Here is a 66,942-nt window from a genome sequence, read left to right on the forward strand (position 1 = left end):
TACAGATTTTGACATCAGGATGAGCGACAACGGTAAAGTGAGTACATGTGAGAGGAGAGAGAGATAGGGAGAGAAACAGTCGGTTGGCTTGGTTCTCTCTCAGCAACGATTCAAACTGGCCCAGACTGGCTCTCTATCTCGCGCGTTCGCGTTTGCGCTCGCGCTCTCATTGAGGTAGTCGTCTGGTCGTGGTGGTCGCTTCGGGTCGGGTCGGGTACGTGATTATTCGACTTTTATCTTTCATTCGAAGCGGACGCGTTTCTCCACGTCATTCAGTGCTAGTGCTAAGACATTGTGATAGTACGGATAAACGCCTAGAATCGCGCGTCAACGAACAAAATCTCTTGGCGCTTTTGGGGGCACAATTTTAACGGCCGCGGAAAAGGAAACAACGGAAATAGTTTCGGGCCGCGGACAGTTGAAGCCGTTAAAGTTAATTGTCCATAATATCCGTACTTACTCTTTGATTCGGCAAAGACACCGTTTAATGCCTGGTCTGGTCCTCGTTTAAATAAATAGAGGAGTGTTGTGCTGTGTTCCAAATGTGACACGAACGCGAAAACTTCCAAGAATCGCTGGCTTCGGAAAGCTCAGCGAAAAGAGCGATCAACTAGCGGAAGCAAACACAAATCGTTGTCGAGCTTGCAGTTTTCTATTTTCCGTTACCCATTTTCATGTCACTTGTGTTGTGGCTACAAAGTAATTTTGTGTTTTGTTTGGTTCTGTTATCATTTTTTTTGAGTTGCAAGCAGATAAAAGATAAAAGAAGATGTAAACGGTAAAGGGCGGATCCCACTACTAGCCATCGAACCCATCGAACATTTTCGCGGGGTCGCAGCCGCCACCGGTTAATTAGCGGGGCTAATCACCGCTAAATAACCGCTGAAAAGGTGAGATAAGAGATGTAAGAAGTCAAGTCCGCTCTCGGGGCATGGCATGCTCATTATTGACACCATTGCGTGGGCGGAGTAGGTCGCCATTTTCCTTCCCACTACTTGCTACCATTACCATTCCAGTGGCAGAAAAAACTTTTCTACGATAATTGCACATCTCAGACAATAACAAAATTCTTGCATAGTTGTCAACAAAGGGCGCGATCGACAGACTCAATAAAAGCTCGGATTTCATGTGAGCCGATATTTATTTTTATTTGCCCGGCGAGACGGTCCTAAGGTCTTATGCCTGTGCCTGTGCCAGTGCCAGTGCGGTTTGCTGTGTCTGCAAGCCCTCTCTCTCTCTCTGCCTGTGCTGTTACGACTCGGAGACAGATATGAGTACGATTGCAAGTACCAGAGTATTAGAAGGCGAAAACAAAAATAATGGGAGGAAAAACCACTGGCATCACAGAAAAGCAAACAGCGATTTCACGCTCTCTTCCAGCTCTGCAATCCTGCAGATTTCCTGTTTACTTTTTATATTTTTGCGGCTGCCGATCCAGCTTCCACTCCCGCTTCCACTCCCGCTGATTTCTGTTAATGCGTCGACGGGCCTTAGATAGTACAGTGTACACCGTACAGTGTACACCGTACAGTGTACAATGTACAGTGCAGAGGCGGGACCAAGACCAGACCCTCTCGAGTGGCGGGGTTTCGGGCAACGCTGCGTATGTGCAATGTTGTATGCGCACACAAACGCGTGACGTGATGCTCGAGCTCTGGAAAAACAAACATCTTCGTCGATACTTACGCTTCAAAGCGCTCAAAGTCGCCTGTCTCCCCGTCCCGGGTGTCTGTGTGGCTGGGAGCTATGGCTATTCTGGGGGGATGCTGGCATCTGCGGCGGCAGTCCGTCAATTCAATTTTGGTTTTTGTTTGGTTTGTTTGTGGGCCTATCCTATGTATATTTATTGAAAATTTACTGCTTGCATAACAAACGACCAGCTTCTGCTTCTGCTTTTGCTGCTGTTGTTGCTGTTGTTGCTGTTGGTGTTGTCACATATGCAAATGCCAGAATGAGGGGCAGGCGCTGAAAGGGCGCGTGGGTGGGGGCGCTGTCCAGAAGTCATTAATCTCGCGCCAAAACTGCTGACTTTGTCGAAAGGAATTTCCTGTTGTTCCTGGGTCCGCCCCGGCAGATGACAAACAGCTTAGACGCTCCCCTCCAGCGAGTCTGGAACAGTTTTGGTTTGTCGGGCTGTTTGTTATTTATGAAACCAAATATGTTGACCCTTTTCTGATTTGAGCCCACACGACAGTGGGGCAAGGCTCACACGCACACAGAACAGCACATTCTCGTTTGAGAATGAGACATTCAGCGTTCCGCGGAACAGCTAAAAATAGCTGGAGCTTGATCTGGAGCGGCGATCAGTCCTGTGTCCCCTGTCCCCAGTTATTGCGCAATCGCCTAGGCTGGGGAAAGCGTGAATGGGCACAGGAGTGGGGCTCAAAGGCTTAACGGGGAACATGGTCCCAACTTATCCCATGCTCAGCAGCTTTGGATATGGGTTCAACTTCCTCATTGTGCCTTTTGGGCAACATTGTTTCCCAAATGTTCTCTGCTGTGCTACTATCTGTTGCTGAGATCAGTTTTCTGACTACACGAATAGCACGTGCTTCAGTGCATGCATGCACGACTCCGACTCGGACACGGACTCCATGGGACTCATAACATGATACGCACTGGGCAGAGCTGGACGGGGCTGAGAGTTGACATGCGAGCGGGCCAATCTAATACGAGTATGCAAAATGCAAGTGTAACTAAAGGCGGTACGTTTTCTATACTGGAATACCTTTCAAGGGAGGTTCTGGAACCGCAGTGAAACTCAGCACCACGCTCGATGCTTTTTTTTGGGCAGCTCTGGTCCTGAGGTTGAAATTATGCACTTGTTGCTCAAGTGCATCAGCAGCAGCAGCACCGATCGGCGCAGCAAAAGATGCAATTCAATACAAACAGAAATGAGCAAAAAAAGATCCAGAATAAATGCCCAAAAACATAAAAACAGGTCTTTTAAAGCGGCGGCCAACGGTCAAACTGCATCTCGAGAAGGCATTCGCTGTTTCCAGACAGACCCAGACCCAGACCCAAACCCCAAACTCTCTGTGTGTGTGTATCTGGGTGTGTGTGTGTGTGTTGTGTTTATCTGTGGGATTGCGGTTGTGTATGTGTGATATTGTGTTTGGCAATGCAGTTGCTGCTGCTGCTGCCGAGAATGCATTTCATGCCTTGCCCGCTCTGGCTGCTTGCTGTTGCTGCGGCGCTCCTTGCATTTTTGCTGCCCAACCTCTGGCGTTGCCTTTCCGTTCCTCATTGTTGGGTCCACGGGCCGAAAAGAAATGCCTGCGAGCTTTGAAGAATTCGTGGTATCTCCGCGTACAGTAAAGAACAAACAAAAGCTCTGCTGATCATGGGAAGGACCGTGAGTATGAGTAGACCCCAAATCCCAGAGATCCAACCAAATGTTGGACATCTGAGGACGGGCTCTTTCCATGATGCACGTGCCCGATACATCGGTACGAGTTGTAAAAAACTAACATGTTTGCGATAGCTTCCGCAGGGGTTATACTAGTGCAAACCCATTGACTGCACAAGGTCTAAAAATAGCCACCGGCAGGCGTCTTTCCGCTCCAATGCAGGAATGCAGCTCGAGCCCCAGCTTTAGCTCCAATGCAACTGTGTGGATGTTCCTGCCTCAGTATGCGTGCGCGTGTGCGTGCGTATGGAGCGTCTGGCGAAGCGACGGCTGGGGACACAGACGTAGAGACGAAACTGCAGTTGGAGCGTCCTACAAAATGTCACAGCGCTTGCTAACGCCACAACTTTCGGCCCGAGCGACGGACAGTGGCTTGGACAGGAACCATGACGCAGTGGGTCATTAAATATTTACCTGAAAAGGTGCAGGCACTACTTCAAGCTGCTGAACTTTCGATAATGGCGGCTCGCGCTCGGGTGGGTGGGGGTGAGCCGCTTGAAGTGGGCTAATCTAATAGGGCTCCGTCGCTGTCTTCGTGAAGACGAGGAGTCAGTGGTTGTCATCGCCTCAAGGACGTTCGCGAGTTGGCCAAATTAGGATACTTGAGAAAAACCACACTCCAGTCACGTTCCATTGGGCTCTCTGTGCAGAAATTGTTGCATGTCTGCCCCATCCCTTCATATGTTGTCTCGAGCACGTCCTTAGTGTCATGACGGTTGCACTGGCAACCAACCCAACCGCGATGGCAGCCGAAGTAAAGCAAATGCCAAACTAGCGACCCAAGCAAACAAACAAACAAACAAACCAACAGGCAGACAGGCAGACAGACAGACAGACAGACACAGAGGTGGAGGCAGAGACGGAACTCTTCGAGCCAGACGGAGGTGGACGCGGCTGCATAATATGCGACAAGGCAACAACGCCACGAGAACTGCAAGAGGCGACGGCGACGGCGACAGCAACAGGTTCTTTATTTTTAGTAGTCGCATTTTGAAAACCGCCTGCTCAATGTCAACTTAACGTTTGAGACTTAATTGTTGGCTCTCTGCCGTTTTGTCGTTTTCGTACAAAAGATTCTGTGTGTGCCCGAAGCGAGTTCTTCGGCCAAGTGGCTGCACTCGCACTCCATAGCCTCCAAAGAACTTTGTGCATTTTATAATGGAACTGAATTCATGCCTCGTCTCATGTCATCCTTTTTTTGATTGTGCGTCTTTTATCCATAGCTTTGGCCGTTCTCCATCGCCTGGTCATGCCTCATCACCATCAAACGAACAGCCAGAACAATTTGACATTTTTAAAATCAAATTACAAATTCAAACGCAGAAACATGACGACGATCCGCGCACTTCCTGTGGCCACCGCAACAGCGGAAGCGCGTACACCACCGGACCAATTAGCGGCAACAACAACAATGTCAAAGACGTCAACAGCATCATCACCAGCATCAGAATCAGCAGTAGAAGCAACAGCCGCAACGGCAGTGGCAGTGGCATCGACGACAACTACTAGCCACAAAAGTAGAACAATTCTAAGTTTATTTATAGTAATCGCATGGAACTCTCTGCAAGAATCGGCCACTGACGGGAATGACGATGGCCGTGACGTCAATGTCCGAGTGAGACATATCCGCACGCCTGGTACTCGCGATCCGAATGACAAGGTGTCAATGGCACGTGAACACCAGCGGAATAAGCAACAGCAAAAAGGCATACAGAAACACCCATCTAGTTCTAGTCTACGTCTACATCGGAGAGGGAGCTACCTGAGCCTGAGAGCCACATCCCAGGCGGCGTCAATGGCTCTGTTTGCTGCTGGATTGCTGCTACTGCATATGCGCCTAGCGGCGGGTAAGTGTCATAGACAAAGTTTGCCAGATACTATACTCCTTTTAACTCACACACTTCTTGCTTAGCCAGAGATTGACCCATAATGAAAGGGCCACATCTGCATACATATGTATGTTCCGATACATCCCCGAATGCGTTCATGGCATTCTCCATCTCCATCTTTTTCCAAATGTATCGCTTTGTGGCTCTTGTCTCTTGTCCCTTGCCCCTTGCCCCTTGCCCCATGCCACGGCGGAATCGAACGACAAATGTGACACATTTTATTCAAATATGACGCAATTTCTCACGGAAGAAAAGAGCTGTTGTTTGTTTATCGCGACGGACGATGGTATCGCATTTACTGCTGGCATGCCAGATCGATCAAAACAAAACAAAAAAAAACAAAAAAGATCGAAACGAAACGAAAAAAACAAAGACAAATCCGCGAATTTCACCTCCAGCATGCTGCTTTATTTGGGATGGCATGGGATGGGATGGGATGGTATCAGATCGTTCGCACGACTTCTGCCTCAAGTTAATTAGCGGCATGGCATGAACATTCCTCACTGATTCCATTTAGTAAACACGCCAATATTTATGGCGGCTATTTCCATGCCTCCTAAATCTGGAAGGGACGAATCAATAGAATATCCGATAGCATGCATATGCATATGCTCTAAGGTCGACTGTCTCGTTCTGGTTTTAATAAGATTCTGCCCACATCTGGCTCTCCTCTCCTCTCTCCGCAGCTGGCACCTGCTGGCAGACCCCCCTGGGCAGCGGAAAGTGCAGCCAGATCTTCTCTACGAACATAACCAAGGCGGAATGCTGTGGCGGCGCCAGCCAGACCTTCTCCTACACCGATCGCGAGCTGAGCAGCGTGGAGTACTTCTTTGCGACGGCAATCGGAGGCGGTGTCGAGTGCGCACCGTGCATTGGTAATTGTGTAACCAGATCGAGAAATTAAAAACTAATCTGTAACTTCTTATTTTTGGTTGCTTTTTTTAGAGAACTGTAAAGGCTTCAAATGTGGGCCAAACAAAAAGTGCGTCAAGCGCAAAGGAAGGCCCAAATGCGTCTGTGCCCCCGAGTGTGGGGCATCGCGTCGAAGACAGCACCAGAAGCTATGGAAGAAGTCGCCGGCAGTGACAGTGCCACCGCGTGGCTCACGTAGTCTAAGTAGCGAAATTATCAACGACAACCCCATCGCTGACAACCAAAGAAAGCAGCGCCACGAACTCGAACAGGAAAGAACCCAAGAAATGCAACAGATTGTACGGCGCCAGAGTCACAGAAAGGCGCAGGTCGAGACGAAGCACAGAAGACTTTTGATTATAGACAGCAGCAACAGTAATAGGAATTCGCAAGAGCAGCCCACGACCAGGCGGAGCGGCGGCAGAGTGGAAATGACGGGCTATGAGAGGCGCAGACACAGAAATAACCAAGGCAAACACTTAACAAGATCAATGACGACAGGAGCCAATGACTCGTCCAAAGCAGACAAGACGCCTGCGCAGGCGACACTCTCTGTCGCTGTCTCTGTCTCTGTCTCGACTCCAGCTCCGGCTTCGGCACAGTCTAGACACAAGTTTGCAAATGCTAATGAACCCGCCAACGACAGCAATAGGCAGCACCAGAAGCTAGACAATGCTCCGGTCAGACACCAGCAAGCCAGCTCCAGTACCAGACGCGTCGAGCTTGCACCAAATCATGACAATGGGCCGCGAGGGCCGCGGAGGCATCGGCCCAAACACAGGGCCGGCAAGGATCATCAACAGCACGAGCAGCGCTTTGGAGAGGCCCCAGCAGAAGTGGCTGAAGCAGAAGCTGCAGCTGATGCGAGCACCGCTGCAACATCTACGCTGACAGCGAATACCACAATGTCTGGGGCACAGGCGCAGGCGCAGCGTCGTCTGTACTTGGGTGAACACGGAAGTGAAATGACTGCGTCATCGGCTGTTGCCACGGACAGCCACAGCATCAGCCATGGCCACTTGGCTAATGCCGGTGACTTGGCTTTTCTGGGTGGAATTTATGAGCCAGTGCTGATGGTAAGTCCCCGCCATTCTACACATTCCATTCGCATTTTGCGTTGCATACTCCTTGGGGCAGTTTTTGGGCGTTTCGCTAACTTGGTTACTTTCAGCAGCAGCAGCAGCACAAGAATCCGGTTTGCGGCACCGACGGACGCACCTACAACACCGAGTGCCAGCTGCGCAAGCGCGCCTGCCGCACAAGCAACGCCCAACTGGAGGTCGCCTATCGGGGCCACTGCAAGAGTAAGTCCACCAATGCATCCATACACTCTTACTCACACACACATGTAATGTGTCCAGTCCGGGCTGGGGGAACGGGCTGCTCACGCTCGCGTGCCACAATTAGATTAGATGACAAATTATTGCACATTTCAATTACGGCCAACAACTTGTCGCCAGTGGTGAAATCAACCGGCCACAGCCACAGCCGGAGTCGATTCCAGACGTTGGAGATGGAGTCGCATCGCCTATCCGAGCCGATCCGATCCCAATCCCCTCAAGAGCTCCGATCGAAATGTTGTGTAATAATTTAATGATACAGGAAGCACTCTCAAACATGCTCAAATTATCAATAAAAACAGCGCAGCGCACAAGAACGATGAGCCAAGAGTCCAAAGAACTTGTTGGATTAGCCGTGAGCACACGACATGGCTGCTACTGCCATTGATGCTGATGCTGTGGCCGTGGCAATTTCTGTTGCAAGACATAAACGGCAATACTCGAATCAGCAACAACACCAACAATGACAGCAATCTAACGTTGGCTTGGCGCGTGCCGATATCCAATGGAATGCGCAATCGGGAACCGTTTGGCGTTGCATTGCCAGGCGGATAGGAGTGGAGTGTACATCTACGGCATCCACTCGTATTCAATAACACTCGTAATTTTGAGCAGAAAAATGAATGCAATTTCTCGCAAGTGTCACAGTTGGCGCCAAGGCTTGGACCATGATAAATTTGGACAGTTTATTGCTCGCCATATAAGCGAATATATCCACACTCACATGTACGCAGCGAAGATCTGGCTAATCATAGAAATTGGCCAATAGTTTATTAATAGTCCCAATCAGCGCCTAAGAGTATACGCGAAGAACATGCGCTGGTCCCGAAGCGAAGACAAAGTTGCAAGATGCGGCACGAGGTTACTCAGGAGATTAGTTGTGTTGCCTCCTGGGTTTTGGCAGGGTAAATGAGGAAGAACTTCACTATGCTATTTAAATTAAACGCAAGAAACGGTCTTTTAATTAGGCTTCAATTCAAGATTCCTCATCGAGAATAGCTGAAAGTTAAAGGGCAAGGAACTTGGTAGTTGGCCTGTTACTACTAGTTATTGTTGTGTATTGTGTAAAAACCTTCTTATATGTTTCTCACGCCGCTCTATTTTATTGCAGGCAGCTGTAGGGGAGTCCAGTGCTTGAATGGACTAACTTGCGTGGAGGATCAGTACTTGACACCGCACTGCATTCCCTGCAAAATCGAGTGTCCCTGGGAGGAGGAGGATGATGCACACGCTCCAGATGCGAAGCAGGCAGTGTGCGGTGTCGACGGCAATACATACAGGAGCGTCTGTGATATAAATCGAATGATTTGCAAAATTGGACGTTCCATCGCCGTGGCATATTCGGGACCCTGTCGTGGTATGTACACGAGTATTTTGGACAGTGCTGGAGTCGGCTGTCGTTTGGCTGAAAAAATCAATCAAATTAATTGGTATGGAGAGCTCTGCTGAAGTTTGCAAATTGTAGCCTGCAATTGCAATTTCAGTGCATTGTTGCCATTTTAACTCTGAGGTTGTAGCTGGTTTCTGGTTGCTCTAGCGGGGCTGTGCAAATTTAACAACAATCAACACAGAACCGCAATTTTGCATTTGATTGACTTGACTGAAGCTTAGCACTCGCAAAGGCGAGTCGAGTCGAGTCAAGTCGAGTGGTTACCTTGCTGATGTGGCTGTGGCTCTGGCTCTGTGGCACTGTTGCTGCGGCGATGGTCTGCAGCCAAGCCATATCGGGTGGCCGCTGCTCGGCGTTTGACTGAAATTGCTACATTTGCTTATACGGCTCCATGATTGCCAGCAATTCGATTAGGCCGTCGCTCAGTCTGTCGGCTGCTCCACTTTGCCTGGTGCGCATCCACAATTACAGCCACAGCCACAGCCCCGCTGTCGTCGCCGGTACTCGTATCATTCATGCTTATTAGTTTTGTGGTCGCACTGCACTCCGATTGATCGACTCCGATATCCAATTAATTACAATGCACAACGCACATTGAACATCTCAACAATCAGTGGCACTTTCAGTCGTGGAGGGCGTTTTATTGTCGCACCAAATCTGGAGACGCGCACGAGTCGGACAGTGCAAACTAGTTTGGCCAGGGAGCCCACTCGAACTTGTGGCAGGCAGCGGCGGCTCTCGGCTGCAATGGCCTGTTAATTGCTGTGTTTTGTTGCAAATTACGGCTCGCAATTAATACGTACCGAAACAAACACTGCGTGCCCCGCACCAACAGCAGCTGCTGACGCAATTCGCTTTAGCGGCCGCACCGCTCTATTATTACTTATCAATGGCCGATCAGTCTGCACCCAGTACGATTATGATGTCGGTCCGCATTCTCCAAAGCTACCACCACTACCATCACATCACTCTCTTGAGAGTCAGTTGAAGCCATCTCTTGCCGGCTCCTGTACACCTCTGGCACGATCTTATGCCCACTCTGAACGGTAGCCGGACATTACAATAAGTTAAGATCATTAACTACTATTCTATTCACTTTTGCTTTTAGCCCTTCCCTACAGTTCCCTTTCCTTCCTACCAACCTTCCTGCGCATGCGTGCGTGCAGGCAGTTTCTTGATCTCGGCGAGACGACTGCTTTCTTCCTCTCGCACTTCCACTTCGACTCACACCTAGTCTTACCCTTGCCATTGCACCTTCCCACTGCTGGTTTGTGCGATTGTATGCGTCGTTTCCTCATTATGTTCTGTGGATCGTCCGACGATAAGATTGTGCACCTGTGTGCGTTGGGCCTGAGCTGAGCTTTTTACCTTCATGGATAGTCAGTTTATGGGTCTCGTGTGTTGGCTTGTCTGCTTTCACATACTCGTAAATACTTGCTGCGATCCAGCGATCCAGCGATCGCAGGCAGAGGCAGAGCCACAGGAACAGGCACTAGCAGGGACAACTCAGACTCGGGCCACTAAGAGTTCCCGCTGCCCCCAAGAAATATGACTACACGTTCAAACCATTAAAACGCCATTTTCGCAACGACTTCGGTGACGCAGGTTCTGTGATTGCAACTGCCAGACTCGGCCGTAGCCACAGCCACAACCACAGCCACATCCCCATCCACATCCATATACACAGTCGAGGAGTGGAGTCCGGTCAATTTTTTGACTGTCCGGCCTGTCTAGCTGTCCAGTTGTCCAGTTGTCCAGCTGTCCACGTCGTCGCGACGTCACTTATGTCTGGCTCAGCGTCTGGGCTCTTGTGCTTCCCCTGGGCCGGCTGTAGTTTACGATCGTATTAAAATCACCTTAAACAACACGCAATGCCCAAATAGCCAGACAGCCAGAATGGTAACACAGACGCTTACACACACACACATTCCCATTCACGCACACATGCCACAGACACATGGCCAACGCCGAATTCCCGACCAAGCCTCACAATGTTGCAATAAGTTCCGCCAACAGACGTCGGGCAATAAGCGACAGAGGGGAGACTCTCGGGACAGCCGCTGGCGTTGATTAAACCACGTCGACATTGCAAATTATAGTTGCCCTGCATTGTGACGGCATTATCAGCCATACCTCCAGCCGCATCTGCAGATGTGTAGAGTAGATGTGAGTTGAGGCCGAGGCCGTGCTCGTGCTCCCGACATATCCATCACAATCAACCAGTGAGGCCAGGGGGAGTCACGCAGGGAGGAGCCGCACGTTGCAAAAGACCTAAAGGCCTAAAGCTAAATTGGCAGTTGAAATTAATAAACTTTAACTGTTACGAATTGGTAGACGGGCGACTTTTACGCACCGTCGCCCTCCCGTCCTGTCCTGTCCTGTCCTGTCCTGTTCCCACACGCCCCGCCAAGCCTCGCCTGCTGCATCCCATCTGCGTGCAGCCCGTCCCCCATCCAGCCCAGTCCCTGCTCCGCCCGTTAAGCAATTGCGATCTACAATGCTTCGGGGGCATGGCATGCAACATTGTTGCCAAGTCGGAGATCATGATCATGTTGACGATAAATACATATATTGCCTGGCGTTTGCGGCTGCGCGCCGCTTGGCTGACTGGCTTGGCTCTTCGCTTATGGCCGCCTGACTGGGCTGGATCTGCAGTTCGGTTCGACTTGCTGCTACTTGTCTTGAGCATGCCCTCCCGTCACCGTCACCGCATGCGGGGTAGGGCTGCTCTGTCCGTACCATTGCCTGCGGTGTGAATAATGTGTCAGCAGAGAAAATTGCAGTTCTGGGATCGAACAAAACAAAGCCACTGCACCACGTTAAAGCGGAAGGAGGGATAGGGCAGCCATAAGTCAATGCTGCGTTAGATTGTTATGTCGTGGGCTATCAGATCCCAAGTACTAGTTATTATACAAGTACATATACTATATGTGGAGATTGTACCCGATTTGAGATGTCGAAATCGGACAATAAGAGAAAAACACAGCGTTGGAATCCCGTGAGGATAGCGATTGAATGGATTACTCTTGTTTCCTGGTGCTAGCAATTTTCCGGCAGGGGCCATTCACATTGGCCGTAAACTGAAATTGCCAGACATAAAACCAGAAATATATTTTTCAGCGGACCGCGTGGGCTGCGCGGACATCGTATGTGGCCCGAAGGATACTTGCTTGGTGGATCTGCAGACGCGCCTGCCGCGCTGCGTGTCCTGTCGGTACAATTGCCCGCGGAAGCAGCAGCGACCGGTAAGCCTCCGCTTGCGTGGGACGATGTAACACATAAAAGATAACCCCCCATCATTTCCACTTCCAGGTGCACAAAATATGCGGATTCGACAACCACACATACAACTCGTGGTGCGAGGTACATCAGCACTCCTGCACCACCGGGTTCTTCATAGGTATCAAGTCCGCGGGGAGCTGTTAGAGGAGAGCTACGAAACATCTTCATATTAATATCATTAGCAAATGACTTAGAAGGCGTTATGAGGGGACGTAGATGTCGCGCATTTCTGCGCTGTGTACTGTTCCACAGTTGCAGCATCCAAAGATTCTCGTTGAGCGTTTCGTGTTGTAAGCGGTGGATGGCCTAAGGTGGTTGGCAAACTGTCCACCAAATAATATCGAATACACATTCATATGGCCGCGGTATTAAGTATTATCAACCATACAACATTATTGCAACCTATTGCAAGCTCTCTTATCCAACGTATTGCAAGAGAAACCACATATCTTAAGAGGCTTTCGTATTTAACATTAACATAGGCAACCCAATAATTAATTTAAACGATTGATTTTCGTGCGCAATTCACTCGCATTTAGCTTAGCCACACACCACACCGTATGTAGCCGACCGATGTCATATTTATTTAACATTACAATTTTCTACTTTTTTAGATCGAAGCTAAATTAATTAATTGACTGATAGCTTAACCGTATAGAAAGATTTTTAATTAATACTATACATATATATATATATATATATTTATATATACATATATAAATGCAAATCTATAAGTATATGCACACATAATCCACACATAATACTTATGCATATGTTTGAATAATTGTTAATTAAATGTGTTTCCATCTTAAATGTAAATGAATTTCAATCGCTTTCGTTGGACAGCTCGAATATATCGTTGGCCCGCTGATATCGAGCCTGGGTGATCTTTAAATTGGCCAATTTCTGTTTGTCCACTAGCCTGGGAGCGCTGATAGTTTCACTCCTCCCCAGACCGCTGGTTCCCTCGTTGGCCACCACATTGATCTATCGAATTCAATCAGAAATAATGGGAATCTTAGATATATGGGTATTTAATGGTCTGTAATAACATGTGTACCGGTGTAAGCAACCCTGCACTGGCGTTGGTCTTTCCCAGAGTATTGCCCTTTTGCCATCCAAGCTTGCTCAGCATCTTGAACCCTTTGTTGGAGCTGGCAATCTCCCTGCGAATATGAATATAGGTTTCGGTTAAACGCTGACTATGAAGCAAGAAACTTTTCAGCTTTCTGGCACTTACGTATGCACGCACGCCACCTCCGTCTTCTCCTTGTCCGTGCTGCTTCCCACGTTGACACGACGCGTTGCTGCACGATCATTGTAGTTTTGTTTGTGCTGTCCATTGCCACTAGCCTCAACAAATTCTGTAAACGGATCAAGCGATACACGGTAAGCGTTCTGGTAAGAGAAACACGGAGCAGCTAGTCACCGCAACTCCTACTCACTTTCATTTTCCAGACCGTACTTCTTTTGCAGCTTCTTCAGCTGCTCTTTGTGCGACAATACCGTCGCTGTGGATGACAATGCTGTTGCTCCTACCGGCGCTTGCGTCTCTATCAACAGACCCGGCTCACATAGTCCGCACGTGCTGTTACCCTCATGCACATGACACAAGAGTCTAGTCTGCCCAATGGTGACCACACTCCCGTGCACCAGATCCATCGGATCGTTCACCATGCGCACGCCATTGAGGATGGTGCCATTCCGGGAGCCAAGGTCGCGACATCTATAAATTCCTGACTTGGCCTCGTAGTAGAATTCTAAATGACTTTTGCTCACGTTTACATCTGGTATGATGACATCATGCTCGCCCTCGCGGCCCAACGATCCACCTTTGTATGTGATCAAATGCAGGCTCCCGACCACTAGCTCCTCCACGTTTGTCTCCTGCACAATGATGCGAAGCGAGGGCGGATACTTCTTGGCGATGTCTATGGATGTTGGGAGAACAGAGGAATAGGTGTATTACAAGTGTGTAGAATGTCCATTACAGAAGGCTAGATAAAAAGGCGGATCGGATCTCTTAATCACCTTGAAAGCGTCCAGCAGCCTTGAAGACTGGTACACTGCCTTCGTCTTCACTGCCGCTACTGCTGCTATCGTTGTCGCTGGAGTTGGAGCTGGTACTGGAATCGCTAGACGGGATCTCGCCGTCTTCGGCGTCCACGTCATCATCGGCATTGCGGCGCTTCTTTTTCGGCTTACAACTACGCTCCTTCTTACGCTTATTCTTGCTGTGCTTCTTGCTCTTCTTTTTCTTCTTCTTCGCCCTGCGCTTGGATTTTTCGACTCGTTCTTTAAGCTTCTGCTTTTCGGTTTTAATCTTTTGCAGCGTTGCCGAGTCCGTTATGACGCCCCCGAGTTCGTCGAACTCCACCTCATCATCCTCGTCGGCCGCCTGCTCCGATCCGGGCTTGGCTGCGTCGTTCGCCTGCAACCAGTGAAAAAAAGAAATCCGCGTTTTTATCGAACGTTCTGGGTCTTAGTTCTTACCTAATGCATTGCTACGCATTCGGTCTATGCTCAGTTTGTGAAAACCCTTTAAAAGTCTACTATATGCGCAGGGGTGCTGCGCACCAAGGAAAAGAAGAACATCGGTTAATTATGTGGGCGCCAGTGGTATGTCCACGCCCGCTCACCTGCACCTGAGCCTGCGAATGGAACTCATACGAGTCTTTGCCATGATCGTAGCTGTAGTAGCAGCCCGTGTTGCCATCGTAGTACAGGTCGTACTCCTAGGAAGAAACACGAGAGCGGGTTAAAAACAATTCGTGCCCACGATCTTAATGGGACCGTCAGAGCGATAACCTCTGAATGTCACAGCGCAACGAGCTGCACAGAACGCAGCGGAACGGGACGTCATAAAGATTACATTTGTTGTTTATTGTATATTTACCGCGTTGTAGTAGTAGCCTGTCTTCGGATCGTAGTACATGCCCGACGTCGGCTCATACACGAAGTTATGTAGGTTTTCCGCCTGCTTGGCCGCCTGGCGCATCTCGTCCACAAAACTGAAGGCATCCGTAGCCGAAACTGAAAATTACACAAAAACCGCTTTAACTGCATGTCGCAACACATTGCAAGGGACACTGGGCCCTAGCTAACTTATCGCTCTAAGCCACTAGGCAATAAATCGCACACGCCCCCACATCCGCCCACTTGCGCAACTTGCAAGCAGCTTTAGCGATGTGAAACGTGGAAATGGGATCTCAGGGTAGCGGCGCTAATCTCGCACTAACATGCTTGTATGTTTGACACACGCTTTATGATCCGGCCTGGGAGCCCGGTGATAGTCGCAATGGGTGGATGGATCGTGAACTGTGTACTCCTTACTCCTAATAAATGCATTCAGCGATTATCGTCACATAGGCAGGTGATACATGAAGAATAAAACTGTGTCGATAAGGTAAACCAATGTCAACGAAGATGGCGCATCTATTGTGTCCTACGGGACATAATACAAAGGTTTTAGTTTCTTGTTTGCTTGAGAGTAGGTGAGGTCTATTTTATTTCCTATAGTGCAGCCATATGCGTCATAAAGTCTGTTTCTTTGCTTACGACGTAGGGTGGCAAATCAGGAGCTATTGCAAGCAATTGAGAGGCAGTATGCCAGCCAAAGCGATTAGCACACATAGCGCAGTTGTAGTTCTAGATTCAGATTCAAATTCAGATTCAGCTGATCTAGCTACTTAGGTGTTTTTGTTTTTAATTTGCTACGACACGCCTGCTGCAGATTGTGCAGTTGTGTCTACGTCTGGCGGAATTGCATTGCGAAAATTGAGCAACTCTTATCGGGGAATAGTGCCAATCGAGGTGTGCTGCCAAGGCGCCTGGTGGTTAGTCGTTACTCATCTATCGAGGCAAGCGGTTGGACCCAGAGCCAAGATTAGCCAAATCAAAATGCTGGATGTGGAGGTGCGAGAACTTATGCAAGCCTTTGTGCTGAGCGACTATCAGGTTCAAGAGGTGTACAGTCGCTTCTGTGCGGAAATATCAAAGGGCTTGAAGCGGTCCACACATGCCCAGGCCAACACCAAGTGTTTTCCAACTTATGTGCAGGACTTGCCGACGGGCGACGAGATGGGCAAGTATCTGGCGCTTGACCTGGGTGGAACCAACTTCCGTGTGCTCCTCGTTTCCCTCAAAGGACACCACGACGCCTCGGTTGAGTCGCAGATATATGCAGTGCCGAAGGATTTGATGGTTGGCCCTGGCGTCGAGTTATTCGATCACATCGCTGAGTGTCTGGCCAGATTTGTGGAAAAGCATGATATGCGAAATTCACATCTGCCACTAGGTTTCACCTTTTCGTTTCCCTGCGAGCAGATTGGTCTCAAGGAGGCCATTTTAGCGCGCTGGACAAAGGGCTTTGGCTGCCCGGGGGTGGAAGGCGAAGACGTGGGTCGTTTGCTGCACGAGGCCATCCAGCGACGGGGCGATGCGGAAATTGCGGTCGTGGCTATACTCAACGATACCACAGGAACCCTCATGTCGTGCGCACACCGCAATGCCGACTGCCGGGTAGGTGTTATCGTGGGAACTGGTTGCAACGCCTGCTATGTCGAAGACGTTGCCAACGTGGATCTTCTGCACGTGGACTTCAAACGGAACCAGCGGCAGGTCCTGGTCAATGCAGAGTGGGGAGCCTTCGGAGAGAGCGGGCAGCTGGATTTCGTGCGCACCGAATATGACCGCGAGGTGGACGATACGTCGATCAACAAGTCGGAGCAACTATTTGAAAAAATGACATCTGGCATGTATCTCGGCAGATTAGTGCGTTTAGTTCTGATTCGAGCCATTCAGCGCAAAGTCCTCTTCAAGTTAAGCAATCGACGGGAACACTTTGCCACCGTGTTGCACACAAATGAAGACGTGTTCGAAACTCGATACATATCCGAGATCGAGTCCGACTCTTTTCCAGAACTTTCGAAAACAAGATCCATTATCACGAAGTTGTTTGGGCTGGAGAAAGCATCAGTGGAGGACTGCCAGAAGATCAGGTACATCTGCGAGTGTGTTTCCAAGCGGGCGGCAACCTTGGTGGCTATTGGCGTCAGTGGCCTGATCAACAGAATTTCAGATCGACGAATTGTAGTTGGCATGGACGGCTCTGTGTACAGGTATCATCCTAAATTTGACGCCTACATGCGCAACACAATGCATAAGCTGGTAAAGTCGGACAAGGAGTTTGATATTATGCTATCGGAGGATGGTTCGGGCCGTGGTGCGGCTCTTGTCGCCGCTGTGGCCAGTAAGACGAAATGAGTGCCAGACCACATGTTTTGTAGCTATAATAGAATAAAAAATTGGTTCGTTCCTTGAACTTACATTCTGCGGCAGTCTCCTTCCTCTTCTTCTCATGCTTTGCAGGAAATTCTTCCTCGTCCAAATCGGTGTTTGATTGTATGGCTGTCTGACATGGTTTTGTGTCCTGGCTCAGCTGCATTGGAAAATCATTATTATTAATATACAAATGTACAGTAAACTGTACTTTTTACTTGTTTCAGCTTTTGTTTATTGGCCGCAAGCCAATGTAGTTGGCCAATGTAGCCATGTAGTTTTTCTATGTACTGGTATAATTGCCGCTTGTCGCAGGCCTCCACCTCCTCCATGCTCTTCAATTCTATAAAATCATGCTCTGAAGCAGCTTCACTCGAATCTTCGCCGGCACCTGATTCTGCTTCCGCCGTAGACATATTTTTGTTTTTATAACTTTTTGTTTATGCAAGGTTTTGTTTTTATTAGAGGTGTCAAACCATCGAGGGCAGGGCACTATCGATAGTATCGATGTTTTGCTGCTATCCGCTACTATCGACGGTTTTGCGACTAACATGGTATCGAGCAACAGTTGTTGCGCTTTTAATATGTTTGGATTGGTTGCTCTAAAATAAGAAGATAAATCGACAGGTGGCATCTAATTTTTACAATGGACAAGTTCCTAAAAGGTTTCAATGGTTTTTTAATAATTATTTGAGCCCGATACTATTACGATTGTTTGTTTTTTTCAACACATTCAAAACTATCGATGGCTCAACTATCAATCGTTTGACAGCTCTAGTTTCCGAAGACAGACAGACCCACAAGATTTATCAATAAAATATACCGCCTGACCCACAAAAATATACCCATATATACCATTCAATTATCAAAATATACCGTAAATATACTGACGGACACGACAAGACGTTGATATTCCTTGATTTTGATATTCCGTTTAATATTACTAGCTAGTTGGCCCTTTCAGCCCTAAACAAATAATTTGATTCAATTCCTCAATCAATCTTGTTCAGGATTGGCTAATTTTCAGAACTCTTTTTCATTGGATTGCTTACATAAAAGGTTCAAACAAAAACGGCCAAGGCATAAATGTTGACTAAAAGTGTCGTCCTAGTTGCTGGTCAACCAAGTTTATTCTATGCATGGACTTTTGTATACCTTATTTTCTTTAATTGATGTTAAATTGTTGTTCCAAGCTCCATTGAAACATTAATAATGATTTTATCCTAGATTGACATATTTTTTACCTATTAATGCATATTTTTTGTGTTTTATAAAAACATTTATTCCGGTTCTGATACCTATTATTGGTACCCGTGAGCTGAAAAATTTCGTTAATGTCTTTAAAACAGAGACTGAGTAGTTTGTGCATTAATTTGAGCCTGAAATTACAAACAATATCTCAAGTCCCATCCATTTTCCTTTCCCAAGGTATTCAGATGCGTTGCTTATTCCGTGCCAAAGTTGCAGAACAATGCTGCATGTTGCGGAAATGTATCAAATGTATCTTACGGAACGTCGCAACTTATTTTCATTTCAAGCCAATTAATTGAGGAACGTCATAAATTGGCCCTAGATAGGATACCTTGTAGCCTGGAGAATGTCAACCGCTACAAGCTGGAGAGATTCGGAGAATTTCCTCCCTCCACGGACTATTTTTCTTACTATTATTTTAAGCTACTACTTGCTTAAGTTTTACATGTATTTGATATACAATTGTTTGGCTAAAAAATGAACCAAGCCAAGCCCATTCTAGCGTTCCTGTTTTTAGAAAACTTTATTTTTGTGATCAGAGAAAGTTAGGTATTGAAGTGGGATCTTGTTAAATTTGAGAATCGTACATTTATATTTATCTTGGGAGTCCGCCAAATCCACGCCAGACCCGACTTCGCCTCCATTTAGCCAGACGGCCTGTCATCAATAATAAACATTTTCCTATTGTACCCAAAAATACTTTTCGATATAAAATCTGTTGCAAAAGTAACGGTTTACCTCAACTGCCCATTGGGAACAAAGGAACGCGATCAGGTACCAAATGTACAACCCTTTTTCGTTTGCTTTGTTCCCAATTGGCAGTATAATATGAATATTGCATATTAAATCCATAACACTACTCAACAAAATTGAACTTTTTATTTACGCTGTGAACCAAAATGACTTTTTTGTAGTACTTCATTTTTTTATGGTGTAGTTTTGTTTTTAAGAATTCTTAAAATCTGGTATTTTTTTCATGGTTTTTTCAGAGGTAGTGCTTCAATTTTTCAAATAACTTAAGTATCTTATATCTGGTTGCATAGAACTTTTCATAGATTTTTTAATGAACAATACATTATACGACTCCTAATTAATGCGTATATCTAAAACTAAAAATACATGCCAAGAACTATTTTTCGACTTTTCCCGAGTTTTAAAATTTAAAATTTCGGCAAAAAATATCGCAAAAAAATGATGAAATTCGTTAAAAATTTGTAAACCCCGAAATCTATAAGAAAAAGTCATTTTGGGCCACAGCCTAATTGTCGTGTTGACTAGTTTAATGAGCCTTAAGACTGTGACCCACAAAACTGTTTGAAGGTAAACCATGCTAAGTTTATTACATTACATTTTAATACAGTCGAAGTTCGGATATTAGAATATTCTAATTTCTGAAAAGTTATAATTTCTGGACATTTTTTTTGCACAAAAAGCAAGAAAATAAGAAAATAATAAGAAAGTTACGCAAGTTATTTTTGGATGCAACCAAGTCCGACTATAACGCATACACGCACAGTAAGTATAAATACGTACCCAGCCGAAGGCCCTGGGGTGCTGCAACAGAAAAATCAGTATTTGTTGTATGAACTGGCACATATCCATAATATAAGGTTAGTGTTTCAACTGTTTAAAAAGAGCGGGGTTAAATGGGTTAAATTCGTTTTCCCCTCTGTATATTTACGGTATATTTTGACAGTGAAAAGCTATATTTCGGTATATTTCTGAGGGCTAGTCACACTGGATCTGACTTACAAACAACAACAAGGCAGCCCGCTGTTTAGAAAAAATATTAAAATAAATGTTTTACGTTTGATCCCTTCCCAGTTTTTTTCAAAGACTTAAAGATGGGATTCGTTTTGTCGAAATTTCGGGTGCGTTTTGAGCAAAAAAAAAACACATTTGCATGGATTTTAAAATATGACGTGCCCATGATTCTAATTATAGAAGGAAAAATCGACGGAGGAGGTTCTGGAGGGACTGCAGGTACAGATCAAAGACCTGGAAAAGTACATGATTAATACGCAAGAGAGGAAGCGGAGCTTCGTCACAAACTTCCTTGGCATCACAATTGGCGCATACATCGTCGGCTTTGGACTATGGTGTTGCTTTTATTTTCCACCGACCTGGAAAGAGCGCATCGTGTACTTGGTGCCGCTGCTCCTGTTCCCCATTATGTGAGTAAGCATCACCATTTGGTGATGAGATCACTGAAATGACGCGCCAAAACAAATCTCTGCCTTTTTGCACACTAGCATCGTCTTGATGCGGCAGATGTTTACGTGGTACTTTCAGCGCAAGCTCAACAAAAATGGCGATAAGCTGGCCCAGCTGAAGGAGAAGAAGAAAAAGATATTGGAGCAGGTCATGGACAAAGAGACCTACAAGGTAGTGCAGCCCGTATGGCAACTATATGTCAATTTCTTGGCTTATCGCTATTTTCTTTACCAGGTGGCAGTGAATCTCCTGGAACGCTTCGGCGACAAGAAACTAAACCAGTCGTTTAGTCGTTCCACCGTAATGCAGCCTCAACGCACGCCACAGCCTGCAGCAAGATTGCCAGGAGCCAGTACGCAGCAGAGATCGTTGACTCCGTATAGCAGTGTCTACCGCAACCGCAACGTTAATAACAACAATCTAAACAGCTCGACACAGTCGATGACGTCAGCATCTCCGAATGTGGGCACAGTGCAGGAAATGCGTCGGCGTACGCCTTTTCCCGTGGTCGATCAGAGCCGGTCACGCAGCGCAGTGGACCGTATTGTAGACTTCATTGTAGGAGACACTCCGATTCGGTACGGCATGATCTGCAAAGAGTGCGATGGCCATAACGGTGAGAATTGAATTGATTTGCCATGTCCATGTCACTCTAGTCAGAAAATTTTGTTGTTCCTCCAATAGGTATGCTGCCGGAGGATGAATATGTTTACACTTCATTTCGTTGTGCCTTTTGCAATGCATTGAATCCAGCGCGCAAAAAGCGACCAGTGGCTCCTCGTCTCTCCCTAAATCAGCAAGCTCCAACGTCAAACAATCGCATCGGTAGCTCCGACAGCGATTCATCAGATGATTACGACTCTGGTACCGTTTCCAGTTTCTTTGTACAACAGACTCTTTAACAGAATGTTATCTTTTAGATAAAGAGCAATTGACGCGCCGGGCTCTGCTACAAGATGTGCCTACAAATGACACTGATAAGGACGAGGCTGAGGCCACTTCCAATGCCCAAAGTGCACCAACGGTGACGGAAATAGGAGCAACGGAGACTGAAACTACCGAGGCTGTAGCTGAAAAAGCTGCTGGGGTGGCCGATATCAAAGCGGATGCTGAAGTTGAAGCTGCATCCAGCTCCTAAACGATCGCCATCATCTGTTGTAGGCGCGAGTTAAGCAATGTTTAAACATGGTTTGCTTGTTAGTTTACTTATTTAACACCTTGTTGGTAAGAAAATTTGAAAAATTTACTTCTGTTAGGTTGAATTTAATAGAATTGTTAAAGTGCAGATATTGAACTGAATACAATTTGCAAGTTGCATCTAAAACTCCGTCCAGCCGCTTTCTCTAATCGTTTTGAATCAAGTCACCACACCGCCATATGCATTGGACTTGCAACACACCCAGTGCTCGCACTGGAGCTGTCAGCATAGAAGGAAGTAGACAATTAAAGTCTTGACAAAATAAGGCGACAACTAATGGCATAATAATTTAAAACGCGCCGAGTGACAAAAAAGGAATACTTGAAAACAGTCGCGATATACCCAACAGCAGCAGCACTAGCCCATATCAACTTACAAGCTGGAGAACAAACACATGGATGCTTTTGGTCCAGCCAGGGCTGTGCCGCGCTCGGGACTGGCCACAAAGACTGCACTTTGCGAACGGTCAACCATTTGAATTTCGCTGGCTTTTATTATTCTCTATTCTATTTTTTCCGGGCCATTGATCAAGGCTAACAAGATCGATCGGCTGGCGGTGGAGCAACGTACCACAACGCATTAGGCAGGCTAGCGACTGCGACGACCACCTACAAGTCGTAGACCAGAACAGGCAGGCAGCGATTGCGGGACGGGACTAGACTGAACTGGACTGGCCGCGCCCGCGCAAATTCCTGGCAATGGCTGGCGGCAAACACAAATTATAAGAATTAAACTAAATCTGTTACACCGTTGCCAACAATTGGGCACGTCCGTCAGTCCCCGTCCACCTTTATAACATGTTCATGCACATATGTGCATATATGTGCATGTGTGTCATATGGCTGCTGCCTGATTAGCTCATAATTTGTGTGGCACTGCCAGTTACATGCCATGTAATTGAATTTTCCAATGAACTCTGCATCGGTTCTGTGTCTGTGACGTAGCCAGCCCAGGAAGTCGCAGAGTAGTGCGCGCGTTGGTGCGTAAGTTAATTTCAACCTCCAGTTCCGCATGCGTTGAGGGGTAAAAATCACCTCCAAAGCAGCCAGTATAACGGGTTATGGAAGGCAGAATTGCCAAAGGGGAAAGGAAACCAAGACTAGGGATGGAAAAAACAGATCATAATTAAACTCCAAGAAAGGTCCGATTTATTCAAATCCTCATGATTAACCGCATCTGCAGTATATTTACATACATCCATATAATATAGAGTATAGAACCCATATCCCTATCCCATCCCTAACATAGTAGAAGTGCACCTCGGGCCACCTCTCGAATACGTGTATTGTGCATTAAGAGTAAGATCTAGTGCAAGTTCGCTGCACTAAAACCAGTTTCCAATGAGCTGCCTTCCGGGCAGGCAGGCAGGCAGGCGTCGGCAGCATGTGGCATGCCAAGGCGATGGCCTCTTACACGATCCTATCCGAAATGCTCTGAATAAAGTGATTCACGAACTGATCCTCAACATAGGCAAAGGCGAGACAAGGGCCGGCAAAATAACTAGAAACAACAGCGACTGGCAAATGGGAATTGAAAATTGAAAATTGGCCGAACGCCAACGCGCAGTTGTCAAAATACAAAACCAACCCAGAGATATCTTTTTGGCCAAACTGCAAGTCGGGGGCTTAGTTCATTGCTAATGACGGCATGTCTGTAACTCGATATTCAAAACTATCTGTGTACACACCTTCATACACCTTGGATACTACTCGTAGAAGTACGAGTATGTCTGCAGGAGTATGTGTTCGCATAGCGAGTGCTTAAGCATATTACCTTACATGAATGCTGCATTCATGTCCGTCTCTCGATCCGGCGGTACGTATACGTATGCGTTCCTCCAGCCGGCCCCGTTCGATTTATTTGTTCGCGCTCCGCAACAAAGACTCATAATAATCTGTTGGGCCAATCAAGTAAAATATGCGCGAGATCAGTCAACTACAAAAGCAACAACCACAGCACCAGCAATTGCTGGTGCCGCTGCGAGCTGCCAATGAAAGTGAAACCGACTCAGACCGAGAGACTGAAACTGTAACTGAGAGTGAGACCAGACTCGACTCGGTTCTAGCCTGCACCAGCATCCGCTATATAAGCCCGATGGCTGCTCACCGCAGCAACAGTGCAGCGCTGACCAGGAACAGAACCTAATTGGAAGTTTAAGCCATCGACTCATAGTCCAATTTGGTCAAGGATTATTCCCCTATATTCGTCCCTATGTTCTTCAAGCTGGTAAGTGAATCGAAGCCGCCAGGCCTCCTCTTCCTCCTCCAAGGCGCAACCAATCATCTCGGTTCTCATTCAGCTGTTCGCCTCCTGTCTGGCTTTGGCTCTTGCCAAGCCCCAACATCCACCTGCTGCGCAGTATCCGGCCGGCGTGAACCCACAGGACTGCCCCGGCTTCCCAATCTGTGATAATGAGCGACTGCACAGCCCCAAATCGCAGTGGGGAGCCCCCCAGAATCAATGGCAACAGCAACAATGGCAGCCACAACCTCAGCCCTCTTGGAATGCGGCACCCCAGCCTCAATGGCAGCAACAGCAACAATGGCAGCCGCAACCTCAGCCCTCTTGGAATGCGCCACCTGCGCCTGCTGCAGGCGGAGACAAGTATCCCGCTGGTATCAATCCCCAGACCTGCCCCAACTATCCGTACTGCGACGTGAATGCCGGACACGCTGGCGCACCTGTTGCGGCTCCTCCGCTGCCCGGCTGGACAGAGCGTCTTTACCCAGCCGGAGTCTCTCCCCACGAGTGCCCCAACTTCCCCTACTGCCACTAGAGCGACCAGGATGACGAGGATTCCATCGTCTCTATCCACTCTTCTATCTATCCCTTTCCCGACGCTTCCCCTAACGCTTCGCACTAAGTTCTCAATTAGTGAAAATTGATTTCAAATTCTGTTGTTGTCGCATAAAACCGAATAAAATGCATGTTGGTCAAAGAATCAGAGCTTGAGAGCTGGTTTTATCCCCCAGGCAACCAAAAGTGGGAAGTGAATGGAGTGAGGCGGCTAGCCTCACATTCGCTAGTTCGACCGAAATTCATTCTCGTGCTTGAATATCGGGAGCGGAGCGGGAGAACTAGGAACTGCGAGTATCTGTACGGAGTGCCACTCTCTGTCATGCAACCGGAATGTGGCGTGCCCCGCCCTTGGCTTACAACACGCGTCGTGTACGTCGGTTGAGCAGAGCAGACCAAGCGTTGGCTGGCTGGCTGGCTGGCTGGCTGGAGGTTGACCTCAGATGGAGCTTGGAGCTGGTTGGGTGAGTGCTTTGTGAAAGTCGTTCTTGCAAAACTCCGGCTTAATTGCCGCCTTTAGACGCTGCCCAAGGTCAAGTGCAACTGCAAATTATAATCTTGCATGTGACTGATACCGATACGAACTGTCCGAATGATGTGATCCAATCCAATTCAGAGCATACAATCGAATTCAGTTTATTTACAATCATTAACTTAGGAATTGTACAGTATTTACAGGCAGGAGGGTTGGGCTGAGTTTGGTTGGGTTGGGGGTTTCTTTGTATGTTTCCATACATATGTATGTACGCCCTAGATCCAGCCGTGTCCATGGTGTCCGTGGTAATCGTGGTGATCTTCGTAGACATGATGGACTGGCACCTCCTCGTGGTGGACGTGATGAACGGGCACTGGGATCTCCTCGTGGTGGACGTGGTGCACAGGAACCTCCTTGTAAATGGGCACGTGCTTCACCACAGGCACATGGATCTTCTGGACATGATGGTGGTGCACCGTGTGGACCTTGTATGGAACGTGGATCGTGTGATGTTCACTGCGAATTGACGAGAATTGGGAAACCAATGAAAGTGAAATCAAGTAAAGTCCAAGAGCTGGGAGCAATTGGCAGTCGTCGTCGCTTCGAATATTAGCTAATCAGATAGTCAACTCTACTTCAGTTGCTTGAACCCTGCTGATCGCAACGAGCAGTGGTCGGTTGTCACTTGGCAGCAAGCAACAGGCAGCAGACAACAACCACGGCGATCAATGCTCGGAATTTGCAATTAAGTCAGGCAATTATGTGTGCATTATAATGAATTAAGTGCCAATCGCAGCCTGGGAAATTCCTATGCGGCGGAAAATGAATCGGATCGGGGTAAGTTCAATGGTGATTGTGTTGTATTTTTGCATTGCCGATCAGCTCAGAGCTTGATTGCTCAATAATCGAATAAATATTTCATATTTATCTCACTGCCAGCGTTTAAAAAGACATTCGAATCGGAAATCACTATTTTATCGACTCGCGCTGGTTATTTATGGGGTGCGAGTATATTTTTAGTAGAGATACTCACTGTTTGCCGAAGAAGCCTGGGCTGGGCGCACAGCAAGCCACTGCCAATAGGGCGAAAATGATCTGAAAGAGGTTAAGCAATAGGATGAATGAGCTGGAGCTTGGAGCTGGGAATTTTTCTTTATGGATCTTCATGTCTAAAGATCTTCCAATCTGGAGTTTAATCATCAGAACTTGAAGAGCAAATCCTCTATCTGCACCGTTGTCCTTCGTATGTACATCATCACATCTAACCACTTTCTTCAATCACTTGCTGCACTTGATCCTCTGTGCGTTTAACACTTACGAATACTTTCAGGACGGACATATTTGGTCAAACAAAATCACAAACTCTTCTTCAATGGAAATACTACTGTAATGGCGAAAACCGAAGCACTTTCAATGCCTGCCGCTGACTGATAACCACAGGCTGGCGACCCATCTGTTTTATACTCGTACCCCCAATGCAGGCGCCACAACGAGCCGAGTCGAGCCACGGGCGGCGGCGACTGCGCTGCGCTGCGCAAGACAAACGTGACGGGGACGCGTGCGCAAGACGCAAGACAGCAGCAACAGCAAAAGTGGACGACTGTTAAAAATTTTCAAACTTACAGATATGTATTTACATATGTATAAACGGGGTATGCATGTTCATATATGTATGTATGTATGTATGTGCATATATCTTTTTGACTCTTCTGGCTGCTTCTGTTTACGAGGGTTAGGACCGCTCTGGGCTGACGTCGCGTCGTCTGTCCATGCTTCACTTGCTGGCAAACGATGAAGCTATGAAGCCACAGCCACAGCCGCAGCTGGATGACGCAGACAATCGAACTTTGACTGTCGTCGGCAGACACAATGATGTAGTTGCAGCTCGGTGATGTTTTGTGTAATATGATACAAATTACATTAATTTCATAATCGCGACAATGTGGCCAGGCCCTCTGCCAGTGCTCCGAAGTATCAAGGAGGGGGATGGGATGGGAAGGGAAATCATTCCAAGTGAACGACCAAGTAGCACAGGCACATGCAGACATCACTATTGAACGGTACGGCTCACTTAGCCTTAGCGGCCTTCTGAAGAAATCATCACTGAACATTACCGAAAAGTGAACGTTGAAGAGAAGAGACGGAATCGAATCACAACGAACTTGTCACACTAATCCAGTCCAGTCCCTTCTACATATATCAGGTTGAAAACATCTTGAGCGTACGACCTTGAATGCTACAATAGCCGACTATACATACGTACATATTTATGTATTTATTTACCGGTGTCGCACTGCTTTCCGGTAATATGGGTCAGCATGGAAATAACAGGAGACAGAGAGAGCACACACAATATATATGTACATATGTGTATTTATAGTCTTATGTATGTATGTATGTATGTATATATTGACATTATCAAATCACGAAACACGTACCAGACGCGCTTCACATAAGATAAATGAAATTTGCAATAAAACGCATTTCGGGGCAATTACTTAACGGTAACAGCGCTAATCGAGTAATGCCCCACACGATTTGAACAGGTGTTCGATTCGTAGTTTCCCATTCTGTGCCTGATACAACATTAAAATAGCTAATGCACGCTGCAATGTTGCAACTCTGTTAACAAAACTGTTAACAACATTCACCATTCGAATCGGTAAAGTTGGGAGCATGAGTGGAGTCTACTCCACTCGGTGGTATATACATACATATATGTGCATGTACATACATAAATATGTATGGATGTATGTATATGTAGGCCAGTGTGCTTTTTTGCTTCTGAGGGCGCGCGCGCGGCGCGCGCCATCCCCATTCTGCCCCAACTCTCCCTCGGATGTTGGTGCAATTGTGGCAAATTGCTCGTTTTAGACATGGCCAATTGCATAATGGATATTTGTTGTGATAAATACGCGGTGGAACCCACCTCTCCTGTCCCGTGCGTGCCTATAGCGAGACAATGATCCGCCGCAGCGACTGCTGCTCTGGATGATTACTTTCGCTTTCTGTGGACGCGCAAATGCAAATACTTCCTGCTCGGTGAGTTTTCGATAACAGCAGTGCGAATGTGGAACACCACCCTGCTGTTGCGCACAGGAGCTCGAACTGGGAACTGGGTCTGGGACTGGGACTCGGTCATTGTGGGGCTGTGGCCTGGTGGTCAAACAGCTGTTGCTGCATATGATGCTGTGTTTTTTCTGTGAATATGATGCTACAACACACACAACAGCTGGCCCCAAGAAATAAAACGAGAAAGAGAGACCAGTTTCAGAGGAAAAAGCTCGAAATACTTAAAGTTAAATATTATATGTTACTAATACGTCCATATGTACATGTACATATATTCAAATGCGAAAAGCACTACCAGATTCGTACACTATTACGTTGGAAATTCTTTCTTCTATGCGTGAGAGAAATTGCCTCAAAGCCGATTAGCTGGCTAAAGCTGTTTTATTGGACAGGTTGATTAATGGTTTAACCTTGATCATACATATAGTATAAATGGTTGACGTTCTCCACGAATCGTTCATAGGAAACGAAAACCTGATTATTATCTCTTACTCATACTTTTCAGAAGCCAACGAATTTGCAGGAGATCCACTCTGTGCATTTTATTTTGTAAATTTCGATCAGCTAGGGCTTCCTGCTGGCCCACAACTGTCAATCACCTCTTGACAAAATGTATGCGCTCCGGCCGAAACCGTTTACCCAATCGATAAGTGTTACATGACATGGAGGAGCCCCCAGTCAGCCAGCTGGTTGATGGTTCCTGCGTATCAGCCATCCACCCACGATCAACCCACTCGAAGTTGTATCTGCCGCCAATATCTGTTTTTAGACACGCGCTGCGCATTGAATTTTCACACAGAAATGCTAGCAACGGCCAACAGTGGGACATCAGTCGAAAATGGGTGAAAAAGTCAATATTAATATTCTTCTCTTATCTTTGAACACCTTCCAAACGTCTGCGAATAGTTCGTAAAGTATTTTTCACCTTCCTACTACTACCCACAATTTTAAAACAATATCCAAATATCCCATCTGAAATGTAAATATAAACAAATATATATTTGATCTATTTGTGTGTGTGTGTTACTTGTTTTTTGACTGTGAAAGGTTTGCTTACCGATTTTTATCAGTGAGAGCAAAAAAACTGACGAACAAATCCGACAAGACACATCCGAAAGTTCTAACTTATGTCCCTAAATTCAAACATGATTCAGATGGTATGTGTCGGGCATCAAAAAAAGTGCAACTACCTGAAATTGAGACACCACCTGAGCAATTGAACGGCTAGCTCATCAGCACGGATCCAGATTCAAACCTATCCTATTCATAAAGTCCATTCGCTCATTAAACTAAGTCACAATTCAGCGGCAAATGGTTTGCCAAGTAGTATGGAGTCCGGAGCTATCAAAATGGAAATGTCGGATTGTACATGTATGTATGTACATACATATGTACATATATACATACATATATCAGTGCAGACTTTGCGAAAAAGGGCCGTTTAGAATTAAATGTGTCGCCAGCATAAGAAAAAGCGTAGAATAAAAAAATACAACACACAGAATTTCAGAGTTAAATTTATTTCATATTTTAAAAAATCAGATTTAGTTAAAGTTTATATATGAAATTATTGTGTAGTGGAATTAAGCGGCAAATTTGTAGGCAAATATGCACTGCACTGCTCAATTTGGACAACATAGATAGCTGACAACATATACAGCTTCTAGACATCACATTGTACTCACACAGACTGTATTTCGAAAAAATTTCCTTTCAAACATAGTGTTTTTTTACGTAAATATTTTTTGTTGCTCAGAAGCTATGAATTTAGCAAGCTGAAATGTGCGAGTGCACCACTGTGCAGCGTTCCCAAGTGGCTGCCCACTTGGCAGGCGCAATGCGTCCGGCAAAAGCGCCGATCGCCCCCTGAATTTTGAATGAAATTTGATGCGATTTTTGATATTGGATTGGGTCGGAGGGCCAAGTTCCAAACAAACTTTGTTGGGGCCTGCTGCATTCATGTGATACTCGGATGTGGAGCAGCGCCTCCCACAAAAAATTCACACAAATAAATTATTTTGAAACATTTGCTTAGTCCGCTAATACCGTTACCTGCTACTATTTGGCAATCTTCTAGAAGTGACCTTATTTGGGGGCGTGGCCACGGCCACGGAGAACACTGGCGACTGCTGTTGCTCCACGCCTTCAGAATTCCCAAGAATTCCAGATATGCAAATGAAGGAACCAGAATGAGCATGAGCTCATTTCTTAAGCTTTTTTACCGAATTTATTCTCCTTCCGAGTCTCCTGGCGACTTCGCTAGCTTCGATGTCGATGATGCGAACAGCGACGCTTGCGCATAGACGCAGACAGTGGCAATGGTGATGTGATGTGATGTCGACGCGGTGATGAAGAACAGCCCCGGCCTGAATTAGACGACGCCAGCGAGCATGACAAGGTCGACACTTAAAGGTGTCGCCAATTACCTCCCCAACCTCCACCCTTTCGTTCCCTTTCGGTGTAAACCCGTACGAATTAACGGTTGAGCAGCAAGCATCTGCTCGGCATCGACTAACGAAGTCGAAGACGAAGCCAAAGCCAAATGCATGTGTGGCCAGTGTGTCCGTTAAATTTGAATTTCTCATCGCTTAGTGGGGCTAACAAAGCGGAAAAGAAAGATTCTCGGATTCGGGTGCGTTTCTAATTCGAGTGGAGTGCTCTACTAACTCCCACCTTGCAACGAAGAGTTCTACCTTTAATTGCGCGCACACTCGCACACAGCCATAATCACGCAAAGCAGAGTCTACTTCTGTTGGTACCCTGCATTTTCCAGGTACATTCAATATGAGCTCATATCATGCGAGTTTAAAAGACAACGAAGCAAAAGAGCAGCTCGAAAGAACAATTTATTTGTATCGCCTTGATAATAGGGACACTTATAGAAACTAAATAATATATTTATCTTAAAAGTGAAGCTGTAAGTAAAGTGGATGCTTTCGGTCTGTGTGTGGGCATGGCTTTCTTTCCCCCTTCCAGACTGGACATGACCAGATCGACTAATCTGTGATTGCCATGAAACAATATAACAAGAGCATTCGAGCTTCGCTTATCTTTCAGTTTCGATCCTCTTGTTACAACTTCGTTTGAAACGTTTTTCGAGAGTCATTGCCAGCTATTAGGCGGAAAGAAGACGCGGAGGACGGACTCCCAAGCAGCAATAGGGCTCTCGAGTGGGCGCAGCATGGGCAATGCTAATGATGATAATGATGATGACGATCTGCGGAGCTAAACTCCAGTGCCAGCCCCAGCCCCAGACCCCCCCGATGTCCCACCTGAGTTCGAATCTAAATGCCATACAACAAAAGCTTTGTGAGCGCCGCTGCTCTGCCTGTGTCTCTGTCTCTGCGCAGCCAGCGCTGCTGCCGCTTGCTTTGCTTTCTGCTCTTTCGATGAATTTCAAACACAACTAAATCAGAATTTTTATTCGGTTTCAATTGTTTAGCGAGTGCGGATCGGCGGCGAGTTCCAGTCGCAGCGAAAGCAGACCAAACGAATCGAGACGAAAATCAGAATTGAAAGCGGGTTGCAAAAATTCATTCCAAATCCAATGCAAAGCTAAGCAAATCCAAAGCTAGTGAGTGTAAACTGCGCTGTGTTGCGTGGGTGGGCGGGAGAGAGAGACAGAGAGAGATTTCTTGTCATTAGCCAAAAGAAATTCGCAGTGTCAAAGCGCAACGGAAGCTTTCGATTAAAACATACCGTTACATTCGCCATACCCGTGTTTCTCATTGAAGAAGCTGCCCCAAATCCAGGGTCCACAGAAGAAAGTGGCTAAACAATTTTACATATACACTAGTATATTTTATTGCGAGTATACTCGAGTGTTCGGTGCAACCGGCAGCCACAAGCCTTTGGACCGCTTCACTCAGTCTCTAATTAATCATCAAGATTCCTTCTCAAGCCATCAAAGTCGGCAAATAAAAATACAAAAATTAATTTGTTTTTTGGGGTTTTTGGCCAACTCGGGTCGGATTGGTTCGGTTGTTGTGATGATGACAAATGCTGGATTTACGCATTGATGAGCACTTTGTCATTCGAGTTTTTAATTATTGGGCAATTCTTCGTTTCTAAACATTGGTCGAAAGGTCACAGGCACCCGGTGCCTCTGGTGAAATCTGGCGTCACCATCGTCAAGGAAGCTCCGAGCCGATCCGATCCGAGCCGAAGCGCTTCGTTGACCAGGTTATTGACTCTGGCTATCTCTTTCCCACTCTCAGTTACATGCAGCCCAATACTCATTTGGGTAATTATGTAGATTTGGTCTCTTCCGCAACTGTAGAATCTTCAGACTTTTCTGCTGAGCTGAGCCCATAAATAAGCGAAAGAGACGATCCCACAACCGATCTTGTGGATCTTTTATAATGATCTGCATATTTTGGCAACATAATTAACGGTGAAAGAATGTGAAAAGTAGCGAAACGTAACGCGAAAGCCAGAAACACTCCAACACGAAAAGAAATAAAAATAATAAAAGTCCACACTAACACGCGTCTGTGACTACTACTCGTATAAAGAAAGGCCAGAGAGAAAGAGGAGAAATAATCGTAGCGAAGAAGGTTTCTACGCGCCTCGCGTGGCTGCCTGTCTTTCAGTTCGCCATCTCCGGTCCGTCCAAACAGTGCGGTGCAGACAATCCTCTGCCTCTAACCAGAATTTGTAAAGTAAACCCTCTAATAATGTAAAGTGAACCCAAACACGATTGTGAAACAAGAGACAAGTGAATCTGTCCATACTGTCAATACGGATATCCACGGTTCCACAAGTTACAACTATTTTGAGGCCCCATGATTCGGATTATGGATGAACAGCTCAGTGGGCGATTACTTCGGATGCTCTGGACGCTCTACGTTCTCCTCGGCATCTGGCAATCCACAGCGGCACTAACTGTCGATAATCAGTTGGTTTCCGCACGCAATGGTAAGTGCGATGACGCGTCGGAGGGGGTGGAGTGGATAAAAAAATAAATATATTATGTGTAAATGTAGTAGCCAGAAGGAAGATTGTCAGACTCCATTAAGTTCAATTGATACCCATACATAGCAAAGTTGAGATATCATACTGCCTAACCTAGCTGCAATCGGTTTCACTGCATGGGTGACCATCTCCCTTTCTCTCAGTAAGATTCGTACTGCCTCGCGACCTCGACATGAAATATTATTCATCGATATCAGGGAAAAGGAAAAACGGGAAATAATTTTTAATCCGTCCCTCCAAAAACCATACAAACTCGTAGGTTGACAACCAAACCATGGGGCATGGAGCATGTCAAAACCACAGAAGCCACAATAAGTGTTTTGTTTGTGTGTTTGACCTTTTTGAATTATTCATGACACTCGCATACTGACAGCCACTTATTTGGAGAAGAAAGGAGCTTCTATGCGTCGCAGATGGGCTAATGTTAATGGCAGTCAGCTGCGTCCCCGCGGCACGCAAAGTTAATACAATTCCAATTTGAATAAAGAACAAAGCCGTCGGAATGGCGAACAATCGGAAAGCGACAATTGCAGAGTCAATAAAACTAACCTACCATAAAGTGGATGAAGTGGAGCACCGCCACTGGACACCCGCTACACTGAGTGGTGGCCTTGAAAGTGCAAGTGGAACTTGCTCATCTATCTGGTGACGCAATGCGAGCTCCACTGCTGCCGTGGGCTAGAGGGGGTGGGGGCTTTCATTTTCCTGCTCCCATTTCCATTTCGAACGCGATGTCCATTACCCAACTGCAGGTCGCAAGTAGCAACCTTTGAGTACTGCAATTGTTGGATGATTGTGTTTTTATTTGAATTGGAATCGTTGGCAGACTGTTTCGAGCGGATCGCACTGGAGGCTATGCTGCCATTTGAGAAGACCTTCCGCACCGAAGACACCAACTCGCTGAAGATGTGCAAGGAGAAGTGCCTGCAGGCGGGCGAGAGGTGCCAGGCCATCTCATTCGGGTGAGTTCAAGCTGTCACACGGCCATTACCCAATACCAGCCTCTTGGTCTCCGTCTTGGTTGCGGCCCTCTCAATTCGTTTCTGTTTTGTTTGCAGTGTGCATCGACGCGGAAACGGCACATGTCAGTTGTCGTCGGAGCAGTACGGCTCGGGCAGCGGTGGGCGGCCGGGAGGCGTGATTTTCGATCCCGACTTTGATTTATATACTCGCAAGACGAACTGCTTCGACTTGAGCGACAATTCGATTGCCCCCGGACCGGGTCCCAGCCCTATCAGCCATGGACCGACCCCAGCGAATTTGCCCAATCGTCCGCTGGACGTGGGTAACACTCCAGTGCTGGTCGTGAACCCCACTCCGCACACGGATGAGCCGCCGCTGCGGCTGCCCACGATCTCTACGCCGTCGGTGGGTCCGGGACCCTCACCCTCAATGCCGCCGCCCCCTGGTCTCGGCGATCGTTTGTACTTCTCGCACGACTTGTATCCCCTGTACAAATACCCCGCCCTCTACGAGAACAACTATCCGGCTCCCAACGAGGACGTCTACATCCCGGGCGGCTACGCGGCCAACGCCCCCGAGGTGGAAGACCACTATCATCGACCCCACTATGGCCCACCATCCCTGGACGAGGAGGCAGTGCGTCCGACACCCCACGGTCCCCCGCGTCCCATATTCGGGCTGGGATACGGAAACGGCTACAGCTATGGCAGCCCGGAGCGGTACACACCGCCCACCATGCGACCTCCCATCCCGAGCGCATCCTCGGATGAGCGCCCCCACTATGGAGCTAGGCCGCCGCTTCCTGACTATCCGTCTCCTCCACCAAGGCCGGACTACACCAATCGACCCGATCCGCCGTTGCAGTCCCCACACGACGGCGACGATTACGTGCGACGCAATGGAAGCGCAATGCGGCCAGGAGACGGGTATGGAGGATACAGTGTGGACGATGACAAGACCATTGCCACCTACTTCAATCCTGATGACTACATTCAGGGGAACGGGAACCACAGTAAGTGTTAAATGATGATAATCCAATCTGAATGATCTCTGGACTGTAATGGAGTCTCCATGGCACACTTTCAGAGCGGCCTATGGGCGACAGAGATAGAGACCGGGATCGCGATCACGATCGCCTTGGTTATCCCATGGAAGAGCTAAAGGGTAAGTGAATCGATGTCCCTTCAGGTCTCTTTGAGCCAGATTTCCCTTCTACCCGTACTAATTTTCGGATTCGCACTGTCCCAGAAACTAATACCGTACCCGCCCGTCCGTACGCTTCCAACTAACCATGTAACAGACAGTGACGCGGGTCACTTGACAATTACAACATCTGCTACTAGTTGAATGTAAAACTAACATGGCGCACAGCTAAAACTCATTTGGTTTTGGGGTCCACTCCACACAGGTGACAGACAGACAGACAGACAGACAGCCGAGCAGCCACTCAATGACCCACATTCTTGTGCCTTTTATTCGGCCAACAAAAATAAACCCATTAGCCTGGCATAATGCACAGTCTCTCGTCTCTCGCCAGCTCTGGTCACATCGCGTCCGGTGGGTGGGCGGTTCGATATTTTACAAATTCGCATTCTACTATGAAGCAAAAGCTTAACAATGTTTGGAATACTCTTACTAGGTCACCAAGTAGGGTGAATGGGAAGGTACATACATATATTCATTTGGGAGTTTTTGATACAGAGACAAGGAAATCAGATCAGATCAAACCAAAAAGAAATTCAACTTTAGGAGCCTAAGGATGTATCTTCATGGGCATCTCCTTCCATGTTTGCTTTTATGCTTTGTTAAAATCATAATTACCTCTGCAAGGGTATAACAATGGAGGGACTCGCTGTAATTCGCTGTAATCGCAACTCCCTAGATAAAGTGATCTCATTTCTTAGAGAAGGCATTCAGCTGTCAAGTGCAGAGGATTTATGATAGCTCTAAAAATTTCATCAAAGAACAATTCTGTGTAAGCTTTTGGCTCAGCTTTACTTCGAGTTCCCCGAGTGTGACGAAGTGGGGACATGAACTCTACCGTAGCAGCGGGTGGCGGTGACATAACCATAACCGTATGCCAAGTGCCAAGCGAATCCAAGTTCAAATGGCAAACTTGATGACGTTAACGTAGTTAATTGTTGATTCGGCTCTGAGGTGGCGTGTTCTGTTCGTTTGCTGGTTAGGTAGTTCACTATTTAGCGTGGGACAGATCGTAATTCACACTTGAAGATTGGAGCACAGCTCAATTTGGTTTTGCTCGGAGGCGGAAGCTCCGAGGAATCTTCATTCCTACACGTCAGTGTCGTTTTTTTCGGCTATGCATGGAGTTGTGCAAGAGCAGTACAGCCAAAGAGAATTGCACTATGCATGCACTTGAATTGCGATGCAATTCCCTCCGCTGGCATTCATTGTATGCAAATCCAACCACAAAGCCAATGCACAAAAACACAGAGTCTCCCCCACACTCGTGGTGCATACCAGTAGCCAGTAGTGACATTGATTCAAAAACGGAAATGCGCTCAAGCTCTCTTGTACCTGTAGCTTCTACATACATACTTACTTATGTACATATATACATACATATGTATATGTGTATGCATAGCATCTAAAATGATTGATGGTCAAGGAACCATACATGGTGTAGCTTAGGTTTGGAAATCCTTTTAGGCAACAAAAGACCCAAGCAGCAAACTTGTATATATTGCAGGGCCATTAACTAAACTCATCGAAATACTGACATGGGATCCCCTGACTCTTACTATTCATAGTACGAGTATCTAAGCAATAGACTCGGGCATAGCCATTAACCAAGTAACAGTTAAGGTAGTTTACTGAAAGCATAATGATAATAAAATAATATAATAGGTGTAAGTACGAGTACGTATATTATGGTATCCTTGACTGGGGTGCGGGTCGTCGGGTCCAAATGGAAACGCTTGGCTGCATCGTGGATCTCGTCTCATCCATCGCATCGGCTGGCAGATCTGCCTGGGGCAAATCACATTCATGCGATATGTACCCTCGTATTTTCATCTGAACCATCGCTCGAGATAAGCAATCTTCTTCCAAAAAAACTCTCATTAAACTAGACTCAAGGCTTCAGACGATACTCCCCCACAATGGGCCCCGCGGAGAGGGGTAAAGAATCCCCATGGCAGTGCGAAACTTTAACTGAGAGCGATCAAGAGAGCGCGAGCAAGAGAGTTTAGCCGAGCGAAAAGCTTAGCTCGGCACTCGTATAAAACCGCAAGCTTGACCACAGCCGCTGTTCATTCGCTATTAGAATCACCGTCGCCGCGTGTCGTTCTGGCCCCCGAAATTGTCCCAAATCATCCAAAATCGTTCTCGCGTATCTGCCGTGTCCTGCATGCTCTAGCATGCTAGAGGTCATGCCACCGTGTTCCCGCTCTCGTTCATTGTTCTAACCATTTGACATTGCACAGAAATTAATTGGCCCAGAACGCCAGTTACTAATTACGTAATCGGAAATCAGTGAGCGACGCAGAAGTGAGCCAAATTATAAATTCCATTCAATTGGAGGCTTCAGTGGAGTCTGTCTTCCTTAAAATGAGGTCACCGTCACCCAGCAGGAATCGAGTGCCACCGACTCCGGGTCTGAAGCTGAGTCTGAATCTGAATCTAAGCTTGATTCTGTCTTTGTGTCTGCTGCATGTCCACGACAGCGGAGCCAAATTTGTGAGTCCTACCAGGCACAGCGACCTGAGCAGTACAATTATCATTGTGGAGGACGCCAAAGGTAAGGCCGGGAGGTGGAGGTTAGCCACTTGCCCCACTCGGTCATTCCACTTGAGATATCATTTTTGGGGGAGTCGTGGTGCGTATTAAAGTAATTTGCATAATTTTCATCGTTGGCCTGGGTTCTTTTTCGTGGAGATGTACAAAGTGTCTGGGCTGTTGTCTTGGTTGGCAATTTTCCCGAAGATAATCTCTGGCGAAGGCTGATGATGTACGTGGGTGTTGTGTCCGCCATGGCACCGAACATGACTCGAACATAATTTGCTGAAGCGGCAGCGGATGTGGCGGTGCCGGTGACGCCAAAAAGAAAAACACGGCCCGAAACAGAAACATGAAGCAAGCAACCCACTCCACTCCCATCAACGATCTTGGGTTCTGTCCGCGCTTCACTGACTTTCCGCGTTAAACAGTTTTTCTTACTCGCAATTGCGTAAAGAGCCTCAGCCACCAGCCACCTCCATCTTCACATCCAACTCGAACTTTATCTCCATTGCAGCCTGCTTCCGTCGAGTCTTGGCTGGGAAGCGGATCGCGCCCCACTGGGTGCGTCGCTCCATCTCCTGCGAGCGGGTAGAGGAATGCATGCGGGAGTGCGGCCATGAGAGGAGATTTATGTGCGAGGGCTTCAACTACAGGCTGGACCCCTCCGGGCATGGCCAGGGCGACTGCGAGCTTATCGAGATGCCCTTGTCGCAGATGGATCTCTACTCCAGCGCCAATCGGCGGGATTCGAATCTGCTGCGGCATCCGGACTACGATTACTACGAAAGGGATCGCAATGCGCCGTCCAGTTGTCGGCGCAATGCCTGCCAGGACTGCTCAAAAGGTCCCTTGAGCAGCAAACCAATTTATTTGAAGCCCAGCACTGGACCAGGACCCAGCAGTAGTGGCAGCGAATATGGAGATCGCGATCGCGACAGGGATAGGGATCACTTTCGGCCTCCATCACCAAGTAGCACAGCTGTTGACCATTATCGAGGGCCGTCTCAGTCACAGGACCGTCCGCCGGGCAGCTCCTATGAACATCGACCATTCTCCTCCGAGTACCATGGTTCGCACTCCGCTTCTTCGTCGTCGTCATCGTCATCGTCCTCCTCCTCCTCCTATGAGTTCTCCTCCCATGGGCCAGGCTCCGGCTCCGGCTCTGGCTACTTTGGCCACACACCACCCAGCAGCTACGGAAGCGATCACTCCTATGTAGATCGTCATGATCCCCCTCGCTATAGTCCAGCGCGACCAGATCGCTGGGAAACGTTACCGAGCAGTTCTGGATATGATGGTTCTGCGTACAGGCCTCCAAGACCCGAAACAGATCGAATCGACAAATACCGACCGCCCTATCGGCCGGGCCCGGACTTCTCTCCATATCGACCGCACGAACCAAGCCGTCCTGTCCATAATTATCTCGATCGCGATGGATCCGGTGCAGGTCATGGACCAGGTCCTGGTCCTGGCCCCTACAAGAAGCCCAATAAGTTTATTCCGTATCTGATCGGGGGCGAGGAGAACTGGGGGAACTATGGCGGGAGCTACGGGGGCAGCAACAACAAGCACACCTCCTACTGGGGTCTGAGTGAGTCGCAACGGCGCAAGGACCATGACTTCAACTACTTCCAGCTGGGTGCCGGTGCACCGCATCGCGAGACCAACTCCGTGCTGGGTTATCCGGGCTCCAGCTACGAGGAGGAATATCCAAAGCGGCGCAACGATTACAGACAACAGTGGACGCGACGCCCCGGACCGGATGGTAAGTCAAAGTGAAAGTGAACGTGAAAGCCTTCGCATGACTGACAAGTGCATCAAATCAACATTGTTCCTATCCATACATCAGAATGTTCGGCAAAGACCAGCGAGGGCTTCCGACTGCACAAAACGGCCATAAGGCACGCCTACAATGTGCCCACACTGACAGAGTGCGAGCGGCTGTGCTCGGACCAGCGGCCGAGCTTCAGCTGCCACACGTTCAGCTACCGGTACAACCAGGCGGGCAGGGACAATTGCATGCTCTGCGACAGGCCAGTCAATATGCTGGACTACTACGTGGACATTGAGCCGGATCGGGACTATGACATATACTCCATGTCGGACGATATGGATGTGTGCAGACAGCCGCCCCGTCGCCACGACATCGCCGCTCCCAACACCAAAACGGCCCTCTCTGATCCTCGAAACGCGCGTAAGTTTGCGATTTATCCAATAATTAAACGGTTTTTAGTTTACTTTTAAATCACTTTTAATAATCTTTTCAATATGCTAATTGCCGCTCGCAACAATGACTGATGATGATGATCTGGTGATCTTTGCAGAGTGTTTCTTCCGGGCCATCGACGCCACGCGCTTCTTCAAGTCCATTGTTCGCGACTCCCTCACCGTGAGATCCGTGGGGGAGTGCGAAATGGAATGCATTCGTTCCACCAAATTCACCTGTCGCGCCTTTGCGTACCGATATGGCCAGCAGCGACATGCAGGCATCATTGACAATTGCCAACTGAGTGACTGGCCCGTGCGGGACATGGACAAGGACCGCCACCTCATCCTGGACGCGGCCTTCGACATCTTCGAGCGCGCCAGCTATGGGCATGGATGCGAGATCCAGCCCATCGTGGACGAGAAGCACAAGAAGTGTGAGTAGTAGAGTCAATGTCAAAGATCCACCTTGTAACGACTCCTCTACCATCGCAGTGTGTTATCTGGGCTATGGCTCCCCCGCCAGACTCCTCCCACCGGCCATCAAGAAGGTGATATCAGTGCCCTCGGAGATGGCCTGCAAGAAGGAGTGCATACGATTCAGAGAGACTTCTCCATTCAAATGCTTTTCCTTCAGTTACGGGTAAGTGGAGTGGAGGACAAATGCAGATCGGTATCCGGTAAAACATCCTTCAACCCTGCCAGCTCCCACGATAGCTCCCACAACTGCGAACTCTCTGACCTCGATCAGACGGAGCTCAAGCTCGATGTCCACTATACGCACACCAAGGAGCGGGACTTCTGGCTCTTTGCTTGGAACCCCTTCGACTGGACCTGCCGTGACAAGGTGAACACGATTGGGGGATCGCGAGTGAACAACGATCGACGCATGGATATCTTCCGGGAACCTGGTAAACTAAAGCTATTAACCTGTTGCACCTCCACCACTGTGTAAATAACCTGAGCGGACTCCAGATCCAGCTACTGTTCCCAGGGACATAACTATAACACCAACCTAAATCTAGCAATGTATTTCAATGTATTTGTAATATTAATTTGTAAATTAGCTTGTAGCGGAGAATGCTTTGTGTGTAACGATTACTAGCATGTACAGTTGTTGCCTGACAAAACCATAACACCACCAAATCAACACAACCCAATCCATTAACCAACAAACAAAGACGAATCCAAGTTCCACCCAACTCTTCCCCGAATACTAACCAACAGTTTGCATGCCAATTGCCAATTCCCACATTCCCATGTCCGTGTCCATGTCGATGGCTATTCTAAATTCACTTCTCATTCGCAAAAGGCGACGTGGCCTGGCGCCATTACACTGTCTCTGGCAAACCCTGCCGCCGCAGCAGTCCCTGCGAGAAGAATCTGATCACAGGATTTTACTCATGCGAGACGGACGGCTCGGAGGTTGGCTCCTGGGACTACTGCTGCAAGGCGGACCATCCGTGTGGCTACAGCAAGGGCTTCGATTACCCCTGGTAAGTAGTTAGCGTCCCGTCTCGCTCGCTCTCCCACTTTTGGGCTTCTCGCTTAATTAATTCTATACCTTCCAGGTGCTTTGTGGGCGACGAGTCTGATCAGTGGCGAAAGTGCAGCGATCGCTATTATCCCGGCAAGAACGGTACACAGCCGACGCACTCCCACCTGGGTCTGGCCCGTCCCAAGGAGCAGCAGAAGCAGAAGCATCAGCCACATTCACACCCTCACCCGCAGCCAGCGACTGCGGCAAGCAGCGAATACAGCCAGCATCCGCCTCGTCCTGGCGGGTTGCAGAGTCTTAGCGATTTTGCCGCCGCCCGCCTCTGGCCCGTCACATATCTTTACAGCGAGGGCCCGCCAAATGCCACGGAGTTTAGTAACTTTGTCGACTGCAATAAGGAGTCGTGCTAGGTGTAGAAATTCTTGAAGCAGGTCGTACTCGTATTCCATTCTCCCATTCGATGTACCAGACTCAGACTTAAGTGATACGTGTACCCAACCAAAGGTACTCGAGACGCGCGTTGGAGAACGAGACAAAGGAAACTTCTCACGGAGTGTCATTGTGATCATCAATGAGATTGGATACCATTGTCGTCATATTCAAGCAAATCCAATTAACTTATTAATTTAATTTCCCCTGAATCTAACTCTAATGACAGCTTGCGTGCAGGCGACGTTTCTTTGTACTTATACATACTATGAACATAAGTTGAGCATGAACGCGTATTAATAAAAATTAGCTTTATGGAAACACTCAATCTCAATCCCATCCATCCCACACATCACTCTCAAAGCTCCAATATGCAAAAATGTTACTTTTCAAGCAGCAATTAACATGACAAAAGTTAGTTAAAAGAGGTTTCTTTTCTGTTGGGACTAATTAGAACGGAACGAGGAACTAGTAATTAGTAGAATCTCCGTGGCAATTTGAACGTACTCTGAAGATCTTTTCTCAAAATGTCCTGGTTCACAGTGCTTAAACTCCTTATGTGTCTGCATTTGAATATGTTACGTATTTTCAGTGAAAATCGGGTATTTCTGGCAAAACAAAATTTTATGCTATATTATGGTAAGTATAGTATTTATAACGTAAACGAGAAGGAACGTTTGAGTAGTTTCTGTGGACGCGACTCTAAATTTGTTTGTTTGTTTGTTTATTTTGATTTTCCTAGTGCTACAAGGTTGTACCTTATGATTAGTGCACTAGTCACAAAAATTCCGATACGATTAATTATTAAATGAAGTTGGATTAGAATATTTCTTATAGCTAATTTTGCTTAATTTTATACACATTTTTAATTCTAAATTTAAATTTAAATATCTCCTAAGCATAATAGATTCTTAATTTTATTTTGAGGTATGTTATTCTTTTTCTTTTAATTTAGAGTTTTCAGATGTATAGTCAAATTTGTCCTGAATTTTAATGCGTCTACAGTTGTTTTTAAGCTATTTGGTAATTGGTTCCATAGGCGAACAGTGTAAATGAAAAAGTGTCTTTCAGAGCTAGCTAGTCTGTGCTTAAGACATACTATATTATTTGTTCTTCGTGATGCAGTAAACCTTAGTATGTCTGATAGATATGGTGGTTCTTTCTTGGTTATAATTTTATGTAAAAATATTAATGCTCGCGAGTCAATCCATTTCGTTAAACCCATACCAAGAATTCTGACTGCATGAGTGGTTATATGCTCCCTCTTTCTTATATTAAACACATATCTTGCTATACTATTGAATACGACGTTCAGTTTTTGCTTACAACTACTATCACAGTTTGCAAATAGCTCTACGCCATAAAAAAGTGTTGGTATCAATAGTGTTTTAGCAACTAAGAGACGAATATTTTCTGGAAGGTAACGTTGTGTCATGTTTAAAGTTCTCAGCAAACCATAGGTTCTACCTACGACCTTTATAATGTGATCATTCCATGTAAGCATGCTATTAAAAACCACTCCCAAATTATTTGCTGTTGTTGTGTATGTAATGGTGTTGTGATTTATTTTTTTTTTGCGTAGGTTAGTAAGTTCGATTTCCTTCTTTGAGATTACTAGGCATTTAGATTTAGTTGGGTTTAATCCTAGACCGTTATTGTTTGCCCAACTGCTTATGTTTGTTAGTTCCCTGTTGGTTATTATTGCACACTCATTTATGTTATTTACGGGACGGCATACATACATTTGGACGTCATCAGCATATAAATGGACTTCACACTCAGACAATACATTGGGAAGGTCATTTACATAAACAGTAAACAATAATGGTCCGAGGATAGATCCTTGCGGAACTCCTCTCGTAGGGGACAGAGATGACGAGTTCCCAAATTTCGTGACTACAGATTGTGATCGATTTGTCAAGTATGAATGAATTAGTTCGGTTGCACTGCTGTCCAGTTCATATAGTCTTTGTAGTTTTGTACACATAACCTCGTGATTGACGGTATCGAATGCTTTGCTATAGTCTAATAATGTCAAGAATGCCACCTGTCCTTCATCAATTTGTTTACGGATGTCTTCAGTGACTTTAAGGATTGCAGAGATACAGCTCCTGTTTTTCCTAAACCCCGATTGTTTTTCATTAAGCAGTTTATTACTTGCCATATAGTTACTAAGTTGGGTTGAGAGCAATCGTTCAAGAGCTTTTGAAAGAAAAGGCAAAATGGCAATCGGTCTAAAGTCATTATTTGACTTCGGTATCGGGACTATTTTGGCTGCTTTCCAGGCCTTAGGAAATGACGAGCTCATTATTGCACTATTAAAGACATGTGTTATATATAGTATTATCTTTGGTAGCAGTGGTTTAAGAAATTTGGGATTTATATCATCTGGTCCTGTTGCACTAGTTTTATTTTTTTAGAATCGACTCTACAACATCACATTGGGACACACATTCAAAGCTAAATCTATTATCAAAATAAATATCACAGTCAAGCTATACGCTATTTAGTACAGTAGGTACGGTAGATTGCACAAATTTTCTGTTCAAATCATCAAGGTCTATATCCACCTGTGGTGATTTCGGCATCTGTTTGCCGATACCGAGTGATTTTAGTTCCTGCCATTTTTGGCTAGTTGACATGATTTCATGAAATTCGATCGTGTAATAGTTAGTTTTAGATTTCTTAATGCTATTCTGCACTTTGTGTCTCGCTTCCTTAAACATAGCGTAGTGATGGCTTGTCTTGTATCGTTTCCATCGCTCATACGAAACATTTCGAGCATTTATTAGCAACTTTATATTGTCAGAAAACCAGGGCTTTAAAGACGGCCTAATAGTGCGTGATTTAGTTGGTACAAATTTGTTATAAAGGTACAGTATGTTATTCTGAAGTAATGAAACTTGTTCGTCCACTGAGGTTGTAGCAAGGATTCTATTCCAGTCCAGTTGGTCACATTCAGCACTTAACGAAACATAGTCAATATTTTTAAAGTCCCTGTAATATATTGTTTCGGCAGAGTTTTCGAAGTAAACATTATAGGTCAGAAATATTAAGTCATGTCTAGAGAATACTGGCACAGAAATTTGGTCATATAATAAAATACTTTGGTGATCACTAACAAAAAATACGTCAAGCAGGGTGTCAGTACTGTGTGAGAAATGAGTTGGGTAGTCAGAGTTTGCAGCATGCAGGCCTATCGCTTCCAAATTATTTTTTAGCTGGTGCTCTTTCAGCATGTTGCTATTTAGGTCACCGGTGATTACTACATTGTCATACCTTAATGATATTGTGTCCAGTATTGAGATGGCTTCCGAAAAGTCTGTTGTGCGATTTGGTCTGTAAATGCAGCCAATAAGTAACCTGGACGCTTGTCTGGCTCCCTTTATTTCGAGAGAGATATACTCTATTTGACTCTCATTGGTGTGCTTACTTATTACATTAGATGTCAGGCATGTCCCTCACGGTCCGAACGAAAAACATTGTATCCGTTACACGTAATCATAACATCACAGATATTAGATGTAAACCACGTTTCAGAAACACAGATGACATCAACATTTGAGTTAGTAAAAAGGTACCTGAATTCATCCATCTTTTTGGTTAGACTTTGAGCATTAATATGACAAATATTAATTCCTGAGTGTTGCTTGCTAAGAATACGGATTAGTGCATGGCTGCTCGCCTCTGAAGTCATATTACTCTGTATTTTGCAGTTAATTTATCCATACTTAACTGACGCACAGACAAATTCAAAGAGATATTCGACTTACACCTTAAAAACGTACATAAAAACTTAAAGTTGCAAAGGAGAAAGAAATGCTGTAAACTCTTAAGACTAACATTGAGTAGCTTTGTGAGCTTATGATTTATGTAATATTTTAAAATACATCTGACATGTATATTCTGAAATGACATATCTCCGCGCGAAGATATGTCGTTAGGGTCTGCGCGGAGATATGTCGCCAGGAGATCACAAGCTGCATTCATTAGCTTTTAAGAATTTCAAAGTACTTCGAATCAATAAAAAATACGCTTTAAAAATATAAACAATATTTTATCAAAAATTCTAGAGCCCCAAGTCTATTAGAAAAACTCTTTTTTGTTATAGATAAACAATTTAAAATTTTGTTTCAAAGATAATTGTGTTTTTATACCCGTACTCAAAAAAGAGTTAAGATGTATATTAGATTTGTGGTAAAAGTGGATGTGTGCAACGCAGAGAAGGAAACGTTTCCGACCCCATAAAGTATATATATTCTTGATCAGCATCAATAGCCGAGTCGATATAGCCATGTCTGTCTGTCCGTCCGTCTGTCTGTCTGTCCGTCTGTCTGTCGGTCTGTCTGTCTGTCCGTCTTGTTGAGCGCCTAGATCTCAGAGACTATAAGAGCTAGGGCAACCAAATTTGGTTTCCAGACTCATGTGATATCACACTGCTACAAGTGTATTTCAAAATTTCGCCCCGCCCCCTTCCGCCCCCACAAAAGACGAAAATCTGTGGCAGGCACAATTTTAAAGATACGATACGTTAAAGATACGCAGTATCGTAGAGAACGATTATATCTACCAGATTGCCGAATCTGAATTAGATCGGATCATAATTATAGCTAGAATGAAGAAATTAATTTTCTGTTGGTTCTTCCGCCCCCTCCTGCCAGAGACCCCCTAGCGGAGGAGATGTAGAATCTAAATCAAGACTTTATAACAAATTTCGAGAAGTTGGTTCTTCCTCTTCTCTTCCTCGCTATGTAATAGCTCGGTCAAATTTCTCCGTTCTTAACGCTCAATGCTATAAAAATTACTTATCTCGATGCAGGATACAGTTTTCACAGCACCCTAAACAGTTTTACAGCTTCGTAAATAGTAAGCGTAGAACGTCCACACATCCATCCTCGCTATCATTTCTCAATATGTAAGCGAACAATGATCATTGCCGATCTTTTTGCCAAATTTTTCCAAACAACCTATTCTCATCAAAGCTACTCTGGTCAGCCGTATCCATACAGTTTGCCAAGGTCGAATGGCATATTCAGCCCCTTGTTAAATGAAAGCTCACTGCTTCATGATCTTCATGATCTTCTTTGATTCCTCTTAATTATTCCGCTCCATAATAAAGGTAGCAAGTCTGATGCAAATAATTATAGAGGTATATTTAAGTTATCCGCTATTCCTAAAATGTTTGAAAATGTCATTTACACTGATTTCAGTAAGGAATGGTTTCGATTCTGTAAACCATTCCCTTCTAGCACAAAAACTTGACCTTTTAGTGTTTCCGCCTAATCTTTTGAGATGGATTTCTAGTTCCCTCGTTCTAGGTCTCAATGAGTCCTCTTCTTCCTCTATTCACACTCTTTATTAATGATCTGCCTTCAGTATTAACAAACTCTCGAGTACTCATGTATGCGAATGATGTTAAACTCTGTGTCCAGTGTAAGGACATTTCATTTCACTCTCGCTTGCAATCTGATCTCAATAACTTTCAGTCATGGTGTTGTGCAAATATGTTACACCGAAATGCCTCGAATTGCAAGGTAATGACATTTCATCGCTCCAGCCCCTTTTTGGCTCCTTATAGACTCTCTTGAGAGAATTACCTTGGTTGATGATCTTGGTGTTAAGCTAGACCCAAAGTTAAAGTTTTTGAACACATTGGCGTGCTTGGGTTTATAAAGAGGTCGTCAAAGGAATTTGACGACCCCTATATAACGAAGACTCTCTATATCTCGCCTGATCGTCTGATTTTAGAGTACGGCTCTTGTGTATGGTGCCCCCAGTACAAAGTACACCAGGACCGTATAGAATCAGTCCAAAAAAACTTTTTGCTCTGCCATCTTACCCTCGTAGATTGCTTTTAATAAACCTTCCAACCTTAGTCGTAGAAAAATGCTTGGGGTGATCAAGGGTGACGTAGATAGCCCTGACTTGTTGAGCCGCATAATCTTTACGATTCCTATTAGATCTACTAGAATCTTTATTCCTTTGTTCCTTCCGCTTTGTATATCAAATTATTCCTAGCACGAACCATTTAGGGTCCAATGCTCGGACTTTAATTCCCTATACCATATAATATTCACCACTAATTCCCTTCCTCTTCTTAAATCACTAATACTAACATACCTTTCCCGTAATTAGTACAATTTCTTAGCTATCCTTGCATGTTTAGCACTTTGAGTTGTGTTTAGCTCTAATTTTCCTCGAACTTTAGTCTAAAACCTATCTTTCCTGCATGCTCGCGATCGGTTCGGTAACACGCGTCGCGCGTCATGCGGCTGCGCCCCTCGGTCGGTTGGGCGGGAGGAGGGGCTGCGTTTCTGCCTGGGTTCCGCGCGTAACAGGCTTCGGCTTGGTGTCGCAAGGGCGACTTGATGGTGCAGTCATTGCATATCAACGTCCAGACTAATATAATAATATTAAATGATTCTTTTTTTAAAGTTGAAAAGGCATCTGAACACTTGAGGCTGAATTAATGGGTTTGTATCCAAGTCTATATAGGTTGATTTTAGACACAGTTTATGTATATATATGTACATACATATATATACACTTTAGTTGTGGTTTTAGTTCTTTTTCTGGGCTCATCATATACCATTTAGAATTTGTTAGATTACACTACTCGACAAAATCGAACTAAAATTCCCATTGGGAATTGGGATCGCGATCAGGTACCAAATGTACAACTCTTTTTCGTTTGCTTTGTTCCCAATTGGCAGTTAAGTAGTGTTATTAACACTTTCGATAAAAAAAGAATTATAGAAATTGTGATGCATAACACTTTATTTATTTTTAGTAACATAAATGAATTTAACAAAAAAGAATTTTTGAATAAGTCAAAAAAATATAACATTGTGCCGGCCCGCTTCCAAAAACATTTTTTAGATATCTGAAGTTGCTATCGTGCTGCTGTAGGTGTAGGTTTGGTTTGAATTTTCTCCCCTTCGGCGGTATCCATCATTTTCGTTGGTGCCCGTATTACCATTATAATTACCCCGCCAGTTACCAGGACCCATTTCATATCCATTTACCATTGGTCCTCCCATATTATTTGGTCCACCCATTCCATTCATTCCGGTTCCTCCACCTATTTGATTACCACCCATTCCGTTACTGTTTGGTCCTCCCATTCTATTTGGTCCACCCATTCCATTCATTCTGTTTCCTCCACCCATTTGATTACCACCCATTCCGTTACCGTTTGGTCCTCCCATTCTATTTGGTCCACCCATTCCATTCATTATGTTTCCTCCACCGATTTGATTACTACCCATTCCGTTACCGTTTGGTCCTCCTATTCTATTTGGTCCACCCATTCCATTCATTCCGTTTCCTCCACCCATTTGACTCCCACCCATTCCGTTACCATTTGGTCCTCCCATTCTATTTGGTCCACCCATTCCTCCGGGTCTCACTCCGTTGTGTCCCATTCCATTTCCATTCACTCCGTTTCCTCCACCCATTTGATTACCGCCCATTTCGTTACCATTTGGTCCTCCCATTCTATTTGGTCCACCCATCCCATTCATTCCGTTTCCTCCACCCATTTGATTACCACCCATTCCGTTACCGTTTGGGCCTCCCATTCTATTTGGTCCACCCATTCCTCCGGGTCTCATTTCGTTGTTGCCCATTCCATTTCCATTCATTCCGTTTCCTCCACCAATTTGATTACCACCCATTCCGTTACCGTTTTGTCCCCGGGAACCCATTCCATTCATTCCATTTCCATTGCCTCTTCCCATTCCACTACCACCCATACCATACCCAACACCCTCTTGTTCGGCTTCACGTTTCCTACGTTCCAGTGGTACACCTAAAAATCAAGATATAGAACAAATTCATAATTTTCCAAAAGACACATTAACGCATAAAATCGAATATTTGTACCAACGATAGATAAAAATTGGTTTATTTGATTCAGTTGGGCAAGTCGAGTAATTTTTATCCATATGAATTGTAATCATTATAATTGTTGTTTCCAGTATTTGTATAATTATTGTAGTTGTTGTTGTTATAATTGCTGTAGTCATAGTAGGGTCGAGGTGTGGTGTAAGTGTTATAGGGATTATAGGTTGGATATGCGCCGGTAGCCCCATAATATTGGTTCCCATTGATTCCCACGCCAGGTGACGTCCCCATGCCCATTGGCAGAATGAGTAAAGGTTCAACGATTATGTTAGTACCACCCGTCCCCATCGGACCGACACCATTTTGCGGAATCATTGGCATCATGGGCATTGGTCCTGCTACGGGCCGACTTGCTATGTTGATTGGTTGCATATACTGAGACTGTGCAATGGGAGGGTAATATACTCGGCCGGACCCTGGAACATTCATGGGGACTGGACCAGGAACAGGCATAGGCATTGGCATTAGTCCGGGTATTGGCATTGGCATAGGCCTAGGCAATGGAATTTGCCGAGCTGAACGGTTGTGAAATGTATGCGATGACTCTGACTCTGATTTGAATTCGGTTTCGGGATCTGTTTTTAATTCCATGTATTCCAAAAAGGCTGGTGAAATGAGGAACAAAAGAAGAGATTGAGACGTCAGAGAAAAATGTTTGGAAGTAAACAAAACACGCAGTTATTGTTATTGTCCTAAGTAGAACTGCCCGAAAATGGTAGATTTATATTATAATAGTAAGAATTGTAGCTTGGCACGGACGGATTATAGAAATATGAAGACAATCCTCCTACATTACGCCTTTCATAATTCATATACGATGGATAAGAAAGACCCATCGAGAAATAGAGTTGAGGCTGACGTTGAGGCTGTTGTATAAGCCGGGGTTGTGGTTGAATCGCTGACTGTGGAAGGGCATGACGCGGTTGTTGGACATGAATGGGATACGGTGGTGGTAGTCCGGGAAGTGGTGGAGGTGGAGCAGCTGGCAACCACTGAGGCGTACGCCGAAGTCGGTGCAAAGCTGGTGAGAAGAAGAATTGAAATATGGACCCAGTTTAGACAGCAAGCGAGAGGTAAAACAAATAATTGTTGGCCGATGAGACGGGATTGGTGGATCGGACAAGGGGGTATCCATACTGAGCAAAGGGACTCTGAGGTCGTCTGGGATAGCAATTGTAATAGCAAGGTGGGGTGGGTGACACTAATTGGGGAATATTTGCAGTTCTGGTCTGGGGATAGGGCATTCTAACGTTTCTAGGGACGGAAGCAGGCACGTTAGATGGGAGCGGATAGTTACAGTTATACGGATAGTAGGGACTAACAGTGCAGGGCGAATACTGTCCCAGGCCACTTTTTGGGAGCAGGGACTGCTGAGGACCATCTTGCACAATGACCAGAACGTTGGCCTGTCGTTGTCGGGCAAGAGTGAAGGAAGAATCTACGTTCTCGTAATCGTTGAGCAGCTCAAAGTCATTTTCCCTGTCCGGCCGGATTTTCGATCGGTTTGGTTGGGGGAGGGTGGTGGTCTTGATCGTGCTGGAGTTGGCTATGGTCTGTGCGGTTTCGATCGTTAAATCGTTTGTCTTCTGATCTGAAACGGGCCAGTGCCTGAATGTGACCGAGGGATGAAGATGGAAACTAATTTTGTACGAACCTGCACTCATTTCTTTCTGCTCTGTCTTCTCACACACTGGATATGTTCCGCATTGATCGCCCTCAAGCTCATCTGGAGCATTGCACGGAACTCTAGAGATTGTGCATCTTTCTCCCGGAGCACATGCAATTTCCCGACAATCGCGTCCAAATTCTATTTGATTAAGGGGAACATTTGAACTATTTTACTGACTATCCATCTCAGAACTTACTCCTGTACGCATGGAGTTCGGCAGCCATGATCAGGATGGTGACGAGCACGCAACAGCTAACGATCCCCCTCATTTTTTAAATTGTTTTAAACTGACAGCACACAGATGGGATTTCACTCTAACTTATCCATCCTAAGTACGATAGACTTTATACCATTTCGAATTCCATGGTTCAAAAGCTTTCATAATTACATCTCTTAAATTAATGCACCAAATGAATATAGATACATATGTATGCAAGCTCACAAGCTAGGGAATTTTCATTAAATTTCGTTGATTAATTAAACTAACTTGTTTGATAGTCATGGACTATTTGCAAACCATATTTGAAGGGAGATCAAATTTTATTAATTTACTGGTCCATTTTGTACATTCATCGCCATTAGGGGCCTTGAACTTTGTCTTTATTATCATTATTATTCAAATAAGGTTTAGTAGTTTAAAATAAAGGGAAAACACGAAGCATCCATATTCGTAGCGGGAAACGGAATGGGAGATGACGGAAATGGAATATTGGGTATTTTATACCCTCAAATTATTGAAATAAAAATATATATTGAACATGTTATTTGACTCACTACTGATCCATGCAACCAAAATCTGGCACAGTGAAGCGTGGCCGGGTATACATAGATACGTAGGCTGCTATTTAAGTTTCTGGCCTAACTATGAAAAACAAAAATTAGATGTCTGAAAATGGTTTTTTTATTTTGAACAACATCCTCCAGGAATATAAACCCTTTTTTGAACATTTGAACCTATTTTCACAACATTTTTGGCACTCAGAAAATAATATTTATAAATTCATGATTCGTCACCTGTGCAGATGTTAAACACATCTTTTAAAACACCACGAACGTATTTTTGGAAAAATTTTTAATTTTTTTTTTTGTGTTGCCACGCCGGCCGGCGAAAATCCTCCAGCTGAACCCTCTCAGAGGGTGCCGGCTGGGCAATGGGCACTGCATTATCCCGGATCGGGTAATGCATTGCCGCTTGCTCTGTCCGGGACAATGCAGTGTCTAGCCAGGGCCAGGTCCAGGTCTTCCCGACCAAAAATTTGGGGGAACTGAACCATGGCCATGGCTGGAGGTGCCTGGCGGGTAGGCATAAAACGGTAGGGGGTGGTCCCCCCGAAAAATATTAACCAGCATAGACCCTCTGGGCCAACAATGGAGCGGAAGAAGGAGCAAGCAAGGGTTGGGATGTCAACCCAAACGTCGGTGGAAAGCGTGGCTGCTACCACCGGCGGGCACGGGGAGGAGCAATCCTCTCTGCGTGTCGCCAGCGGCCACACCTCTGATATGACGGGAGCAGGTCATATCAGTTGCAATGCTACTGTCACAAAAACGACTCACTCCAGGTTGAGCCGCACAGGTGCCGTGGTCGATACAGACTCGGACCTGGAGAGCGTGCTCTCGGTAACCAAGACGGAGGAAGATAGCCTTCTCCGCTCCCCGGAACCAGGTTCCAGCTCCCTGCGTAGGGAAAGGCCGAAGCGTTTCAAGGAGGGGTTGAAGGCGAAGGCCCAGTACAAAGCGGCCCTCAAGATCATGGGTCGGCTCCAGGGCAGGAAGGACCTCTCTGAAGAGGAGAAGGCCTAAATGACCTGGGCCGAGCAACGGATACAAGAGGGACGGCTGCACTTCGCGCAGATGCCGCAGATGAAGGCATCGACGGAGGGATTTGCCAACAAGGTGGAGGAGAGTCACGCCACCAAAAGGCAACGCTCGACCGAGAGTGCCATCAAGGACACTCCGGTGAGCAAGCGGCAACGCGGGCCCAAGGTGGCAGGCCTCACACCCAAACAGGCGAAGGTCAGTGAGGTGACCAAACGACACTTAATCGTGGCACTCATTGACCGGAGCGACGAGAACGGCAAAATAACGGTGGAAGACGGTGCACGCGCGGCTCGTGGATGCGCTGTTCGTTCGAATGGAGGAGAACCAAACGGCCGCCATGCCCACGTTCGATGGTGCAGGGTGGCTTAACGGGGTCTAAATACTAAAATGTATTGACGACCCCACACTCAAGTGGCTGACGCAAACGGTCTGCCAACTGGAAGCGTTGTGGGAGGGGGCCAAGCTGGAGGTGGTGGACAGGGTGCTAATCCCGTCCATACCAAAGGCAAAGGTACTCTTCCCCATCGTAATCCAAGGGCGAACTGGAGGATTTTGCATATCGGGAGCCCACTACCCAATGAGGGGGGCCAGAGTGCGATCATCCAGATCAGCAAGGAGGTAGAGAACCTGCTGTACCTAAGATTCGGGAAGATGGCGTGGGGGATGGGCAGTGTGTACCTGCGGCTGAAAAAGCGCCACCCCGAGGATAAAGATGCGCACACTCTGCAGGCGGGCGAGGTGGAGAAGGACCTTGGTCTGGACACCATCGTGGAGGCCGCACAGGGTCTTGCGCTGGACTCGGAGGAGGAGGAGGACGGTGACCTGACGGTAGTAGTCAACCCGTCGAGTGGAGCTGAGCCAGACGCACATGGTGAGTCTACTGCAGCTCAACCTCCACATAAGTAAGATAGCGTCGGCGGAGCTCCTCTTTGCCATGGAGCAAGGGCCCGCCGACATAGCCTTAGTCCAGGAGCCATGGGTTGCATCAGGCAATGCTGTGGCCGGACTAAAGTCCTCAAATTTTAACGTGTTCTATCCACCATCGGTAAGCAGGAACTGAACCGCCGTACTCGTACGAAAGGGAATCCATGCTCACCTCATGTCTCATTACAGCACTGACGATCTGACCGTGGTGATGCTAGAAAGCAAGGAAAGGCGCCTGATGGTAGCCTCCTGCTACATGGCTCACGACAGGCCAGCTCCACCTGAAGAGTTGTGGAATCTAGTGGCGGAAGCCAGCCCGAAAGACCAGCAACTTCTCGTCGGTACGGACGCAAACGCACATCACAACGTGTGGGGAAGCCCCGACATCAACGATAGAGGTGAGTCCCTCCTAGACTTCATACTATCAACTAACCTAGAAGTAGAAAACGTAGGAGAGGAATACACCTTTGTAGGTCCCACCTCTTCAAAAGTGCTAGATTTAAAACTCGTAGCGGGAACAAGTACTTTGGTATCTGGCTGCAGAGTCCTTGAAAGACCATCCTTCTCAGACCACAAGTATATTCAGTTTAAGTGCGAATTTGAACACTCTCCGAAGATAACTGTCTATAGAAACCCCCGGAACACAAACTGGGAAAAGTTTAAAAAGACAGTTACCACGAGGCTCTCGAATCGTCCGGGCACAGTGAAATCCCCGGAAGACATAGAAACGTCCCTAGAGACCCTATCCAGGGAACTACTGGATGCGTACCACGCATCGTGCCCACCCTCGAGAACGAAAAAGAGCACCAAACCACTCTGGTGGAACCGGGACCTATCGCTCCAAAGAAACAACCTCAAAGAATTCTTCAAAATCGCCAAACAGGCGAGCGATGAGATGATCAATGAGGAATATAAAATCCTACTCAGGGAGTACAAGAAGGAAATACGAAGGGCACAAAGAAACTCGTGGAGGAACTTCTTCTCCAACATCGAGAAAGTCCCAGAAACGGCTAGACTCCGGAAGCTGCTATCAAAGCAACCTACCATACAGAGTCAGCTCAAGCAAAACGATGGACAGTGGACTGAGGGCAGTGAAGAAGCCCTAACAGCACTAATGGAAGCTCACTTCCCAGGATGCACCGAGGTTGCTGACGCTACAACGCATCAGGACCTAGAAACTGAGGAATAGCATCCCCCAACGGGTCTCATATCGTCTAGGAGAATCCACTGGGCTATAGACTCCTTTGTGGGTACGAAAGCACCTGGACTAGACGGTATATTTCCAGCCATGCTACATGCGACCAAAGACGTGATCACCGCATGGCTCTCTGTAATATACTCAGCTTGCCTGAGCACGGGCACGGGCCTATTCAATGGAGGACCTCGAGGATTGTCTTCCTTCCAAAGGCAGGAAAGTGCAGCCATATGAGCCCCAATGACTACAGACCGATAAGCCTCACCTCTTTTCTACTCAAAACACTAGAAAAGCTGCTGGATCTACACATCAGAAACGATGTAGGGGGGCGGATGTCAACCAACCAGCATGCCTGCACCAAAGGGAAATCGGTAGAGACGGCACTGCATTCGCTGCATTTTTACAAAAGCGGGCGTCACAAAAATTTTCTTAGTGACACGACGCACGCCGAATACCCTAATGACAATTGCTGATATGTGAAGTCATGTATGAAATGTTTTATGTGATTATATTCATACATTCTATATATAAAAAAAAAAAACTGCACATAAAATATATACAAACAACAATTTATATTGGACGTCAAGCGTCTATTAAAAGTGTCATACCACCATGCAAAAATTCTTAAGTGAAGGGTATATCTCGACAGCGCTGTAAAAAACCCCTAGAGTGCTTGAGAATACGTGTGCACATAGTATAAAGTCGTCGGCTGCCGCTGTATGCGTACAAGACAGCCGTTGGCTCTACAGCGCTCTCTCTCTCTCTGGCTTTTTAACAAAATTTAAAAAGAGCCTGGAGCCAGCCTGAAAAATATGAGTGCCAAAATTTTGTATGGCGTTACGCATCTTATTGTTATATTGTCCTTGGCAATGACCCCAAACAATGCAGGGAGTGAACTGATGAAGGAGCTCATGGCCGAGAACGTCGAATTTCGCGTGGAGTTCGTTGAGTCAAGCACTGCATTGACTGTTAACTTTCATTCTGGCTCTTCGAATGCTGTTGTTGATTTTAAACAAATCGCAGCAAGTTCCAGGTGCTCCAACAGGTCCAAGAGTACGCAACATAATAGTTCTGGCAAACAAGGCCTTCTTTATAAATCATTCGAATAAGCAGCAACCCATGGAATGGTAATATTGGAAAGGATGGGTTGTACCACTGCAATTCAGATGAGCGGTGTGAATTCACATAAAAACAAGAAGGAACGTGTGAGTCGCTTCTGGGGACGCGACTCTACTTATACCCGTACTCAGTCAGTATATACATTTTTGAGCTTATGATTTCTAAGAATTAGAAAATTAAAAAAAAAATTTGTTTTTGCTACATCTGTTATCTACATCTAAAATGAATATTATAAATTTTACATGTACATTCTACATGTACGATTTAGATTCTGCATCTCCTCCTCTAGGGGTTGATCGCACACTGAACGCGGCAGAGTGTGCGAGTGAGAAAGAGAATAAATAGCGTTTCTCTGGCAGGGGGAGGCGGAGGAAGCAACTAAAAATGAATTTCTTCATTCTGGCTATAATTATGATCCGATCTGATTCAGATTCGGCAATCTGGTAGATGTGGTCATTCTCTACGATACTGCGTTTTTAGTTTTATCGTATCTTTAAAATTGTGCCTGCCACAGATTTTCGTTCTTTGTGGGGGCAGAAGGGAGCGGGACGAAATTTTGAAATACTCTTGTAGCAGTGTGATATCACATGAGTCTGGAAACCAAATTTGGTTTCTCTAGCTCTTATAGTCTCTGAGATCTAGGCGCTCATCGAGACGAACAGACAGACAGACAGACGGACAGACAGACATGGCTCTATCGACTCGGCTATTGATGCTGATCAAGAATATATATACTTTATGGGGTCGGAAACGTTTCCTTCTCTGCGTTACACACATCCACTTTTACCACACATCTAATATACCCCTTAACTCTTTTTTGAGTACAGGTATAAAAAATACAAAATTCAGGAGAACATCAATATTTATGGGGCAGTTAGGAAGTATGTCTGCGAGTAAGTACACAACGATAGTATTTCATAAAACTAAATTAAATTTGTCCTTTTTTTCAGAGTTTGTCCCTCTGACCAAGGGAGAGGAGGTAAAGAAAATAATAATGATAATATTAAATAAATGGCTCAGCCACTAACCATACAGTACTGTATGGTTAGTGCTTCCGTACAGTACTGTATGGTTAGTGCTTCCGTACAGAGCCTAGAAAACAGTTTCGACCCAAAAAAATTTCTTAATGGTTTCATACGAATATCAAGACTGATTCTGTTCGTGAGGTGTTTTTTCGGATCTGAGTGCTAGACAGATCAAAAATAAAATTTGATCAAAAATAAAATAAAAATAAAAAAAAATAAAATAAAAAAAAATAAAATAAAATAAAATTCACTACCCAATGAGGGGGGCCAGAGTGCGATCATCCAGATCAGCAAGGAGTTAGAGAACCTGCTGTACCTAAGATTCGGGAAGATGGCGTGGGGGATGGGCAGTGTGTACCTGCGGCTGAAAAAGCGCCACCCCGAGGATAAAGATGCGCACACTCTGCAGGCGGGCGAGGTGGAGAAGGACCTTGGTCTGGACACCATCGTGGAGGCCGCACAGGGTCTTGCGCTGGACTCGGAGGAGGAGGAGGACGGTGACCTGACGGTAGTAGTCAACCCGTGGGAGTGGAGCTGAGCCAGACGCACATGGTGAGTCTACTGCAGCTCAACCTCCACATAAGTAAGATAGCGTCGGCGGATCTCCTCTTTGCCATGGAGCAAGGGCCCGCCGACATAGCCTTAGTCCAGGAGCCATGGGTTGCATCAGGCAATGCTGTGGCCGGACTAAAGTCCTCAAATTTTAACGTGTTCTATCCACCATCGGTAAGCAGGAACTGAACCGCCGTACTCGTACGAAAGGGAATCCATGCTCACCTCATGTCTCATTACAGCACTGACGATCTGACCGTGGTGATGCTAGAAAGCAAGGAAAGGCGCCTGATGGTAGCCTCCTGCTACATGGCTCACGACAGGCCAGCTCCACCTGAAGAGTTGTGGAATCTAGTGGCGGAAGCCAGCCCGAAAGACCAGCAACTTCTCGTCGGTACGGACGCAAACGCACATCACAACGTGTGGGGAAGCCCCGACATCAACGATAGAGGTGAGTCCCTCCTAGACTTCATACTATCAACTAACCTAGAAGTAGAAAACGTAGGAGAGGAATACACCTTTGTAGGTCCCACCTCTTCAAAAGTGCTAGATTTAAAACTCGTAGCGGGAACAAGTACTTTGGTATCTGGCTGCAGAGTCCTTGAAAGACCATCCTTCTCAGACCACAAGTATATTCAGTTTAAGTGCGAATTTGAACACTCTCCGAAGATAACTGTCTATAGAAACCCCCGGAACACAAACTGGGAAAAGTTTAAAAAGACAGTTACCACGAGGCTCTCGAATCGTCCGGGCACAGTGAAATCCCCGGAAGACATAGAAACGTCCCTAGAGACCCTATCCAGGGAACTACTGGATGCGTACCACGCATCGTGCCCACCCTCGAGAACGGAAAAGAGCACCAAACCACTCTGGTGGAACCGGGACCTATCGCTCCAAAGAAACAACCTCAAAGAATTCTTCAAAATCGCCAAACAGGCGAGCGATGAGATGATCAATGAGGAATATAAAATCCTACTCAGGGAGTACAAGAAGGAAATACGAAGGGCACAAAGAAACTCGTGGAGGAACTTCTTCTCCAACATCGAGAAAGTCCCAGAAACGGCTAGACTCCGGAAGCTGCTATCAAAGCAACCTACCATACAGAGTCAGCTCAAGCAAAACGATGGACAGTGGACTGAGGGCAGTGAAGAAGCCCTAACAGCACTAATGGAAGCTCACTTCCCAGGATGCACCGAGGTTGCTGACGCTACAACGCATCAGGACCTAGAAACTGAGGAACAGCATCCCCCAACGGGTCTCATATCGTCTAGGAGAATCCACTGGGCTATAGACTCCTTTGTGGGTACGAAAGCACCTGGACTAGACGGTATATTTCCAGCCATGCTACATGCGACCAAAGACGTGATCACCGCATGGCTCTCTGTAATATACTCAGCTTGCCTGAGCACGGGCACGGGCCTATTCAATGGAGGACCTCGAGGATTGTCTTCCTTCCAAAGGCAGGAAAGTGCAGCCATATGAGCCCCAATGACTACAGACCGATAAGCCTCACCTCTTTTCTACTCAAAACACTAGAAAAGCTGCTGGATCTACACATCAGAAACGATGTAGGGGGGCGGATGTCAACCAACCAGCATGCCTGCACCAAAGGGAAATCGGTAGAGACGGCACTGCATTCGCTGCATTTTTACAAAAGCGGGCGTCACAAAAATTTTCTTAGTGACACGACGCACGCCGAATACCCTAATGACAATTGCTGATATGTGAAGTCATGTATGAAATGTTTTATGTGATTATATTCATACATTCTATATATAAAAAAAAAAAACTGCACATAAAATATATACAAACAACAATTTATATTGGACGTCAAGCGTCTATTAAAAGTGTCATACCACCATGCAAAAATTCTTAAGTGAAGGGTATATCTCGACAGCGCTGTAAAAAACCGCATGCATCTAGAGTGCTTGAGAATACGTGTGCACATAGTATAAAGTCGTCGGCTGCCGCTGTATGCGTACAAGACAGCCGTTGGCTCTACAGCGCTCTCTCTCTCTCTCTGGCTTTTTAACAAAATTTAAAAAGAGCCTGGAGCCAGCCTGAAAAATATGAGTGCCAAAATTTTGTATGGCGTTACGCATCTTATTGTTATATTGTCCTTGGCAATGACCCCAAACAATGCAGGGAGTGAACTGATGAAGGAGCTCATGGCCGAGAACGTCGAATTTCGCGTGGAGTTCGTTGAGTCAAGCACTGCATTGACTGTTAACTTTCATTCTGGCTCTTCGAATGCTGTTGTTGATTTTAAACAAATCGCAGCAAGTTCCAGGTGCTCCAACAGGTCCAAGAGTACGCAACATAATAGTTCTGGCAAACAAGGCCTTCTTTATAAATCATTCGAATAAGCAGCAACCCATGGAATGGTAATATTGGAAAGGATGGGTTGTACCACTGCAATTCAGATGAGCGGTGTGAATTCACATAAAAACAAGAAGGAACGTGTGAGTCGCTTCTGGGGACGCGACTCTACTTATACCCGTACTCAGTCAGTATATACATTTTTGAGCTTATGATTTCTAAGAATTAGAAAATTAAAAAAAAATTTGTTTTTGCTACATCTGTTATCTACATCTAAAATGAATATTATAAATTTTACATGTACATTCTACATGTACGATTTAGATTCTGCATCTCCTCCTCTAGGGGTTGATCGCACACTGAACGCGGCAGAGTGTGCGAGTGAGAAAGAGAATAAATAGCGTTTCTCTGGCAGGGGGAGGCGGAGGAAGCAACTAAAAATGAATTTCTTCATTCTGGCTATAATTATGATCCGATCTGATTCAGATTCGGCAATCTGGTAGATGTGGTCATTCTCTACGATACTGCGTTTTTAGTTTTATCGTATCTTTAAAATTGTGCCTGCCACAGATTTTCGTTCTTTGTGGGGGCAGAAGGGAGCGGGACGAAATTTTGAAATACTCTTGTAGCAGTGTGATATCACATGAGTCTGGAAACCAAATTTGGTTTCTCTAGCTCTTATAGTCTCTGAGATCTAGGCGCTCATCGAGACGAACAGACAGACAGACAGACGGACAGACAGACATGGCTCTATCGACTCGGCTATTGATGCTGATCAAGAATATATATACTTTATGGGGTCGGAAACGTTTCCTTCTCTGCGTTACACACATCCACTTTTACCACACATCTAATATACCCCTTAACTCTTTTTTGAGTACAGGTATAAAAAATACAAAATTCAGGAGAACATCAATATTTATGGGGCAGTTAGGAAGTATGTCTGCGAGTAAGTACACAACGATAGTATTTCATAAAACTAAATTAAATTTGTCCTTTTTTTCAGAGTTTGTCCCTCTGACCAAGGGAGAGGAGGTAAAGAAAATAATAATGATAATATTAAATAAATGGCTCAGCCACTAACCATACAGTACTGTATGGTTAGTGCTTCCGTACAGTACTGTATGGTTAGTGCTTCCGTACAGAGCCTAGAAAACAGTTTCGACCCAAAAAAATTTCTTAATGGTTTCATACGAATATCAAGACTGATTCTGTTCGTGAGGTGTTTTTTCGGATCTGAGTGCTAGACAGATCAAAAATAAAATTTGATCAAAAATAAAATAAAAATAAAAAAAAATAAAATAAAAAAAAATAAAATAAAATTCACTACCCAATGAGGGGGGCCAGAGTGCGATCATCCAGATCAGCAAGGAGTTAGAGAACCTGCTGTACCTAAGATTCGGGAAGATGGCGTGGGGGATGGGCAGTGTGTACCTGCGGCTGAAAAAGCGCCACCCCGAGGATAAAGATGCGCACACTCTGCAGGCGGGCGAGGTGGAGAAGGACCTTGGTCTGGACACCATCGTGGAGGCCGCACAGGGTCTTGCGCTGGACTCGGAGGAGGAGGAGGACGGTGACCTGACGGTAGTAGTCAACCCGTCGAGTGGAGCTGAGCCAGACGCACATGGTGAGTCTACTGCAGCTCAACCTCCACATAAGTAAGATAGCGTCGGCGGATCTCCTCTTTGCCATGGAGCAAGGGCCCGCCGACATAGCCTTAGTCCAGGAGCCATGGGTTGCATCAGGCAATGCTGTGGCCGGACTAAAGTCCTCAAATTTTAACGTGTTCTATCCACCATCGGTAAGCAGGAACTGAACCGCCGTACTCGTACGAAAGGGAATCCATGCTCACCTCATGTCTCATTACAGCACTGACGATCTGACCGTGGTGATGCTAGAAAGCAAGGAAAGGCGCCTGATGGTAGCCTCCTGCTACATGGCTCACGACAGGCCAGCTCCACCTGAAGAGTTGTGGAATCTAGTGGCGGAAGCCAGCCCGAAAGACCAGCAACTTCTCGTCGGTACGGACGCAAACGCACATCACAACGTGTGGGGAAGCCCCGACATCAACGATAGAGGTGAGTCCCTCCTAGACTTCATACTATCAACTAACCTAGAAGTAGAAAACGTAGGAGAGGAATACACCTTTGTAGGTCCCACCTCTTCAAAAGTGCTAGATTTAAAACTCGTAGCGGGAACAAGTACTTTGGTATCTGGCTGCAGAGTCCTTGAAAGACCATCCTTCTCAGACCACAAGTATATTCAGTTTAAGTGCGAATTTGAACACTCTCCGAAGATAACTGTCTATAGAAACCCCCGGAACACAAACTGGGAAAAGTTTAAAAAGACAGTTACCACGAGGCTCTCGAATCGTCCGGGCACAGTGAAATCCCCGGAAGACATAGAAACGTCCCTAGAGACCCTATCCAGGGAACTACTGGATGCGTACCACGCATCGTGCCCACCCTCGAGAACGAAAAAGAGCACCAAACCACTCTGGTGGAACCGGGACCTATCGCTCCAAAGAAACAACCTCAAAGAATTCTTCAAAATCGCCAAACAGGCGAGCGATGAGATGATCAATGAGGAATATAAAATCCTACTCAGGGAGTACAAGAAGGAAATACGAAGGGCACAAAGAAACTCGTGGAGGAACTTCTTCTCCAACATCGAGAAAGTCCCAGAAACGGCTAGACTCCGGAAGCTGCTATCAAAGCAACCTACCATACAGAGTCAGCTCAAGCAAAACGATGGACAGTGGACTGAGGGCAGTGAAGAAGCCCTAACAGCACTAATGGAAGCTCACTTCCCAGGATGCACCGAGGTTGCTGACGCTACAACGCATCAGGACCTAGAAACTGAGGAATAGCATCCCCCAACGGGTCTCATATCGTCTAGGAGAATCCACTGGGCTATAGACTCCTTTGTGGGTACGAAAGCACCTGGACTAGACGGTATATTTCCAGCCATGCTACATGCGACCAAAGACGTGATCACCGCATGGCTCTCTGTAATATACTCAGCTTGCCTGAGCACGGGCTATATCCCTATTCAATGGAGGACCTCGAGGATTGTCTTCCTTCCAAAGGCAGGAAAGTGCAGCCATATGAGCCCCAATGACTACAGACCGATAAGCCTCACCTCTTTTCTACTCAAAACACTAGAAAAGCTGCTGGATCTACACATCAGAAACGATGTAGGGGGGCGGATGTCAACCAACCAGCATGCCTGCACCAAAGGGAAATCGGTAGAGACGGCACTGCATTCGCTGCATTTTTACAAAAGCGGGCGTCACGAAAATTTTCTTAGTGACACGACGCACGCCGAATACCCTAATGACAATTGCTGATATGTGAAGTCATGTATGAAATGTTTTATGTGATTATATTCATACATTCTATATATAAAAAAAAAAACTGCACATAAAATATATACAAACAACAATTTATATTGGACGTCAAGCGTCTATTAAAAGTGTCATACCACCATGCAAATCAACCGTCAACGACTACAGACGTATTTTTTAATCGCTCCGCGGTGAAAATTCAATAAAGTCAATTAATCGCGATTAATCATAAATTAAATTCGCGAAAAAAGCGTTCGGGGTAGGCATGGGTACTAGCGATCGTGCTGCCCATGAATACCATCCAATCGAGTAATAAAGACTAATAGAAATAATAGAAAAGAACAAGTGTCAACGTTTAAGAGCACCAGCTCGGTAAGGAACACAAGCACTGTAAGCAAAGCCAAAATGAGCCAAGCCCGGCAACAACAACAAGACGAGCGTCGGCTCTCGCAAGCAAAAAGCAACGCGTACTTCTCTATACGCTCGCCAAAGGCAGCAGTACCAACAAAAACTGCATCATTGCAAGTGAACGAGGAGAGAGCACGCTCTCTCTCCCTGCATTGCAAAGTGGGTCATGGAGTGCTCAGTGCCCATCCCCCGACTCGTACTGCCTAACCAGCGATTTGCTAATATCGACAACAACTAGTACAATGCCCTCGCTCAAAACTGTGTCTTCGACCACAACAACGACAACAACCACAACAACAACCACTGCAATTGCCCAGCGCCCGATACTGTCGACCCACTGCGACAAGCCCCAACTCTCCCAACCAATAAGTTCAAAAAATGCTAACGGAGCGTTAATTCAGACTGGGCTCGATCGCTATGTGCAAATCAAAAGAAAATTGAGCCCACAAAATGTGAAGAACAACAATGCAGCCAAAATAACTAAAATAACCGAGAACACTGTGCCACATAAGGCACTAGCAAACAATAGATTTGCGATACTAAGTGTCCCAAACGAAGATGAGATCACCCAAACACCCAAGGCCAAAAAATTAAGACCGCCACCTATTTATGTTCGACAGGCAAATTGTGCTGAACTGGTCAAAAAAATAACTGATACAATTGGCGCAAACACATTCCATGTCACGTACATAAAAAGGGGTAATATAAATGAAACAAAAATACAAGTCAATGACGAACAAAACTATCGATCAGTTGCGAAATATCTCGAAAATGAAAAAATGAATTACTACACCTACCAACTTAAAAGTAGCAAAGGATTACAAGTGGTTATCAAAGGAATCGAACCAACAGTCCCAATCAATGAGATAATAGATGGACTTAACGATAAGGGCTTCGAAGTCAAAATGGCAATGAACATAATAAATAGAAACAAAATTCCTCAGCCAATGTTCAAAGTAGAACTGACACCTGAAAGTATGCATATAAGGAAAAATGAAGTTCACCCAATATACAAGCTTCAATACCTACTGCACCGTAGGATCACCGTTGAGGAACCACACAAACGAAATGGACCGGTCCAATGCACAAATTGCCAGGAATATGGACACACGAAAACCTATTCCACTCTACGGGCAGTCTGCGTTGCCTGTGGTGATGTTCATCTCACTGAGGCCTGCCCCGTAAATAAGGAGGACCCATCTGCCAAAAAATGTAGCAACTGTGGGGGAAACCATACTGCCAACTATAGAGGTTGTCCTGTCTATAAAGAATTGAAAAATCGCCTAAACCAACAAATAACTGCAGCTCGTAACCCGGTCGTCCGACAAAACTTAACATATATACCATCAACTACGACTCCAGGAGTTTCTTTTGCTCAGGCGTTAAGTTACAACAACGGGTCGTACGCCTCAGTCTCTAAGCCGACACTTCAACCAACCACAGCTGGAATAATGCAGAATCAGGCATCAAATCAGATCCCAGAAATCTCTGCCCAACATACCCCTGCTAATCCATCCCAATTGCCTAGTGGAATTGAGTCAATGCTGGTAACTATAACAAATACAATGGTAGCAATACAACAAACGATGCAGGAGCTTATGCGCAACCAAAATCTCCTCCTGGAGCTCCTAATCAAACAGAAATCTGTTTAAATGTCCTGTCTAAATATATGTTTCTGGAATGCAAATGGCATTTCTCAGCACAAATGCGAGCTCTTACAGTTCCTCGCTCAACACGACATTGACGCCATGCTCATATCAGAGACTCACCTAACAAATAAAAACTATTTTCACCTCAATGGCTATAACTTCTATGCGACAAATCATCCCGATGGTAAGGCACATGGAGGTACTGGCGTTCTGATCAAGAATCGCATTAGGCATTATCCATTGCCTTCATTTGCTACACCTTATCTACAGGCAACAGCAATTCATATTGAAATTCAGAGCGGCTACCTAAACCTAGCCGCAGTATACTGCCCACCACGTTTCTGCATTTCCGAAACAGAATTTGTAACATTCTTCGACCTACTAGGTTACCGATTTATAGCAGCTGGTGACTACAATGCCAAGCACACCCATTGGGGATCTAGACTTACCAACCCGAAAGGAAGACAACTATATAACGCTATAATAACCCCACGAAACAATCTAGACTTTATCTCTCCGGGCAAGCCCACATATTGGCCCACAGATCCAAACAAGCAACCCGACTTGATTGATTTTGCAGTTACACGAAGGGTGCTGCAAGCTCAGATTAATGTAGATCACTTAACAGATCTATCATCGGATCACTCGCCCATTCTACTTCACCTTTACGACCATCCACAGCATTCGGAACGCCC

General features: G+C 46.0%; 8 protein-coding genes across 16 annotated transcripts; 5 read left to right on the forward strand and 3 right to left on the reverse strand.

Annotated features, from left to right (window-relative positions):
* Positions 1–241: 241 nt before the first annotated feature.
* On the forward strand, positions 242–12,901 carry LOC111071353. Of its 3 annotated transcripts, none has more exons than XM_022362643.2 (8): positions 242–890; positions 4,633–5,256; positions 5,985–6,173; positions 6,244–7,286; positions 7,382–7,514; positions 8,662–8,907; positions 12,061–12,185; positions 12,253–12,901. In XM_022362643.2, exons 2-8 carry the CDS (start codon positions 4,659–4,661, stop codon positions 12,364–12,366), a joined length of 2,448 nt encoding a protein of 815 aa, XP_022218335.2. In that variant the 5' UTR covers positions 242–890; positions 4,633–4,658; the 3' UTR covers positions 12,367–12,901. The 3 variants fall into 3 exon arrangements, with proteins under 3 accessions (XP_022218335.2, XP_022218336.2, XP_022218337.2); XM_022362644.2 differs by having other exon boundaries at positions 7,385–7,514; positions 12,253–12,900; XM_022362645.2 differs by having other exon boundaries at positions 4,733–5,256; positions 12,253–12,900.
* Positions 12,734–17,968, reverse strand: LOC111071354 (angiogenic factor with G patch and FHA domains 1). 2 transcript variants are annotated; one of them, XM_022362646.2, is made up of 9 exons: positions 17,721–17,968; positions 17,551–17,662; positions 15,119–15,255; positions 14,862–14,957; positions 14,254–14,653; positions 13,668–14,153; positions 13,463–13,586; positions 13,283–13,388; positions 12,734–13,209 (listed from the first exon to the last, which is right to left on the reverse strand). In XM_022362646.2, exons 1-9 carry the CDS (start codon positions 17,916–17,918, stop codon positions 13,048–13,050), a joined length of 1,821 nt encoding a protein of 606 aa, XP_022218338.2. In that variant the 5' UTR covers positions 17,919–17,968; the 3' UTR covers positions 12,734–13,047. The 2 variants fall into 2 exon arrangements, with proteins under 2 accessions (XP_022218338.2, XP_022218339.2); XM_022362647.2 differs by lacking the exons at positions 17,551–17,662; positions 17,721–17,968 and adding an exon at positions 15,328–15,416.
* LOC111071355 (hexokinase type 2) lies at positions 16,037–17,549 on the forward strand. The gene has a single exon (XM_022362648.2). The coding sequence runs from the start codon at positions 16,123–16,125 to the stop codon at positions 17,485–17,487; it is 1,365 nt and encodes a 454-aa protein (XP_022218340.2). The 5' UTR covers positions 16,037–16,122; the 3' UTR covers positions 17,488–17,549.
* Positions 17,969–20,496: 2,528 nt separating the features above from the next.
* On the forward strand, positions 20,497–22,293 carry LOC111071414 (endoplasmic reticulum junction formation protein lunapark-B). Of its 3 annotated transcripts, none has more exons than XR_005968091.1 (7): positions 20,497–20,624; positions 20,698–20,927; positions 21,006–21,138; positions 21,202–21,583; positions 21,652–21,831; positions 21,888–22,191; positions 22,249–22,293. XR_005968091.1 is itself a non-coding variant. In XM_022362742.2 (6 exons), the coding sequence occupies exons 1-6, from the start codon at positions 20,598–20,600 to the stop codon at positions 22,103–22,105; spliced, it is 1,170 nt and encodes a 389-aa protein (XP_022218434.2). In that variant the 5' UTR covers positions 20,497–20,597; the 3' UTR covers positions 22,106–22,293. The 3 variants fall into 3 exon arrangements, 1 of the variants encoding a protein (XP_022218434.2); XR_005968090.1 differs by having other exon boundaries at positions 22,254–22,293; XM_022362742.2 differs by having other exon boundaries at positions 21,888–22,293.
* A 1,964-nt stretch (positions 22,294–24,257) lies between these two features.
* Positions 24,258–25,106, forward strand: LOC111071416 (cuticle protein 1). Its single transcript, XM_022362743.2, has 2 exons — positions 24,258–24,391; positions 24,465–25,106. Exons 1-2 carry the CDS (start codon positions 24,377–24,379, stop codon positions 24,939–24,941), a joined length of 492 nt encoding a protein of 163 aa, XP_022218435.1. The 5' UTR covers positions 24,258–24,376; the 3' UTR covers positions 24,942–25,106.
* A 474-nt stretch (positions 25,107–25,580) lies between these two features.
* Positions 25,581–26,970, reverse strand: LOC111071425 (histidine-rich glycoprotein). The gene is made up of 3 exons (XM_022362753.2): positions 26,755–26,970; positions 26,470–26,531; positions 25,581–25,952 (listed from the first exon to the last, which is right to left on the reverse strand). Exons 1-3 carry the CDS (start codon positions 26,773–26,775, stop codon positions 25,712–25,714), a joined length of 324 nt encoding a protein of 107 aa, XP_022218445.1. The 5' UTR covers positions 26,776–26,970; the 3' UTR covers positions 25,581–25,711.
* Positions 26,971–31,958: 4,988 nt separating this feature from the next.
* Positions 31,959–42,633, forward strand: LOC111071436. Of its 4 annotated transcripts, none has more exons than XM_022362767.2 (12): positions 31,959–32,082; positions 32,764–33,425; positions 34,309–34,444; positions 34,541–35,457; positions 35,532–35,609; positions 38,701–39,951; positions 40,036–40,380; positions 40,511–40,828; positions 40,887–41,034; positions 41,097–41,302; positions 41,704–41,887; positions 41,963–42,633. In XM_022362767.2, exons 2-12 carry the CDS (start codon positions 33,293–33,295, stop codon positions 42,297–42,299), a joined length of 4,053 nt encoding a protein of 1,350 aa, XP_022218459.2. In that variant the 5' UTR covers positions 31,959–32,082; positions 32,764–33,292; the 3' UTR covers positions 42,300–42,633. The 4 variants fall into 4 exon arrangements, with proteins under 4 accessions (XP_022218459.2, XP_022218461.2, XP_022218460.2 ...); XM_022362769.2 differs by having other exon boundaries at positions 34,541–35,436; XM_022362768.2 differs by having other exon boundaries at positions 32,788–33,425.
* An 8,571-nt stretch (positions 42,634–51,204) lies between these two features.
* Positions 51,205–52,195, reverse strand: LOC111071397. The gene is made up of 3 exons (XM_041594280.1): positions 52,089–52,195; positions 51,906–52,030; positions 51,205–51,818 (listed from the first exon to the last, which is right to left on the reverse strand). The coding sequence occupies exons 1-3, from the start codon at positions 52,159–52,161 to the stop codon at positions 51,279–51,281; spliced, it is 738 nt and encodes a 245-aa protein (XP_041450214.1). The 5' UTR covers positions 52,162–52,195; the 3' UTR covers positions 51,205–51,278.
* Positions 52,196–66,942: the final 14,747 nt, after the last annotated feature.

Source organism: Drosophila obscura, unplaced genomic scaffold (genome assembly GCF_018151105.1).
Source record: "Drosophila obscura isolate BZ-5 IFL unplaced genomic scaffold, ASM1815110v1 contig_25, whole genome shotgun sequence".
Classification (NCBI taxonomy): Eukaryota; Metazoa; Arthropoda; class Insecta; order Diptera; family Drosophilidae; genus Drosophila; species Drosophila obscura.

Excerpts from the sequence above, each read along its gene's own strand:
- LOC111071397 (XM_041594280.1), bottom strand. The coding sequence starts at position 52,161 with ATGAGGGGGATCGTTAGCTGTTGCGTGCTCGTCACCATCCTGATCATG. Across the intron at positions 52,031-52,088 it reads CGAACTCCATGCGTACAGGA|AATTTGGACGCGATTGTCGG; the intron begins GTAAGTTCTGAG and ends TTAATCAAATAG. Across the intron at positions 51,819-51,905 it reads GAACATATCCAGTGTGTGAG|TCAGATCAGAAGACAAACGA; the intron begins AAGACAGAGCAG and ends CACTGGCCCGTT.
- LOC111071354 (XM_022362646.2), bottom strand. The coding sequence starts at position 17,918 with ATGTCTACGGCGGAAGCAGAATCAGGTGCCGGCGAAGATTCGAGTGAA. Across the intron at positions 15,256-17,550 it reads GAAGGAGACTGCCGCAGAAT|TTTCGGCTACGGATGCCTTC; the intron begins GTAAGTTCAAGG and ends TGTAATTTTCAG. Across the intron at positions 14,154-14,253 it reads GGCTGCTGGACGCTTTCAAG|ACATCGCCAAGAAGTATCCG; the intron begins GTGATTAAGAGA and ends CAACATCCATAG.
- LOC111071414 (XM_022362742.2), top strand. The coding sequence starts at position 20,598 with ATGGGATTCGTTTTGTCGAAATTTCGG. Across the intron at positions 21,139-21,201 it reads TGGACAAAGAGACCTACAAG|GTGGCAGTGAATCTCCTGGA; the intron begins GTAGTGCAGCCC and ends TTTCTTTACCAG. Across the intron at positions 21,584-21,651 it reads AGAGTGCGATGGCCATAACG|GTATGCTGCCGGAGGATGAA; the intron begins GTGAGAATTGAA and ends TTCCTCCAATAG.
- LOC111071436 (XM_022362767.2), top strand. The coding sequence starts at position 33,293 with ATGATTCGGATTATGGATGAACAGCTCAGTGGGCGATTACTTCGGATG. Across the intron at positions 34,445-34,540 it reads TGCCAGGCCATCTCATTCGG|TGTGCATCGACGCGGAAACG; the intron begins GTGAGTTCAAGC and ends TTTTGTTTGCAG. Across the intron at positions 39,952-40,035 it reads GCGACGCCCCGGACCGGATG|AATGTTCGGCAAAGACCAGC; the intron begins GTAAGTCAAAGT and ends TCCATACATCAG.
- LOC111071353 (XM_022362643.2), top strand. The coding sequence starts at position 4,659 with ATGCCTCATCACCATCAAACGAACAGCCAGAACAATTTGACATTTTTA. Across the intron at positions 7,515-8,661 it reads CTATCGGGGCCACTGCAAGA|GCAGCTGTAGGGGAGTCCAG; the intron begins GTAAGTCCACCA and ends ATTTTATTGCAG. Across the intron at positions 8,908-12,060 it reads ATATTCGGGACCCTGTCGTG|CGGACCGCGTGGGCTGCGCG; the intron begins GTATGTACACGA and ends TATATTTTTCAG.
- LOC111071425 (XM_022362753.2), bottom strand. The coding sequence starts at position 26,775 with ATGTCCGTCCTGAAAGTATTC. Across the intron at positions 26,532-26,754 it reads TGTCCGTCCTGAAAGTATTC|ATCATTTTCGCCCTATTGGC; the intron begins GTAAGTGTTAAA and ends AACCTCTTTCAG. Across the intron at positions 25,953-26,469 it reads CCAGGCTTCTTCGGCAAACA|TGAACATCACACGATCCACG; the intron begins GTGAGTATCTCT and ends GTCAATTCGCAG.
- LOC111071355 (XM_022362648.2), top strand. The coding sequence starts at position 16,123 with ATGCTGGATGTGGAGGTGCGAGAACTTATGCAAGCCTTTGTGCTGAGC.